Source organism: Magnolia sinica, chromosome 3 (assembly GCF_029962835.1).
Source record: "Magnolia sinica isolate HGM2019 chromosome 3, MsV1, whole genome shotgun sequence".
NCBI classification, from domain to species: domain Eukaryota; kingdom Viridiplantae; phylum Streptophyta; class Magnoliopsida; order Magnoliales; family Magnoliaceae; genus Magnolia; species Magnolia sinica.
The window spans coordinates 13488795-13560883 of record NC_080575.1 but is presented as its reverse complement, the minus strand read 5'-3'; the positions used below and the strand labels follow the sequence as shown (position 1 = coordinate 13560883).

The window sequence follows — 72089 nt, the reverse complement described above, 5'->3', positions numbered from 1 at the left end:
AGATGCCAGAGTTCGATGTTATTCTGGGAATGGATTGGTTAACTTTGTTCCATGCAAAGTTGGATTGTTTTGAGAATATAGTGACATTCTCTATTCCTGGGCGACCGAGACTCCAGTTTCTTGGAAAGCAAAAGGATGGACCATTATGCGATTTTTTAGCACTTTTGGAGGACAAACCACACAAAACGGGTATTGAACAAATTCCAGTCGTATGTGAGTTTTTCGACATATTTCAAGACATACCGAGGTTGGCTCCAAGAAGAGAGATCGATTTCGGTATAGATCTTATGCACGGGATCTCACCGATCTCCATGACACCGTACCGTATGGCACCAGTAGAGCTGAAGGAACTGAATGAGCATATTCAAAAGTTATTGGAGCAGGATTTCATTCAGTCGGGTATGTCACCATGGGGTGCGCCGGTCTTATTTGTGAAAAAGAAGGATGACTCAATGAGATTACGTATTGATTATTGTCAGCTGAACAAGGTCACCATTAAAAACAAATACCCACTGCCTAGGATAGATGACCTTTTCGACCAGTTGAAAAAAGTCAAGTTTTTCTCCAAAATAGATTTGCGGTCAGGATACCACCAGCTTAGAATTAAAGAAATGGATATACCAAAGACGACCTTTATGACTCGTTATGGCCATTACGAGTTTCTCGTGATGTCGTTTGGGCTAACAAATGCACCAGCGGTATTTATGGACCTGATGAACATGATATTTAAGCCACACCTAGATCGGTTTGTCATAGTATTCATAGATGATATTCTTATATATTCTAAGACCCAGGAAGAGCATGAATAACATCTTAGAGTTACTCTTCAAACTCTGCAGGAGCACCAATTATGCGCTAAATTTGAAATGTGTGAATTATGGAATGAGGAAGTGAAATTTTTGGGCCATATAGTTTCGAAGAAAGGCATGTCGGTAGACCCATCAAAGGTAAAAGCAGTATTAAAGTGGGAACAGCCCACGTTTCTGATCGAAATACGTAGTTTTCTTGGTTTAGCAGGGTATTATCGAAGACTTCTCTCAAATTGCAGCACCGTTAACTCGATTAACCAGGAAGGGTGTAAAGTTCATTTGGGATGATACTTGTGATCAAGCATTTTTAGAGTTAAAGATCAGGTTGACGACAATACCCGTCCTTACCATTCCTCCGAGTGGTGAAAAGTTTATAATATTCAGTGATGCTTCGTATTAAGGTTGAAAGTCAGGCAGGTTCAACCCGACTGACCCGTGAACGATCTGACATTGGGTTGGGCTCGGGCAGGATGTACCGGGTTTGGTCTCGAGCTTGGGCTATATAAACACCAACCCGATAAAGGTTAGGTCAGGCTTGGGTTGAGGTCTTGGGTTGCCTGACCCAACCCGAACCCGATCAATATGTAAGTTATAAATTGTAATTGAGTGTGGATTATCTATGTTGAAGACATAGGAAATTCTAGTGTCGTCGGGTCTCATTGGTCCACGCCATTTCCAATGACTCAAGCTAACAAGATATGCTAGATTTCTTTATCTTAAATAGATTGCGTACTATATAACATGACATTTAAAGGATTAGTCATATATTTTAGGTTGTTTATTTAGAAAAAAATAAAGTTCTTTACCATAAATAACTGCATATATAGTTAAAAAAAAATCATAGATACAAAAAATAAGAAGCATATTGAAATATAATAGACTAATGTAATAACGAAAATATTAGCATATATCCGCCCGACCAGCCCGCCCAACCTGATCGAGCCCACTTGGGTTGGGCTTGGGTTGAGAATTTCCAACCCGAGGTTGGGTCGGGCTGGGTTAGGGTTGACGTATAGGAACCTTAGGTTGGGCTAGGGTTGAGCACCAACCCGACCCAACCAGCCCGACTTTCAGCCCTACCTCGTATAGAGGTTTAGGTTGTGTCCTTATGCAGCAAGGTAAGGTTGTAGCTTACGCCTTTAGGCAGCTAAAAGTGCATGAGCATAATTATCCTACTCATGATTTGGAATTAGTAGTTATGGTTTTCGCTCTCAAAGTATGTAGGCATTATCTATATGGGGAGAAGTTTGAACTATTTTCATACCATAAGAGTTTGAAGTATCTTTTCTCGGAGAAAGAATTGAATATGAGGCAACGTCTGTGGATGGAATTCTTGAAGGACCATGACTTCACCCTCCAATATTATCCAGGTAAAGCTAATGTAGTAGCAAATGCCCAAAGTCGTAAGCCGCATGGAGTAATCGCTCACCTCATGATTCAGCGATGGAAGATGTTAGATACAGTGAAGGATTTTGATGTCCAATTGAATCTGTAAACATCTGTAGCTCATCTCTTTAACCTAAGCATTCAATCTTCCTTAATTAGTAGGGCTATAGAAGCTCAACAACAAGACGCATGACTACAAGCCAGGGTAATAGAAGCTAAAAAAGGTGTAAGTCGGAATGGAAAGTTGGCACCGATGGTGGATTAAGGTTCCAAAGAAGATTATGTATACCAAACTTGGCTGAATTAAAGAAGGAAATTATGGACAAGGCACACCGCACTAAGTCCACAATCCACCTTGGAGATACGAAGATGTATCGCTAGGGGTGCACACGTGTCGGTTTGGTTCGGTTTCTGGGGTGAAACCTGAACCGAACCGTTCCTAGCGATTCTAGGATTTTCGAAACTGGAACCGGACTGTGAAAACCGGTTCGGTTTCGAATCGGTTCCACGGTTCTGGGCTTTTTAAAAGCTAGCCCAATTGTGACCTTGCTTGATTGAATTGGTAGCATCAATATATTATACTTGTACACTTAAAGCCCATATGAGTTGACAATTGGTCATTTCAAACACTGTATCATTTGATACATGTGCTCTTAACATCTCATGTATATTAAAAGCACATTTTAAAAAAATGATTGAAATATTGACCATATCAGCTGGTACTTGGCTCATAATGATTAGTCATTTGACTGGTATAACTTGATATAACAGGAGTTGAAATCTTGATATAGATATTTCTATTCAGTGTGAGGGTCGTAACCGAAAAGAAAGGAAAACAGATGATTGATGGTCTAGATTAATGGTGAGAGCATTTTTGTAAAATGATCAATACGACCCATGATTTCGGATCCATGGTTCGGATCAATGGTTTAGTTCACGGTTTGGTTCAGTTCTACATGCCTCTAAACTAGAACCGAACTGTATCTAACGGTTTTTGGATTTTTGGAACCGGAACTAGTGTAGTCTAGAATCGGACCAAACCGGACCGTTTAATCGATTCAGGTCCGGTTCCATGGTTCTATCGGTTCAATGTGCACCCCTATGTATCGTGATATGCGTAGGCAATATTGGTGGAATAATTGAAGAGGGAGATCGCTGATTTTGTGGCCAAATGTCTTACGTGTCAATAGGTAAAAGCAGAACATCAGAAGCCGTCAAGGATGTTACAGCCGCTACCGATTGCCGAGTGGAAGTGGGAGCACATATCCATGGATTTCATTATGGGATTGCTATGGACACGTAATAATCATGATGTAGTTTGGGTCATCATCAACCGATTAACTACCTTTTCTTTCTATACGTGATACTTATCCCCTATAGGAATTATGTAAGCTCTATATTAAATAAATAATTAGACTATATAGAGTGCCTGTATCTATCGTATTTAAGTGGGATTCCAGGTTCACATCTCATTTTTGGAGAAGTTTACAAAAGGCACTGGGAACCACTCTTGATTTCAGCACCACTTTCCACCCTCAGACTGACGGACATACTAAACGAGTGAATCAATCCTTGAGGACATGCTCCAAGTTCGCGTGCTTGATTTTAAAGGGAGTTTGGATCACCATTTACCATTGATCGAGTTCGCTTGTAATAATAGCTATCAGACGAGTATCGACATGACACCATACGAGGCTTTATATGGGAGGCCTTGTAGATCTTTAAATTGTTGGGCAGAAGTTGGAGAAAGTAGTTTACTTGGACCAGAGATTGTGCAAGAGACTACATAGAAATTTTTATCGTTAGAAACCGTTTGCGCGCAACCCAAAGTCATCAGAAGAGTTATGCAGACAATCACAGAAGATATCTAGAGTTTACAGTTGGAGATCACGTCTTCTTAAAGATTTCTCTTATGAAGGGCGTCATGAGGTTCGGTAAAAAGGAAAAGTTGGCTCCAATGTATATAGGTCCATTTGAGGTTCTAGAGAGGGTTGGTGTTGTTGCATATAAGCTTGCTTTACCACCTCAATTGTCCGGTATTCATGATGTTTTACATATGTCGATGTTAAGGAAATATGAGCGGGACATTTCTCATGTTATCGACTGGCAACCATTAGAGATTCGGGAAGATGCTTCATATATCGAACAACTAGTACGTATTCTTGATCGGAAAGACCAAGTGCTTCGATCCAGAGTTATATCGTTAGTAAAGGTTCAGTGGAGTCACCATACCGAGGAAGATGCTTCTTGGGAATGAGAGGCTGAGATCAAAGAAAAATACCCTCACTTGTTAGCATTATAGGTATGTAAATTTCAAGGATGAAATTTCTTTTAAGGATGGTAGAATGTAAGAACACAAATAAATCTTGACCGTCTAATTTTAACATTTGATCGACGTACCCAATTAGTTCGATATGACCGTCGATCTACAAGATCAACTGGTTCAATCTCAGCCATTGATTTGAACATATCCGATCCAACTGTTCATTTACTAATAAATCCAACTATACATTTAATCATCCATCCAGCGATACAACCATCAAACCGTTCGTATGCTGAAATCATCAGAATACTTGTCCATCCATCTAAACTGACTGTCCATCTCACCACTAATCCACGGGTACATCACGAAGTCCTTTCATCGATCACACATGAAATCATCCAACCGTACATTTATCCATCCATCTATCCATACATCCATCCGTCTATCTATTATACATTAATCCACCCACCCATCTATATCATCCATTTATGTACCGTTGAATACATCACAAGCATAGGTTTATTCATGCATCAAATACTAGACAATGTGTAGAACCATTTCATTCATGCACACTTATCACACATACATCATGCACACATACCTTTTACACATGTGGCACGCATGCATCAAATACATCACAACCACACGTGTACCAAACACATCATGCACACATACCTTTCACACATGGCATGCATGCATCAAATACTTCACAACCACACACATGCACCAAACATATCATGCACACATACCTTTCACACGTGGCATGCATGCATCAAATTCATCACATGCATCACATGCACACATGTGGCACACATACGGCACACGTGTAGTGCATAACATGTGCATTGAATGAAAGTAATGTGGTACACGTGCTTTGAATGACAACAAAAGCAAAACTTTAAAAAAGTTAAGAGATTGATGGCTCTCTTTCACACATGCCACATGTGTGAAAGGAGCTTATAAAAAAGGAGGTATGAGAGAGATCATGCATTGTGAAATTGTGAAACGTAGTAGTGAAAAGTGTTGTGAGGTGAGGTGAGGAAAGATAGAGATGAGAGAGAGAAGAGAGAGAGAGAAATTAAAAAAAAAAACCAAAACAAAAAGGAGAGGTTGCTTGTTGGTCATTCATGTTGGATTGTGAGGAGAGAGAGAGAAGAGAGAGAAAATGAAAAAAGAAAAGGAGGAGAGAAAAAAAAAGAGGAAAGACAAAAAAAAATGAAAAAAATGGAGAGTTTTTTATTTTTTTACAAGTGAGTATCTCTCACTTGATATTAAAAAAAAATATACACACACACACACACACACATACATATATTTGTTTGTTCATTTGTGCTTATAATTAATCTTTGCCATCTTAGATTTTTTTTATCTGATGTAATTACTTATCATGCTTCCTAAAAATGTTATTTAAAATTTTTTATTACATTTGTTGTCATTATTTTAAAATGCCTTAAGTCCAGTTTTATATTGTCTTATTGTTAATCCTACATTAAAATTTTATTTTTTTGTATTTTGACTTTGATGTTAGAATTATAATCTTGAGTTTATATTTTCTTAAATGTAGTAAAGCACGTTGCATATTTATTATTATTATTATTATTATTTTCTATAGAACTTTAATCAAAATCTAATATATTACATGTTTATTTTTTCGTAGAACTTTTTTCATGTATGGATAATTTACATTAATTGAAAATTTTATTTTTAGTCGATAAATTATGTACATCAAGTATTATGGATCGATCGAAGAATAACGGTCATTGAAGATCTTTAGAAATATTTGATTAATGAAATATTAAAATCATCCATCACTCAGATAGTTATGAAACACCAGAAAATAAGTGGGGCGATCAAGTCATTTGTGTTGAAATTTCCTAAATTGTAAATAGGTGGGACGATTAAGATCCTTGGGTTGAACATCTCAGAATCCCAACTGGTGCCTCTTGGAACCTCTATCATACCCTTTGAGTGGGTGAGTATGTCAGGATTGCAAAAAGTTTTCACTGTCATGTTCGGTAGGGTAGTAGTCTGACCACCTAATGTACAAATGAGTCCCTCACCAAGTGCCCTTTGGATGGGTGTGCATATCATGTAAGAGGTTCTCATTGCCATGTTATGTGTTATATTGCCATGGGTGTTGGCCAACTGATGTAAACTGACCTTGGTGTTAAAAAAAAAAAACCGCACTTGTTATTATGGATTTTAGCATATGTTGATTTTATTCATTCATTTTTCTTTGAATTTACATTAAACAAATCTTTTTTATTAATCTCCTCATCTGTTGCTTTACCTAAATAGGTATTGTATCTTTTAGTATATTCTATTCAAATTATATGATATTATTTTTGAAATATGTGCTGAGATTTCTCACCAGGCTTCGCAGATTACCCTATTTGGATTTTAAAATTTCAGGATCAAGATCTCGTGGAAGTGCTTAAAGAGATTTTCTTTTATTTCTTTTGTTTCTTTAGCATTTTCTAAATAAGTGTAATGAACATTAAATATAGTATGATAGTATGGAGATGACATAAGTTTGGAGATAACCTTGAATAATCAGAACATGAATATTTTATTCTTTTTTAAATAAATATTTAATTATTTAAATTTTGGATTGTTATATTTTATGAATGAGATCATTTTGCCAATATACGTGTGGATTTTGAAATGTAAACATACAAAATATAAGTCATTCCTTCGAGTACGGAATCGAGGTCGGATATACCCAAGTGCCGGATTTCGAGGCGTGACAGATGACTTTTAGGATAAGACCAATGTAATAAATTAAATAGCTTATTTATGTGTTAAATCAATTATTTGGTGAGTTACAATAGTGGGCCAACTTATTCAAATTTCATTTTGGGGTGAAAACTATTAATTATTAATTTACATGTACATGTAGAAAATTGGCGACGTGTATAATATATATTAGCCCCACATATGCTGGTCTTATGTACATGGCCATACATTTACAACTGGCTATATAAGCCGTCGAGCCTCCTTAATGCCACCTTCCTCGTTGAAGCTGTCAGGTTGACCCCAAATGTTGAATTCTATGATAAAGAACGCGTTAATAATAATTGGACCATGTGTAAGCGAGTCATACATGATACAAAGAGAAGTACATAATGCAAATATATTATAAAGCGGACCATAATTACTTGCACAGTGGGACCATAGATGAATGACTTTATATGTATAGTAGGGTAGATTGTGACCATTACTTCCTTGAACATAGATGGATGATATACATAGAGAATATTGTAATAGGCCTTATGTGTACAGTCAATGCCATGTCAAATAAGTCATAAATCATAATAGTCTACATCTACCAACCACAGGCCAACCACTGGAAGAAGAAGAGAGTGAGAATGCCAAAGTCACAATCCTCCTTATATTATTATTTTTATTTTTAAATAGATTTAGTCATTATAATTTGTTCACTTATATTCTAAAACATGCCCTTTTACTATATTTCATATTATCGCAAAAAATTATAATTCAGTTACAACCTATAATATAATTACTACTTAAGCCCTTTTTGGTTTCTTGAAATACCATAGTAATGTGGAGTAAAACTCTCATCGTTACTCCTTGTAGTTGATTGGGTAAAACTAGCTGTTAAATCATAGTAATATGTCGGAATTGCCACGGGCTTAGCTGGGCATAAGTGCGTTGGGGTAGCATAGTTTTGTGGGGCCCACCATCATGTATGTGTTATATCCACACCATTCATCCATCTTACGAGATCATTTTATGGAAATAGACAAAAAATGAGAGCAGAATTTGACCACCCCAAAAAAAGTTGTGGAATTGAAAGCCTGTTATTAAAAACTTCCTGCAGCCCACATAAGTATTAGATGAAGCTGATGTTAGAGGCTATGTCTTAAAATGATATTGCAAAATGGATGGACGAAGTGGGTATAACAAATATTCAGCAAGTTATATCAACATATATCTAGTCACAATGAGTACTTTCCACGCATATCAAAAAATAAAATTGTAATAGTAGTATTGGTATTCATACTGTTTTACTTCTTACTACGGTAATGATAATCATTACATATTTGCATTACATTTAACGATATTATTGTAGTAATTGTTAAAACAGACATGGCCTTTAGGATTTTACAACCATCTAAACTATCCAACTAGGTATCAGATGTCATGTAAAGATGGGATGTGATACGATAATATCGTGGTCCAACTAGTTATATGAGAATTCCTCATTAACTAGAGTTGTTAACATGTGTTTGTGGAATACATTGGCTAAAGGTACGGGACCCACCATTTCTAACTGGAACTTAGATATGTCGCTTCTTTTGATACGAGAAAGTGGACCGTTGTTATATATGCACATTTTTTTCAATTGGATGAATATCGTTGTTGTATTTCTCTTTGTTACTGTCTAACCATAGGCCACAACTCATCGGTTGAGATTCTTCCAATCAATGATATTTTTTAGGTATAATTCACGAGAAGCGGCAAAACAAACCAAATGTCTGGATTTATTGATATAATGTGTTAGGATGTGGACCACATATCATAATAATCCCTCGTACGAAATATTCCACCAAATATATAGGTTAAGATACTCAATGGCTAGCTATATCATACTTTATCGGGGTACCCAATGGGTACTCGAGACCTGATCCAACTTAACACAATTTTTAAGGGTCTGTGTCATTGGACTCGAACCTGACTTATGTTTTAATTGAGGTTTGGGAAAATGGAATCAAACCGATTTTTCTAAGTCAGATTTGTCAGGTGCCTGTCTGTCAGGTACCCGTTGGCAACCCTACAGGCCATAATCAATTTGAAAAAATCCTAAACCTAGCCTTAATTTCAAAGGTTTAATCCCCCATTCATAATAAATTATATATACAAGTATTTTGGATTATTGAAGTTATGAATCTAACTGCTAGCATTAAATTACACATGTACGTTGAATGATGACCATTAATTGTTGTGTTTAAATTGTTACAATAGTATCCCAATTTTCAATTGGATCAGAGCAATGAACCATGTCAGGTCATTTACTTTTGGCCTGGGCTTGGGCATTGGATCTAACTTTTATGCTGGGTCCAACTCTTGTGGCAAATTTATGAGTGCAAGCCCTAACCCTACAAGGTCGAGTGACATTGTCCATTTCCATCAATAATTATGTGTTTAAGTATGTGGTCTTAGTGTTGTTGCAATGGGATGGTAAGACCTTTAAAGCTATTTTAGCAAGCCTAGGACATAGGTATATTACATTTATACTAGTTTAAGATGTCGAATTCTAGTTAATCAAGATTTCTTGATAAAATTTAAGTTCGTGTATATAAGAAAACTTTCATGTGTAAAACCACCCAATCTTTAAAATCAGATTCTATTATTTTTTAGTACGCCTCCATAGCCATATATTATGCTTCAACACTGAGGTCATGGTATCGAGTGCTGGGGTAGCGTTTCATTTTTATAACATACCCAGTCAGTCGCATTAGCCTAGTAAACCATCAATATAAGATATACACAACAAATATATGCCCCTATAATTATTTTCTATTGCTTTATATATCTTATCATTTTATATTGATTAAAAGAAATAAATTATGTTGGTGTGGGAATGTGTGCGAGAGAGAAAAAAATCTATTGAGGGTTAATATATGTGTCTTTGGAACCTATTTAGTTGATTGTAAATATATAAAAATAGTAGTAAACAAATAATGAATATTTACTACTTCGGTATTTGTTAATACTAACGGGTACCCTTTATGGAAAAATGATAAATTTAATATATAAATTCTCTAACTCCCACCATGATCTATGTATTTTATCAATATCATGCCCTAAAAATCGATACCTAAATACGGAGACTCTAATTCTAAGTTTTCGGGCGTGAACCTAGTAAAAAATGCACATTAGTAAGCTTCCACATACTCTCACAGTTCGATTAACATTTATTGTCATCAATAATCAGAGTAGCTTTAATTCAGCGGCATTAAAAATTAAACAGAGATAACTAAATTCATAAATATATAGCTAATATTCAATATGTATAATTCCAAAAGCGGTGCCCACCCAAATGGAAGCTATACAAGTTAGTAAACATTCAACAATACTTAACTATGAAATCCACTAAGTTGGGGATTCCAATATATACATGTATAAAAATGAATAAAGTTTAAAGTATTATGTTTTCACGTAACATCTAAAAAATATTGGCGATGAAGCGAGCCAATCTATGCCTGCACACTTGAAATTCCAGTGCTACCTATATCAATAAAATCATTTGATTGTTATTTTAAAATATTATCATAGGTGGAAATGAGTGATCAACTAAATGTTACTATTATCTGAAGTTTCACATCTTATCAAATGCTTTCAAGCATATGCAATGATAGCATTATAAAACAGACTCTCCTTAATAATAGTCAATTTAAATGCATGGATGACATGAAATGCTTATGCATGACTTGGGAAATAACAACGGTTGTAAACTTTCTGCATCAACACTGTTACTTGCGAAGATGTCAACATATACACGATGGTTTGGCCTGTAGGACAACCCAACAATGCAATTATATGCATAATTCGCCAAGTAGTTATTATTTATGGTTCAAACAATAGGTTCGCGAAGTTATGATACCGTCGTCGTATCGTGAGTCTCTACCTGGATCATGTGGCTTATTGCGACACTAGAAAGCTCTTCATCAGTGTCCCTTGATCCAAATTTGGGTTCATCACCCAATAATCTATGTAACTTAATCAGATTAATAATAAGGATTGTTGCCCAATGACATTCAAGGATAAATGTCGTCACCTAAGCCACAAATGTGGTGAAAGCACACCGTCAAATCTACTAACAACATGGTAGGATCATGACATTCATCGGCGTTAGATGCTCACTGTGGATAGTCTCGTCACCTAATGTTTTACCAACATGGCGGACTCATCACCTAATATTTTACCAATGTGGCAGGCATGTCACTCTTGCATAGGCTGACAGCTCGGATACAGTATTCCATACTATTATGTCCAACCCTCGATTCTTGTCGGATTGCAACGCACTAACAATTATGAGTGAACCTCATTCATTGGTGACGAGATATCCCGAATTTTTTAATATGTCATACAATCAGCAAATATAAAGGCGATCGAGTTAGGCATTAGACTGAAGTGATTGACCAAGGGGAAACCCTAGATAAACCAGCATTGGGTGTAGAGCATTCAATGTAGTTCTGATTATTGTCGATTGCCCATGTTCCACTTATGTCGACAAACATCAGTCGGAAATGACCAACTATGTCGGCCATCCCTTGTTTCAGCGGCGACAAGGCTCGATCTCATTTTAACAGAGTTTAATCTATAAAATGTACATAACAATGATATAACAATATATTAACATTAATAGGTGCATCAAGCTTAAAACAATGTGAAACGATACATTCCAAGGTACCTTAACTCGATTCCGTAAGTGACCATAGTTATGCCTAAAACAAAGTGCATGAAATATGCTAAAATAAGGTACAAACTAAACACCATTTGCCATAAACAATCATCGTCACTAACCATAATAAAACTCCGATCAGGTAAACACCATATTGAGCAAGCATTTTATCATATATGTCAACTACTAATACTACCAATATTAGGGTTATTAAAATAAAACATTAAAGACATGATTAACATATGGATTTTTACTTAATTAACGAAAACTCATGGTCTATCACCCTCAAAGGTTGATGTAATGTCCCGGATTTTTTCCAACTTGGCAATGGACGTCCTTGGACATAAAACTGCCCTAGGACCTTATTCTGTTGTAATTAGGGCGTAATTTAGTTAAGTATTAATAGCTTGGATCACTTTCTATACAAACTACAAAGGCCCAAGTACCACCTCAGGCAGAAATCAAATAGGACCAAATCTTTTAGAAACTAAACAAGCATTAATTTAGCATTAAACTAGATTCTTTGTGTAATAAGCCCTAATCACTTTAAATACAAACTGTAAGACCTAAAACGAGTAGAATCGATACTGCTACAATACCCTAAAACTTAAGACCAATCCTTAATCCCTTTTGCTCTCGGGAGCACACTGAAACTCCATATCGGACCTGGATAGCACGTCAAAAGTCTGGTTACTGCGAAACCATACGGTTAGGACCGTCTCACTGGACTTGACATTTACCTCGAAAATCAAGTCCTAATGATACCCAGAAATGCACAACTTGAGTCCGGAGCGAAGTGCGTGAGAAACGTGAATATCTTTAGAAATAAAATTCGAATTTAAGTAATCTAAGTCGTGTCGCTTACGGACCAAATATAAGGATTCAGACTGTCAGAATATGACCCAAATACACCCTCGAATCAGGAAAAATGTCCCATACATGGCAATGCACTTGTGGCCCTGATCGAGTGTCCGTGACCGTTGAACTGAAACGGGTCCGCTACGGTTGATCTGTAAACCCGATCAGAGCAAAAACTCAGCCTGAGCTAGATCCAAGGTCAGGGATTTTAAGTCCAACCGCACGCAAAAAAAGGACCTCCAGAAGTGCTCCGTTGATCGGGACGAGCACCCTTTGGCTATAACTTATGTATACCAAAGCCCTGGGGCTATTTTCGTCAGTTTTAGGCCTATATAAGGACCTTAAACCCTCTCTCATTCACTCCATACGAATTTGAGAAAAATCTTAGGAGAGAGAAGAGAGTAAAGAGAGAGAAAGTGAGAGAGAACTTGGGAAGATTCCTGGTTTCTACCCTGCCTCTTCCCGTGCTTATTCATCGCTACCGGATCGCTATTCCGACGAATTCCATTCCACTATTGGGTAAGGAATCCTAACCCTAATCCGTTCTAGGGTTTCCATTAGTTAAAGTAACGAAGTAACTAACCTATTTCATGAAATAGGTTGTCGTTGGGCCGTAGACGGAGCGTGAGTGAACAAACTGAGTTCGTTACGTGTCTACCGATGTAAGGTGCGGACTATAGACGTATAGATTATGGTTTTCAAAGCTTTCAATGTCGGTTAATGATTTATAACTGACGTGGGTGCTATTTTACATGTAAAATGCATCGTCTGTTTCGTTTTACAAGTATATATGAACTAGGTGGCATATAGTGTATTCTATGTATATGTTGTGATGTTTGAATACGTATGGAATTTGGATTTGTGCCTAAATGATTATTTGTCGTAGATATATGCTTGTTATATATGCGAGAACTCCTTAGCGAAAGGACTTGCCCTAAATCACGTCACGGCCAATATACGTTATATATGTTAAAGTGTGTAGCCTAAGTGTTTGTGGAAATGATTAAATGAATATGGAACTCGGATTCATGCATGCCATGATTATCCACTGTGGGTATATGCGTGTGGTATATGGGGCAACTCTCTAGTGAAAGGATTTGGCTTAATACATGTGTGATCAACATACCTCATGTATGAAGATGTATGTTGACTAAATGTTTGTAAAAATGTCTGAATGAGCTAATTGTTACTAAGGAGTACTTTGTATGAGGGTTGAGATATGAATCTCGGCTACCTTAATTATGTGTACGATTTCCTCCATGTATGTTACAATATGATGTTTGTTTCATTATAGAACGAATGTTTGTAAACTCATGTTTGCGTTGCTTTTCACTACATGCTCATATGATAGTAGAAATTGAATTATTGTCCGTTATTACTTTGACGGTCTCGTATGATTACTTGTGGAAACTGAATGAGGTTGGGACTATGATATAGTCCAGGCAATCGGTAATAGGCCCTGATTTGGTGGCTGAGGTTGTTTTCGCCACATTGGATGTGTTAAGTGAACTCGAGTCGTACTTGGTCGTCGGCAGTGGTTATGCCACACGAAGTGCTTACGCACTTCATGTCGATCGATTCGATATGCGCTTGTACTAGTCGAGCTCGTCAAGTAACTCGATTGGCCTTATGGTATGTTCACCATGTATGGACGCTACTGTTTGAACCTAAGGTACCAAACTTACCGGTGAAACCCCGTTAACCTTGGTACCTCGATCCGCTAAGACTCATGAGCCGGACATGGTGGTATCAGACACCGTAGTCGACAAGCCTCCCGTAGTGTCCATTGAGCAATATAGACTCGTGAGGCGAATACGGTGGTATGAGACACTGTATTCGCGCTGTCAGCCTACACTGATAGGTGACGAGCTCTTTGTAGTGACCTCGAGCATACTGAACCAGCGGTGAGGTGATGAGCCTTTCCGTAGTAATCAGAGTATAACTAGGCCTGCACTGATCTGGTGACGAGCCCTTTGCAGCGACTTGGAACCGCAACATCATATGAGATTAACTAAGACTGACGACCCTATAATGGATCCTTGTTTGGGAATGATACAAGGGAGGTACTTTAGATTCTCAATCCTGTTGTATGAAAGGGACTAATAATAACTCGGTAATCACGCTCATTACATCGCACTGCATGTGCCCCGGGTTGAAGAGCACAGAGAAAAGAAAGCATGTCGTGACGTAAGATGGTGTCGCACGAGGGAGTGTAGGTGAGGGTATGTATCATGCTTACATTTTATCCTTACATTAATAAGAGTATCTAAGAATGTCTGATATGTCTACTTTGTCATTATTGCTTGATTGAATTGATAACATATTAACCTTTGCTCTATGATCCCACTGAGTTGATCACTCACTCCCACGTTCTGGGATGGTGTTCTGAACACCCACCAGACTCTGTCTTAGTTACAGATGACGATGTGACTCAGGAGGCGGAGCCCGATTACTATGATGATCAGGATGAGTTCTCGTATATGCAATTCTCCGGTGGTTTCACTTGGGCCATCTGGACCGACGGGGTTACAAGGTTTATTAGTGTAGTTGAACTATTTTGGACATTTGACATTTTTTCTTTTTTTCTTTTTTGAATTATTACATGTATATGGTGACTCAGTGATATATTTATACTCTGGAGACCGATCGTGATCCTTTTGGCTCATACACCTTTATATACATTTTTCAGTCTTTTGCTTGCGTTATATGAATTGATTTGGAGTATGAATTACTGTTTTGGTATAATCTCACTCATGATTAATGCACTAATATAGACGACATTTAATCATCATTATCTATGTTGCATAAGTGATGCGCTGGAACTCGTGAGTTGAGTTTATGCTCGACCCCCAATTTCCAGGGTGTTACAGTTGATAAGAGGGAACATAGGAGAATTATTTACACCTTACGAGAAAATTTTCGAACTTATGACATTTATAGGGTTAGGATTTTTGACAAACCACAATCATAAGAAAAACTTGTATTTATGATATTTAATTATAAGAAGACTTGGATTATGAGGTATGTCTCAAACCCTACCTCCAATCGTCGATGAAAGAGCTACGACATAAGATACAAAAGCAGCTAGGGCTTTGATTAAAGGGGAGAATGTAATAAAGTGTATCAATCCTCTCAAACCACCCACCTTGATTCTCACCATCTCTCTTTCTCTTTCTAGTTCTCTTTCTCTTCTCTTATCTTTCTCTCCTTGTGGCAAAATTTGTATGGAGCAAAGGACCGGCCCTATTACCCTTTTTATAGTACTGAAATGGTGCAAAAAGTCCTAGTGGACACTTAACCTTATGGGTAGTTAATTTTCATTATTGGGGCCCACATGGAGGTGTATGGGGCAATCTAAACTATGGAATGGGTGACCCTAGCAAGAATCTACGTAAGGATGCGATCACTCTGACCTCCGGATGCGTTGATTAATTGATAAGGTCCTAATTCTGTTCGACGGTCATTGATGGTTGATCGGGGTCGTGACTATATGAATATGTGCAAGGTATTATCTTAAGTTGGTGTATTAAGTTTGATCACGATCTAACAGTCTGAAAGCCACAACTTTGGTAAAGACTATATATAAACAATTAACTTAAGTTCTTATTTAATTTCATAAATATTCACACATCTTATGTACCGGCCTCGCAAATTCAAGTTAAGTAATTCGAGATGCGATCTTGGCTCGATGTTCCACTATAGGCGTCAAGCCCGCTAAGACGAACATCTTTCTATAGTATCGGGTTTAGTGGCCCACTAACAAGCGGTCTAGAGCTTGTTCGCATAATCAAGGCATCTTTAAAATGAATTGGGTGGCCAGATTTCTTTTACATGATGATTAGGGTTTTGATTATTTAAGTTCTTAATGTGGCCTATTCGTAATTATATAAATGAGGATTTGATCATAATCGCCATAAATCGTTGGTTTTTAGGCTAACAAAGTAACTAGTTCAGTTTAATTTGTTAATTAGGATCCGACTTTAGTTGTCTTGGCTTTAAGTAGGTTTTTATTTAGTTACGACTGTCGTGATTAGTCGGTGAAAGGTCGATTAGATTTGGGCCCTAGATGAATAAGTCACAAGGTTAAGCCCAATATTTTGGTGATCAGGAGTACTCATTGGCTTCCAATGGTTAATTAATTAAATTTGTGCAGTTCTTTACTGATAATACTTGTATATAAGATAACATCGAGTATTAAAGGTCATTAAGTGATAAAATAAGTTACTTTTAACAATTTTTTAAAAAGAAATTATAAAATCCAAAATAGCGAAAATTTTGAGACGTTACAATTAATGTTGTCCATTCATTTTGTCATATCATTTTAGGGCATGAGCAAAAAAAAATAAAAATGAGCTAGACTAAAACTTTTGTAGCCCCTGAGAACTTTTCAATGGTAGGCATTCCATAGTCATTGTTTTATGTGGTGTTGTCCACTAGAGCTTTGGATATGTGTTGTTTTGAGCTTATGCCCCAAAATATTCTTAAAAAGTGAATGGACGACATTGACATGACATACACATTATGGTAAGGTCCACCTTGTAATTTTAAGATAAAATTTCCACGACAAATATTTGTGTTACTTATTTATTGAATTATGGGCTCTCCTTGCACAAATTGAAAAAACCCTAATCATGTAAGTATTAGACAATGACATAAGTATCCAATTCTAATGCTAATATCCCACTAAATTATCAACCAGTTACCTTTTTTTGTGACTCAAACATAAGACACGATGTTGGCTTTGATACCAATTGTTAAGAACCTAATCAATGCACCTAAAATCCCAAGACTAATGAAATGTGTAAAGGTGCACTATTAAACCCTTGGAATCATAACATTCAACCCCAACTATACCATAAACCTAAAATATATGTTCAAATTGTACCAGATTGGCCAGAAGCCCATGTGGGTTTAGCCTATTGGCAACCTTGGTTTTGTCCACTACACGTGGAGTAGTGTCTATCCACAAGAACCTGTGTCAACAAGGCACTAGGCTAGCCCAATATTGCAACGGATAAATAGATGTCTAGAAAAAAGGTGTTTTCGCTACTTAGTTTACTTTTATATCAATGTCCACCTGAGGAAAGTTAAATTTATTGTAACTGTGCGATTGTATGACGACCCTTCCACCATGAACCTTTGTGGTGACTGAAGTCTATGGAGCCTACCATGATGCATGTGTCTTATATAAGTTTTTTTTTTTAATTTTAATGTTTTGTTTTGTTTTGTTAGCTTGTTAGTACACCCTGTTGTCAGTTCACACATCACTGTTAGCCACCCCCACTAGGGATCGATACCAAGACCTCCATGTTGAAACGAGGTATCTTTCACTCAGTCCACCACTTGACCTATGGATCAGGGTGTGTGTCTTATATAAGCTGTTTATTGGCTTTTGTTGATGAAGATATCCGGTTCGTCCTCTTAGACCTTCGTATACCTGCACAGAGAGAAGACAAAGGAGACCCCGGCTTAAGCAGGGGACCCTCCGATGCCAAAGTCAGGCCTGGATTCTGGGTCTAAGTGTATTGAGGAGTTTTTAGAGAGAATTCTTTTCGTACCTCTCAAGGTGACAAGGGTCCCTCTTTTATAGCTGCTGGGGCATTTAATCGCACGAGGATTCTCTTCCTGATATTGTGCGCGGGATCTTCTCCTGGTATCACGGAGATAGGATCGTGCCCATCTCGAGCCTTCATCCGATCCCGTGAGCTTCGGGGTTGGAGATCTTATCCCAAGATATCCGGGATGAGGCTTGATCTTGCGATGGTCGATCTGGTAAGGAGGTCCGCCCGACGCATGCCCGGAATGCTGATGAGTCGTCCGAACCGACTCAACCTTTGTCTCGGTTCGACGCATGCCCGAAATGCTGATGAGTCGTCCGAACCGACTCAACCTTTGTCTCGGTTTAGCGAATCATGCCTCGGATTTGGCGCATCCTTTGGTGATCCGAGGCATTAAGTCCGAGTCTGCGGACTTGTACTTTTTGTCCCCAACAAGTAGGATTAGGATAAGGAATACATAAAATTCATTTAGAGGTGGCTCTTTATTGTACTAAGTAAAAGAGAGAAGGTAGTCATTTAATGCGTTCCGTGTCGCCTTTGACGGGAGGCGGTTCGGTTTCTGACATCGCATGCGCCGTCAGCCGTCAAATCACTCATCCCGCCAATGAGGGTTGGACACGTAGCAAGGGCATTATTGTCGTCAGTCGACGAGCGCCACGTGTCGAGCGGGGGAATCGATGCAGGCGTCGAATCATTTCCCCATTAATTACTTCCGCCGTATGGCAATCTTATAAATTGGTGGGGGTCCCGCATTTTGAACTTCTATTGCCATTCCTACTTTTCATTCCCTTTGGAGCCTTCTCAGTCTTTCATCTTCTTCCTTTCCTTTCTCTTAACCGTCAGCGCTTACTTCCGCCATTTCCGTTTTCCTTTCTCCCTCCGGTGAGTTTCTCCTTCTTCTTTATTATATAATAATGGCGGATAGGGGTTCTCGAAGTCCCCAGGGGGGAGCTTCCGGAGACGAAGGCAAAGCGCAACGTTTTTGGACTGTTGCGGAATCGCCTTCCTTACTGACGGAGATAGCAGTGGATGCCAACGCTGCTTTTCTATCTGAGAGAGTCATTGAAGCTCCGGCGGAGCGCCCTGCTTCCGTTGCTCCTTCTCGTGGTGGGTCGTCTTTATTAACCCGCCCGGGAAGGCCTAACTTTCCAAGGGGCATGGAGGAAGATGAGGAGGAAGAAGATGAAATGTTGATTGCCGAGGGAACCTCTGATCCAGTTCCTATCGATGAATCGGCACACGCCGAGTCAGAAGGAGAAGGATCGGGGGAAGATTTAAGCGGTCCGGTTCCCTCAGTTTTAACTGAGGCGGACTTAGACAGAATCCGAATCTGGTATCACATCCCCGAGTCGGTCATCACCTATCTCCCCCGTCCGAATGACTTGCCGGATCACCCTCCTGCTGGGGCGGTCGCGATTTACCAAGTGTCAATGCAATGCGGCTTGCGTCTGCCCCTTCAGGCCATCGTCCGGGGAATTTTGTCTCGCATTCAGATTGCCCCGGGGCAGATAGTCCCGAATGGGTGGAGGAACTTATTCGGGTGTGCGGTGTTGTGGTCCGAGATGGAACAGCCACCGCTTACAGTCGACGAATTTCTCCACCTGTACCAAGTGCGAGTGAATCCGAACTACCCTGGCTTCTACGTCTTTGCTGCTTGGCGAGGCGGAGGCGGTTCCCTGATAACTGACCCTCCCACTTCCAACAAACATTGGAGAGAGCGTTGGTTTTGGGCATGTGGTCGCTGGGAGACGGATGAGTCCGGGTCTTGTGAGGCTAGTGTTCCTCGGACATTTCAGAGAGCAGGTGACTTGGGTCTTCTCTCTCTCGCCCTTTTTCATTTTTTGTAATATTCTGAGTCTGACGGGCTTGTGTCTGGCAGACATTCCGAAGAAGCGGCAGAAGCTCGGCTCCAGTGCCTCGGCTCGGATCAAAGAGTTGAGGACGTTGGATCCGGCGGATAGGTCTTGGAAGGTGCTTTTACAGCCGGAACGCCTTCACCTTGCAGGTCTAGACTCGGAAGTCACAGGTAATTGAAAATGTATCTTCTGAATTTTCTGAATTTTCCCTGACTTACTTCGTTTTTTTTATAGATCTGCCCGAGGCCCGTCCCAATCTCAGGATTGTTCACGAACCGGCTCCCTCAGAAATGACTGGAGCTCGTCCTCCCCTTAGGGCAGTCACGAAGTTGAAGGCTCCGCCGCGGTCAGTTCTTCTATCGGAGCCTCGGCCGCCGAAGAGGCAAAGGGTCGTGCGGAAGGAGAAAGAGCCAGCGAGTTCTTCTGCCCTTTCCGTCGTCGTAATTCCCGACCCGGAAGAAAGGGCGGAGGAGATGGCGGTCGCTGCCTCGGAACCCCAGGCGGCACCCGACTCGGTGCACGTTGAGACGGATGTTCCGAGACAGGAGGAAGAGACCAGGGCCGCGTCTTCCAGAGGGGAAGGTGAGACGAGGACCGCATCCTCCAGATGGGAGGAGACAAACCAGGAAGGGCCGTCTGTCCTGCAGCAGGTGGTATCGGGGATGGTTCCCTGGGCCTTAGCCCACGGGGGCGAAAGAGAGTTCGTGAGGCTCTACAACGCTCCGTCATCGCAAACCGTCAGCCATGCAGTAAGGGTGCTTTTTGAACTCGCTCCCTGCTTGATTAAGGCCAGCAAGGAACTATCCTCGACTCATCGGCTCCAGACTCTTCTGTCGGAAGCCGAAGGGCGACGCGAGGAGGCCGAAATCCAGGTCGGCGTCCTGACAGGCGAGGCGTCCCTTGCCCGGAAGGCTGCCGAAGATGCGAGAGCAGAGGCGGCTTCCTCCAGAAGAGCCTTGGATGAAGCGCAAGCAGAGGTTGCTCGGGTACTGGCTCTTCTCTCCGAAGCTGAAGAAGAGAACCGGCGAGTTCTCGCAGTTCATGCTTCGTGCGCAGATGACTTAGCTCGGGCTAAGCCTGAGGCGGCGGAGCATATTCAGCAGGCCGACGAGAAGACTCGGGAGGCTGAGAAGGCCAGGGACCAAGCCGTCCAAGCTTTCCTTGAGTCGGCGGAGTTCGAGGACGAGAGGGACCGCTTGTTCCAAAGTGGATATCTGGAATGCGTCAAGGATATAAAGAAATCTTTTCCTGACCTTGACCTTTCAGAAATCGAGGGTGGAGCAGCCTCGGAATCCGAGAACCCGGACGCCGCTGCTGAAGACACTGCTGCTGGGGACGAGGCCGGTGCATGAGGACAGTTACCAGGGCCCTTCGATTTTTTTTTTGCTTTGATGTATTCACACGTTGTATTTACATGTGTTTTGATAAATGAAAGAAAAAATGCTTAGCTTTATTCATTTGACTTGACTTTAATCCTTCTTGGTTCAGAATCTTTAAACATTGAGTGCCGAGCTAAGGATAGTAGACCTTGAGGTGTTCAGCGTTCCAAGGGTGAGGCAATGGTTGTCCGTTTAGGTCTTCTAGCCGATACGTTCCTGGTCGGATGGTGCCCGAGACGATATAGGGTCCTTCCCAATTGGGTCCCAGCGTACCCGACCCAAATTCCTTGGTGTTGGAAAATACTTTCCGGAGAACCATATCTCCCATTCGAAACCTTCTAATCTTAACTCGGGTATTGTAGAACCGAGCCACTTGTCGTTGTCGCGCCTCCGTGCGCAGCCGCGCCACTTCCCTTTGTTCGTCCAGAAGGTCGAGTTCGAGTGCAAGGAGTTCTTCATTCTCTTCTGCATTGAATGAGGTGATTCGAGCCGAAGGTAATCCGATTTCAACGGGAGTGACGGCTTCCGAGCCATAAGCTAGTGAAAACGGAGTCTCTCCTGTGGCTGTTCGAGCTGTAGTTCGGTAAGCCCAAAAAATTTTCGGGAGCTCTTCGGCCCATGCTCCTTTGGCCAGGCCAAGCTTGGTCCGAAGATGTTGCTTGATAACCTTGTTAACCGCCTCAACTTGTCCGTTAGTTTGAGGATGATGAGGTGAAGAATAAACGTTTCTGATTCCGAGGTTGTCGCACATCTCGCGAAAGCTCCTATTATCAAATTACCTTCCATTGTCTGTAACAATGGTACGGGGTACTCCGAATCGGCAGATAATGTTTTTCCATACAAACTCGGTGATCTTCTGCTTGGTTATTTTAGCTAATGGTTCTGCCTAGGCCCACTTCGTGAAATAGTCCACTGCTACCACAGCAAACTTGGTCTGACCTTTTCCCATAGGGAGCGGTCATATAATGTCGACGCCCCACTGTGCGAAAGGCTAGGGACCAGTCATCGGTGTCAGTGCCTCGGGTGCTTGCCTCGGAATTGCCGCGAACCGTTGACATTTGTCGCATTTTTGAACGAGCTTGCGAGCGTCATGTTGGATAGTGGGCCAGTAGTATCCCTGTCGTAGGACCTTATGGGCGAGAGATCGCCCTTCAGAGTGGTTTCCGCAGATTCCTTCATGGATTTCCCGTAATACATAGTTTGCCTCGCTGGGTTTGAGGCACCGTAGCAACGGGGCGTAATAACCTTTCTTATAGAGGGTTCCGTTGTGTATGGTGTAACGGGAGGCTCGGATCTTAATTCGTCGAGCCTCGGTGCGATCCTCAGGCAACTTTCCTTCGTCAAGGTATTGGCGGATTGGATCGATCCAGGATGGTCCCGAGTCGATTGTGTTGACGGCCTCGCCAATTGGTTCATTTACACTCGGCTTGTCGACGTATTCGATAGGGACGGACCTGGGTATATCATCTTCATCGGCGGAGGCGAGCTTTGCTAATAAATCGGCTTTGCTGTTTTCTGTACGAGGGATCCGAGTGACACGACAGAGCTGAAATCCATTGACAAGTTCTTTCGCTTTCTCCATGTATGCTCTTAATTGGTCTTTCCGTGTTTGGTATACACCGGTAACTTGATTAACAACCAACTGAGAGTCGCTGAAAACGCTTAGGTGGGTAACTCCCATACTAGCGGCGAGTCGGAGGCCGAGTAACAATGCTTCATATTCTGCCGTATTGTTCGACGCTTGGAATCCAAGTCGTAAGGCATACTGTATATAGGTATTATCGGGAGTTTCCAGCACAACCCCAGCCCCACTGGCCTTCGAGTTGGAAGAACCGTCGACATACAGTTTCCATGGAATAGGGCAAGGGGGAGCGGTTGATGTCGGAACTGCACCGTCCTTCGGCGTATCGTCTACTGAGAGTTCGGTTGGAGGCGTCCCCTCGGCGATAAAATCAGCTACGGCTTGCCCTTTGATTGCTGCCTTTGGTCTGTATTGAATATCAAACTCACTCAGCTCGATAGCCCATTTAGTGAGTCGGCCGGAAGCCTCTGGTTTCTGCAATACCTGGCGAAGCGGAAGATCGGTCATCACGATGATGGTATGGGCATGGAAATACGGCCTGAGTCGGCGAGAGGAAGTTATTAAAGCCAAGGCGACTTTTTCCAAGTTTGGGTATCTCGTTTCTGCTGGCAGTAACGCTTTGCTGACGTAACACACCGGCAGTTGCTTTCCTCCGAATTCTCGTATCAAAGCCGAGCTGACCGCTGCCTCTGATACTGCTAGGTAAAGGAGTAGGGACTCCCCTGACTCGGGTTTTGTTAAGAGAGGTGGAGAACCGAGATATAATTTTAACTGTTGGAACGCCGCTTCACATTCTTCCGTCCAACCCATCGTTTGCCTTCCTTTCAATTGTTTGAAGAAAGGGAGACATTTATCCGTGGCTCTGGACAGGAACCGATTAAGTGCTGCGACTCTCCCGGTCAACCTTTGGATGTCCTTAATGGTTTTGGGGGATTCCATATCAATCAAAGCCTTTATCTTCTCCGGGTTTGCCTCTATTCTTCGCTGACTGACCAAGAAACCGAAGAATTTTCAGGAGCCTACTCCAAAAGCACATTTACTCGGATTTAGCTTCATCCTGAACTTCCGTAGGATTAGAAACATTTCTTCCAAATCATTCACATGATCTGCCGCGTGTATGCTTTTGACGAGCATGTCGTCGATGTATACTTCCATGGTTTGGCCTATAAGCCGAGCAAAGATTTTGTTAACTAACCTTTGATAAGTCGCACCGGCATTCTTCAAACCAAATGACATCACTCGGAAACAATAAAGGCCTTTGTCGGTGACAAAGGTAGTTTTTGATTTATCTGTTTGATGCATTACAATTTGATTATACCCTGAATATGCATCCATGAAGCTAAGAAGCTCATGTCCGGCGGTACTGTCTACTAGCTGATCTATCCTTGGAAGCGGAAAGCTATCCTTGGGGCAGGCTTTATTTAAGTCGGTATAGTCAATACAGACTCGCCACTTCCCATTGGATTTCTTTACAAGCACGACATTCGCGACCCACTCTGGATAGTGTATTTCTTCTATGAAATTAGCCTGGAGGAGTTTGTTGACTTCTTTTTCGATGATGGCGTATCGTTCAGGGCCGAGCGGTCGTCGCTTCTGTCGGATCAGTCGATACGACGGATCGACGTTGAGTCGGTGAGTTACCACAGAGGGGTCGATCCCGGGCATATCTTCATGACTCCAGGCAAATACGTCGGCGTACCTACGGAGTAGGGCTATCAGCTTTTCTTTCAAAGGTGACTGCAGAGACGAGCCAATTCACACCGTCTTGGATCCATCCGTCTCGACCAAGGGGACCGAGACAAGATCTTCGACTGGCTGTCCTCGTTCATAATTCTCGCCCCGAGGGTCCAATGATTCGATCGTTAATATGTTGGTCGGACTTTTGTCGGCGGCTCCTTTTACAGCTATCATGTAACATCGCCTCGCATCTTGCTGGTCTCCTTTGATAATTCCGACTCCCGACTCGGTCGGGAATTTCATTGAAAGATGGTATGTGGATACCACGGCCTGGAGGAGACTCAATGAAGGTCGGCCGAGTATTGCGTTGTACACTGAGGGTTGATCGACGACCAGGAAGTCAACCATCATCGTCGTCTGATGTGGGGCACTACCAGCAGTGAGTGGTAGTGAGACAGTCCCTTCGGGCAGTACTTGTCCTCCGGAAAAACCGATCAACGGGGTCCGAACTGGGCGTAACGTGGATCGTTTGATCCCCATTTTGTCGAACGCCCGAGTAAACAACACGTCTGCAGATGATCCCGTATCGACGAGTATTCGGAACACTTTTCGGTTAGCGATCGCCAGGGTGACGATCAACGCATCATCGTGGGGGTGATGGATACCTCGGGCGTCTTCCTCAGTGAACGATATCAATATCTTTCCCTTTTTTTCTCCTTTGGTGGCCGGTCTATAATCATGAGCTCGGACTGAGGCTGACTAAGTTTTCTTGCATGATTCCTTCGTGCATTGTTTGAGTCGCCCCCACCTTGTGGACCGCCGATAATCGTCCGGATTTCTTTCATAGGCTGACTCTCGGTCGGGCGTGCCTCAGCTGCCCCAGCTCTTACCATATGTTCTCTGAGTCGGCCGTCTTTTATGAGTCGTTCGATCTCTTCTTTTAGGTGACGGCAATCACTTGTGTTATGCCCGTGATCACGGTGATAATGGTAGTATTTATCCTTGTCCCGCCGATTAGGATTACTCCTGAGCTTATTGGGCCAGTTAACAAAGCCTTCGTTTTTTATTTCCATCAATACCTCTTCCTGAGTCTTGTTCAGGGGAGTATGTGGAAAATCTTCGATCCGGCCGTTTGCCTGACCTTCGCTCATCACGCGCTTGATCATCCTTGCGTTTCCTTCCTCCGGCCGAGTCGGCTTCCTTTTTGGCCGACTCTTTGGCCAAAGTTTTAGTTTCGCGCAGGATTCGTGCTTCCTCGGCGTTCGCATACTTATCCGACCGTGCCATAAATTCTGCCAGAGTATCGGGCGGAGTTTTGTCTAGAGATGCCAAGAATGGCTTATCTCTAACTCCTTGCATGAGCGCATTGAGAGCCGTTTCTTCTGAATATTTTCGAACCTGAAGGGATTCGAAATTAAAACGCTTGATATAATCTTTCAGTAGCTCTCCCTGCTTTTGAACTACGTTGTTCAGATGTGCAGGGGGCTTCAATTTCTTTTTTCCGCCGATGAAGTTTGTGAGGAAGGCGTCGCTCAGCTCAACGAATGAGCTGATGGACTTTGGTTTCAACTGTTTGAACCACAGCCGAGCTACATCGGTCAATGTAAGAGAAAAGGCCCGACACATCACTGCATCCGAGGCATCGTGGAGCTCCATATAGGTTCTGAAGCATTCGATGTGCTCCGTCGGGTCGGTCTTGCCGGTGAAAGGAGTGATTTGAGGTAATCGAAACCTCTCGGGCAACCGGGCCTTCAGTACCGAGTCCACAAAGGGGGACGCCTTCGCTTCGGACCCGGTTGAATATACATTTCGGCCGTGCTTCATGTCCGCCATCTCTTTCGCCATCTCTTCCCGCACTTCTCTTTTAAAATTTTGAATATCGGCTTTCCAAGGTTCACTGCTCTCTGCCGTGCCTTCCATGGATGGGCGATTGCGCCTTCTTCGCTCTATCTCGTGCCGAAGATCAGTTGGGGGTAGGGAAGCGTTGGCTGACTGCGCTGGAGATGGTTCTGATCCGCCTTGGGGTTGGCTCGGCCGGAAAGATTGCGGCGGGGAAGGTTGAGGATCAACCGCCGTAGTTGGTACGTGCGTTGTCTCCCCTTGAGGATGCGGGAGCGGCTGCATTTGTTGCTGATACATTCGTTCCAGCATATGCTTCATCATATTCATATCAGACCGGATTTCTTGAACCTCCTTGTCCAACCGTCCATCGTCGCGACCCCGCTGATTGTTGCTTGTCCTGGTCGCTCCTCGTTGGCGGTTGTTAGGTGGGTTCTGGGCTGCGGGGACCGCGACTGGACCCACCGGCCCTTCAATCTCATTCAAATCTTCCTATGAGACCGTCCTTCTAGTCATTACCATTGAAATCAATATAGAGATATGAGATGGCTTTTTTGTACGGTTCCCACAGACGGCGCCAAGCTGTTGATGAAGATATCCGGTTCGTCTTCTTAAACCTTCGTATACCTGCACAGAGAAAGGACAAAGGAGACCCCGGCTTAAGCAGGGGACCCTCCGATGCCAAAGTCAGGCCTGGATTTTGGGTCTAAGTGTATTGAGGAGTTTTTAGAGAGAATTCTTTTCGTACCTCTCAAGGTGACAGGGGTCCCTCTTTTATAGCTGCTGGGGCATTTAATCGCACGAGGATTCTCTTCCTGATATTGTGCGCGGGATCTTCTCCTGGTATCACGGAGATAGGATCGTGCCCATCTCGAGCCTTCATCCGATCCCGTGAGCTTCGGGGTCGGAGATCTTATCCCAAGATATCCGGGATGAGGCTTGATCTTGCGATGGTCGATCTGGTAAGGAGGTCCGCCCGACGCATGCCCGGAATGCTGATGAGTCGTTCGAACCGACTCAACCTTTGTCTCGGTTCGACGCATGCCCGAAATGCTGATGAGTCGTCCGAACCGACTCAACGTTTGTCTCGGTTTAGCGAATCATGCCTCGGATTTGGCGCATCCTTTGGTGATCCGAGGCATTAGGTCCGAGTCTGCGGACTTGTACTTTTTGTCCCCAACAGCTTTGTTAGCTCATTTTAAGACAAGAGCTCCGAAGCGTAGCATATCCAAAACTCAAGTTGACCACACCGCATAAATAATTGGCCACAATGTCTACTATTAAAACCTTTATAGGGCCACCGATATGTTTATTTGCCATCCAACCAATTCATAAGGCCATGTGATTATTATTATTATTATTATTATTATTTTATTTTATTTTATTTTATTTTATTTTTTAAAATTTAACACCCACCCCACATGAAATTGGAAGAATGAAAAACACAAATATCAGCTTGATAAAAAACTTTCTGTCAACCTTATTAAATTTTTAGTAGTCCGCTTTTAATCCACAACGATTCCTATGGTGTAATCCGCTCGAGCTTTGAATATGTTTCAATTTTGACCTCATGTCTAAAAATTTGCTAATGGATGGAAGGCAATAAAACACATACATCATGTGGGACTAAAAACACGTGCATCAATGTTGGGTCCTATAGAGTACCGTGGCCATGGAGCTGAGCTACTCCAAGATAAAGCATTTCACTCTTAAGTGGGCCAGCCGGATATTATAAAGAATGCTTTGGATGGCTGGAATATTTTTTTGGCTGTTGGTATTTGTTTTCTTAGGTCACATTACTGAAACATTTTTTTTTTTTACACTGTGGTCCCCACGAGGAAAGAAACTGTTGTTCGTAGGCCAAATGTCTACAGGAAATTTTGGTTACACACGTGTCTGATGCTGGCTCTTGTGCGTGGATGGGCATATGCACACGTGCCAATATAGCACAAGCATGAGAAATCCAAACCTTTTCATCTGGTGGGACACAATGGTTGGATCCTAGTTCTAAAATATGAGCCTGTTTGGCTCGTCGATGGCTGAAAGCTTGACAAAATAAAATGCCCCTTAAAACGAGTGAAACAATCAGAGCTATAGGGTAGAAATCTAAAAGTGTACCCCACTTCGTGGAAAGATCTAATCACGTACACGCGTGCCATATAAATGATATAATTGGCACGTTTGGTTAGGCAGGTCTGGGCTACGGCACGCTATCTAGAAAATCTTCTCTACCAAGGTGTGTGCAGGTTAAGCCTCCCGCCCCAAGGTGCAGGTGAGAAAATATCTCCTCTCTCCCTCCATCTACTTCTACTCGGGGAAGCGTACTAACTAGACTATTGTTAGCTGGGTACAAGTAGGGCTCCGAGGGGCCACCGTGACATATATGGGTTTTACCTACAAAGTTCATTTATTTTTTCATATTATTTTAAGGTATAAGGATTTCATATTATTTTAGGGTATAAGGAAAAAAATAGACTATGATTCAAATCTTTTTAAAGCCCACTGGATGTTTATTTGTCATCCCTCTTGTTTATAAGGTCAGATGAACTTAATTGAAAGGAAAAAACAAGTTTAAGCTCGAGTCAATACTTGTGTGGAGCTTAATCGTGAGTGGTTCACTTGAACTTTGGACCTACCTCATTCTTGCGCTTACATCTTAAAATAATACAAATAAATAAATAAATAAATGGCTTAGATAACACCCAATAGATCATGGTGGCCCTTCAAAGTCTCCACCTATGCCTTGACAGGCCGGGCATTACCCAATCCATGTCCCCTCTCCCAAGTGGGAGTGAATTAGGCATGGCCCAACTTGATCATCTTAAGGCATGAAGAAAAAACTAAATTTAAATCTAAAGTGGACCACACCGTAGGATATGATTATGATTGACCATTAGAAATTTCTTGTTGGCCAAGGAAGTTGTCGATCAAGCTATTATTTATTTATTTTTTCCTTCATCGAGGTCTGCATGGCCTCATCAAGTTGAATAGCAAGTTGAATAGCAAGTAGATGTTAAGGTGTGGCACAGGAATTTTTTAACGGCGGGCATCCAATCACTGCAATGTGGTTCACCTGATATTCGTATTTGCTTCATATTTGGATCCATGCTCTAAAATGAGCTTAAAGAATGAATAGACAACATACATATATTACATATACACCGGGTGGCCTCAGTTAGGGTTGCATTGTGCCCGAGAAAGCCCGAGCACACCCACTTTGCTCCCCTTTCATGTTGTGAAGCTTCATACAATCCATGCCGTCCATTAGTTACACCGCCTCATGTTATCCATTTAAGCCAAAAGTCACGATAATCCAAATCTTAGATAGTCCACACAAACAACTGGGATGAAACACCCACTACTAAGTTTTTTACGTCAACTACAGTGTTAATATGCCATCTAGTCCTTTCATTTGATTCCATCATCAGCATGGGAGAATCACTTAAAAAACATTACATTATTCCAAAATAAGAGTAGGCCATATCATGTGAATTTAGAGATTATTTTATATGTTCTTTTAACAGGTAGATTGAGTACTGCCCCACTTGTAGAAGGGTCTTGAAGGGCCACCTTGATGTATGGGTTTTATTCCCACTCTATATTAGCTAAAAAAGCGGCAGTTGCAAAGCTCAGGTGAATCAAATGGTGGGGATTAAGAATGGGTGACAAAAGTTTTGTAGCAAACTAACATTTGTATTTTTTATTCATCCATGTCTATGTGGCCTCATGAACCCCTTGGGAACTTTTCAACTGTGGGTGTCATTCTCACCGCTGCTTCCTGTGATGTGGTCTACTTGAGCTTTGTATCTGCTTGATTTTTAGGTTGTTACCCTAAAATGATATGGGAAAATGGATGGACGGTGTGGATATAACCCATGCATTACAGTGGCGCCTTGGAGCCCCTATTTTGGACGGGGAGGTACATAGGCATTGTCGTTTTATAAAGGTGTGCGTAGGTTAAGCTCGTGGCACCCCAAGCGCAAGCCCAAACAAATCCCTTCATTTAGGTTACCCTCTCTCTCCCACCAGCGGCACTAAGAGAGAACAGCTAAAGCTGCGTCGACAGGTCTCAGCATCAGCAGATGGAGGGATCAGATCTAACCCCAGAAGAAGAACGGCTTGTCATCAGAGACATCACGATCGCTGCTCAAGCTCAATCCAAAGAAGGAGATCTCTTCTATCTCATCAGTCTCAGGCAATAGAATCGCTCTCTCTTCATCTTATGATCTCTCTCATTTCATTCAAAATCTTACAAAATCCGTTCAGACATTTCTAGGGTTTTCGTCTTGCTTTTGCTCCATCATTTCTAGAAAAATGGCGAGAATAATCCTAGATGCAGCTGCATTTCATCATTCATCGGACGGTTCGGACTCTCGAGAAATCTAGGGTTCTAAAAATGTGATATTTTCCCGTTTCGTTCGAAGTTTTAAAGCGTAGATTGTAGAAAATAGAGATTTACTGTCGCCGAATAGGAGAGATTCGGTACCGGTTTGGTAATCGCCAAGAGGCTTGCCGCATTTCCCCCATAAGCATGCGGGGCTGGATGGGCCACACAGTTGCAAACAAAGCCGATATTGTCATCAGGTGGGCCACACAGACTGCCTAATGAACGGACTGCACTCACATGCGACCTGTAGATATGAGCCTCTTGGCAGATGTAGCTGCACATATTGCATTTGCATTTCGTTAGCAGAAAATAGAACATCTTACGGGAGGATGTTTTGCTTCAACACTAGTTGCCAGAGCGAGAAACAAAATTAGAAACTGTTCTGAGAAATACCTTAAGTCGTTTGTTATGGTGGATATGCAAATGTGTGAATTGACGTGGAAATGAGAAGCGAGAGACATGCTTCTGCTAGGAACCTGGTTTCCTAGTGACTATGGCTTCAACAGTGCTTGAGGTCCAGCATCAGGCCCATTAATGATGAGGTCCACTTGGCTGCATAGCTGGATGATGCCAACTATCCACGGTCTGTCCGCCACGAAATCGGCGGTTGGGATCTCCAACTTCCCGTGCACCGATCCCAGGTTGCTCCAGCTACCTTGCCACGCACCAGACCTGGCGAACAAGCTCACCAAATTTCTGACAATTGTGGATGGAACAGATGCATCATTAATTACATTGGCTTGGTAATCTTAGCTGCTCCATTTCCAGTCTTCATGGACAGCTAAGAAAATGGTCATTGGTCCATGAACAATGGGGGAAATCTATGGTCACGGGTCATGACTGTCTCATCATGTCTTTTTGTACAATCATTCATCCACTAATGTTAACCAGATTCATGGTTCAGACAACCCAACCATTCAACTGAAGAACTGCATCTCTACTCTACTTCATGTTTGCCATCTGCATCCCCCTTGTGCAATGGTCCTACAACTGATTCATCATCAACCATCTGAGCCCATCATGGATGTACCAGCTGCCAAGGGAGAACCCCCCTGTGGGCCACTGACTGTCCTTTAGTTTGGTAAAAGCTAATTTTGTAGTTTGATCCGCTTTAATGGTCTCATCCTCTTTTGCTTCTTCTTCTTCTTCTTTCTTTTTCGTAATAAAATCTCAATTCACAAAAAAGGAGTCCCACTTGTGTAGGCCTTCAAGTTCTGTAGAAGCAGTTGTTTTCACTAATGTCTTGGTGAAATTGTTTGTAATAAGACATTTGAATGTGAGGAATGCACTTTCATTTGAGCCAACTCCAAATAGCTGGGGCAAGGCTATGATGATGATGATATTTCACGAACTTCAAAAGCATTTCATGGATATATTGGCATTTTTGAATCTTTCTCTGATTTTATTTTATTTTATTTTTTTTAAATTTATAATTTTTTGTTATACCCCTGGGAATGATCTTTGTGCCAGTGGAGTTGATTCCTTGATTCAACAAATCATCCAGAGCATCATTTTTTTTTCCTGGATTTGTTTGAACTACATTTCAAATTTTTTTTTTTGTTTCAACTTGACTTGCTTGATCATCATAGACGACTTCTCATTGATTTCTTTTCCGACAATGGCAAGTAGATCTCTTATATTTCGTCTTTCAACTGGTTGTGTACAGATGGTGGCAACATTGGGTTGAATATGTGAACCAAGACATGTCAACTACCACAAATGGTGGACCATTTTATGGCTCCGATTATCACGAATCAGTTGGTTCGAGTCCTCCTAAGAGGCCTTCTGCTATTGATAATTCTGATTTAATTTATGATGCGGCATCTGAGGATTCCAATGCTGTGATAGAGCTTCACGATGCTCTAACAGAAGGGCGTGACTATATATTGCTACCTCAAGAAGTTTGGAAGCAACTTTATGCTTGGTGAGTTCAAATGGAGAAATGCAAATCAGATGGCTTACAGCTGTTCTTACCATTGTTTAATAGAGTGGTATTTTTTTTTTTTTTCCAATGAATTTGTTGTCTGCTTGGCAAATTTATAAGTTTTCTCATGATATGTGAACTTGCTGCCTTTGATGCCATCTGGATGCTTATTATGTTCTGGCTCTGATTGATTCCAGTCAGGTTTCGGATAGTTATCAATATGCATAATGAAGTGCATATATGATTTCTTCCCTGAATTTGGTAAAGATTCTACTTGTTCTTTTCCCTTACATATTATATATTTTTATTGTACAACGAGAAATTTCAAATTTGAATCTTATCACAACAAGATTACTTGATACATGCTATATCTCCTGTTCATGCACTCGATCTCTTCTCAACAGTGGACAAATTACCCATCCAGGAACCCTACTACTGAATCAGTTACAGGTTTTCTTGCTTTCGTGGTCTAGGAATGCCGATTATAGCATTTTATTCTCCATTAGTCAGTGGGCATATTTTCTGCTAGGTGGGGGCAACATGGGATGAAAACAAAAATGAAGTGTTGTCAAACTGTTAGAGGAGAAATTCGAGATGAGTTATGGGGGAATTGATCCTTCTATCTGTTATAAGCAATTCATTGAAGTAGTAATTTGGTATCCTACTATATATCAATGGCGTTTTCTTTAAAGCCATGTTATATGTTCCTTCCTGATTATCTATACTCCACAGTAGCAAATGATTTCAGATAATCTTTATGTTAATCGTGCATTCTGATGCAATAATATGCATAAGGATTCTGTACTGAATGATGCAATGTATAATAGAGAGATGCTATTATGTTGTGCTTCATGAAGTTCTATTAGGTGTTGTTCCACCACCACACCCATCGCAAACGTGTATGCTGATTGGGACCGTTGATCTGGTCGGATGCCTTGCTGATGGGGCACTCGTGAGCTAATCTGAATCTCTCTGTCTTTAGGTATGGAGGAGGTCCAACAGTGACTAGGAAAACGATCAGTTCGGGTTTGTCACAGGCGGAGTTGTCTGTAGAGGTCTACCCTCTACGCCTTCAGCTACTTGTGATGCCCAAAGGAGACCGGGAGGTTGTCAGAATAAGCAAAAAGGTGTGGTTTCACAGTTGATTCTGACCTTGTTTTATTCCTTGACAATCAACTTTTTTGAACTGTTTTTATCCTGTTGGTTCTTCTCCTCACGGCGGCTTAAAATCTTGAACACCTGAATTTTGGTTTTTCAATCTTTCTCAAGTCTCTCATTGCAAGATTGTATTGTTTATGTTATAAATGCAATTGTTATAATTTGACAAGTAGATGATTTCTATCTTTGAAAAGCTGTTGTGCCTTTTTGTTGTCATCTAACAAAAGCTTTTTAGATTTGGACTATCTTACGTTAGGCTGTTCTTGACTCAAATAGATATTTTCATTGTACATAAAAATAGTTCTTTCTCTGAAGCCTTCAAACTGTTTTTTGCAGGAAACAGTTGGAGAGCTTCATAGGAAGGCTTGCGAGGTTTTCGATCTCATCTTGGAGCAAGTATGATCTCATTTTCCTAGCGGTCTTTCATTACTAAATGTTTTATATCGAACTTTTAATGTGTAAGCTTTTTTACTGTTTTTCCTTTTCCAGGTTTGCATTTGGGACTACTATGGTCATCAAAAATATGCTTTGATGAACAACATGGCTAAAACACTTGAGGATGCAAATATACAAATGGACCAGGATGTGAGTCTTTAACTTCATTTTCTATCTACGTTAGTCATATTTGGATATTTATTCTACCAGTGCAAATAATTGATGCTAATTAAAAATCAGGCCCTCATATGATATGATATTTTGATATTAATTAGTTTTTGGTGTAGAGAAAGGTGTGCATTTAATCCACTCATCATCATCTTATATTTTTTTTCCAGCAATTTGGGTTCTGCCTTTAAATGATCGATTGGCAACCCACAGGATGTCAGCCTTCCTCTTTTACGTGGGCTCTTGGAACTGGCCATGTTGGAGACTCACATTAATCTTTTTTTCGTTCTCTTTTGAATTATAAAAGTATGGATACTTCATATCAAATTTTAGTCAAAGAAGTATGAAGTTCTCTTTTGAAATTTAGAAGTATGGATACTTCATAACAATTTTTTTCTATATTATTTATCATATTTTTCCAATTTTAAAATTAAAAAATAGAAGTATCATGTAGCTTATGCGACATGTTAGCTACTTATGCTACATGCTATAGAAGGTTGAACGCTATGCAACATGCTGCAGCTATTTAAAACGCCGATGTCAAGAAGCAATTGTGAGAAGACTATCTCATTGAGTTCCACTTGAGTTGAAGATCCACCCTATCTTAAATGTGGATGATTTAACCACACATTTCATACACCTTGAAGACAAGAATGCGGAAGAACAAGTGATTTGGATATCTGAAGTGCCACGACAACGTGATGAAGTGATTGATGATGTGCTTGGCGATTAGATCATTATATACACGCTAAGGCGAGTATAAGAAGTTTTTGGTAAATTGAAAGGGTTGTCGAAAGTTTGATTATATGTGGATTTCTAATGAAGAATTTTAGTGCACCAACCCGGAACAAAGGTATTAGGTAATGATAACAGTGGCTGTAACAGCTGTTACAACCATTTCTTTTTTTCTTTTTCCCTGAAAAAAGGTATTGGCCTCATAACGGCCATTACGACTCAAATTTTCTGCAACGGCTGTCATGACCCCATAATGCATACCGGACATTGTTATCAAATTTGTATGATTCACGATATGAATTGTACGGTTCATATCGTGTTGTATGGGTGTATGATTTGAATTGTACACCCCAAATCGCAAATCCCAAATAATCGTACGATAATCGCATTGAATCGTACGATAATTGTAGATTACTTAAATGGGCCCAAAAATTACTTAAAAATTATTCTAAATTTTTTTTTTATTCAATTATTCTTTCTTTGTATCCTTTTGCTCATAAAATATGAAAAAAGCCTCCCCTACTAAATATATCTTCATTTTTTTCTTTAGAGAGAGAGAGAGAGAGAGAGAGAGAGAGAGAGAGAGAGAGAGAGGAGATTTGTGGATTTTGATATTCAAAAACCCAAATAAAAATAAATCAAGATACTATTCACAATGGAATCGAATGCCATTTTTTCTAACATGATTCTACACTTGAGGAAGGTACAAAAGAACAAAATTATTGGACTCTTGTATGTTTTTTAAGGTAATTTTTTTCTTCGAAAGACGACAAAAGAAAACAAAGGAAAAATACAAGAATCCTTGATATGTATACTATATACATTTTCTCAAATTATAATATCATGATATGTATTAATTTTTTGGTTTGATGGGAAATGAATGATTAATGAGTTTTTAATCTTTTCTGATTTACTTATATTATTTCATTTGTTTTTTATATGTATATTTTTGAAAGCAGAAAAAATCTTACAATTTACGATTTGATTTGATACGATTCAACCCCTTTTACGATTTGCGATATGATAACGATTTTGACAACATTGGTACCGGATGCCACCAATACTGTTACAATAGGGCCATTACGGCACACCATGCCTGGAACTCTTAAAGCTGTACATGAAAATCAACTTGACAGAGCTGAGTTTGTTGATGCCAGTGGAGTTAGTATAATCAAGCCCTTCTCATGTGTTGAATTGAAGAGGTCAAGAGTAGTAAACCCCACCTAATTACATGTGCCCACATTATAACATGCATGATAAGATGGGTTGCTTTCATTACAGTTTTGCTTTCTGTTTTTTTAGTCTCTTTATGTATTGAAATGACTGAAATACCCCTTAAAAACTAGCGAAATAACTAAAATAGGGTTTGTCTTTGTCCTTCATTTAGTATTAGGTTACTTGTTCTTCTAAGGCCTACATTAGGCTTCACATTGGACATGCGAATTCCCTTTTGCTAGAATAAAAAGAATCAATTTTAATGTTTGTGTTAGTGCTTGGAAGAAGAGTAGAGTGTGTTTCGAAGTGATCTCTAGTAATCAAGTAGAGGCCTAGAGGGGTGGTAGGTTCATTCGATACCCACTGGAGCAATCTGATCCATTCATTACTTACTGCATAATCATTACTTACTGCATAACTGAATGATGCTGGGGGTTGTTGTTAGATGTATTTTTAGAAGTTGATATATGGGCTGTTGCCATTTGTGCTGTTGTATCTTTTTTTTTTTTTACATTAATAAATGATAATTAACCATAAAACATTTTGAGAAAGCACCTGATTCATGAACTTGGCAATTGCTTGATTCTGATGACATTACTGAACCTGCCAAAATAGATATGCTTATTTTTGCAGATCCTCACCTGATTATTGCAACGACAATATTCGCCAGTTGGTTATCCTTTTTTTTAAAAGTACATGATGAATGATGTTCCAGGAAGTTTTACGCATACACCTTTTATAGTTGAATATGGGAATATTTGTGTGGTGTCTTGTACTCAATTGATTATGTGTGTGTGTGTGTGTGTGTGTGTGTGTGTGTGAGAGAGAGAGAGAGAGAGAGAGAGAGAGAGAGAGAGAGAGATGCTCACACACAACTAGTTGTATGTCCAACTAGTTGGTGTGTGGGGGCCACTATGATGTTTGTATGACATCTTGTCTGTCCAAGAAGGTTGTCTCGCGATAAAAAAAGGATGCGCCAAAAATCAGGACAATCCAACCATGAAAATGTGATTCTCCATGTGAATGTGGAGTTTTTAGATGTTGTTTCATGGTTTTCTATGGTGTATCTCACCTAATAGTTGGATCAACCTGATCTTTGGGGCATCTCATTTTCATGATGGGATAATCTTAATGGATGGGCAAGATGTTGTACAAACACCATGGTCGGCCCCACACGCCAATTAGTTGAATGTACAACTAGTTGCGTGTGAGCATTACTCTCTCTCTCTACACACACACACACACACTTTGGGGACATTTAAGGGGTGGACTGGTGGTCCATTTCCTAGGAGAGGAATCATTATGTGTGAAGATGATCTCGTTTGCCTTTTTTGTGGACAATTTGGAAAGAGAGGAAGGGAAGGGGCATTGGCGGGGGCCAAGTTTAAGATGCCTTGTAGGGGGATTTTTTCAGGCATTGTTGAGGTGTAATGGAGGATGATAGAGAGATTCTTGATCCTTGAAGAGGTCCCATTCCTTGTAGCCTTAGTGGTGCACGGTTCCAAGGATATTTTTCTGTTTTCATCCTCTTTTTTCTTGATCTCTTCAAGTCCTTATTTCTTTTTAAAAAATTGTTTCTTGTTGTTCTTATGGGGTGACAAAAGGGTCTTTTGGTTTTGGCTATACTAAATGTACATTTTACATTCTTTTAATGAAATTCTGTTTTGCCATTTTAAAAAGGCAAAAAGAAAGAAAAGAAATTAAAAAAGAGAAAAAGAGTCTATGGGTATCCTTAAAGAGAAAGTCCTTGGCTGCTATGATTCTTAGTAGCGGTTATTCTAAATGCCATTCAGAGGCCTGAAGGTAACGGTGAAACTCAGCCATGTTGTGGAACAACAAAGTGGTGCTGAAATAAAAGTACAGTGACGTGGGGCAACTAACCACTTGCTTTAAAGCTCAAACTTATAGAGCATGGCGAATCAATACCTTTATCTCATAGCCCAGGTCAGGCTCTTGGCGAAAACCCCCCTCATGGGCCCCACTTCACATGGGTCTCGCCTCACATGAGCCGCCCACTTCACACGAGCCGCCCACCCCGAGTGTGCCCCCGCTTCACACAGGCCACCCCATTCGAGCCTGGTGTGAAAATGGGCCTGCATTATACAGGGGCCTTGTAACAGGCTTTGGGACCTTCCGAATGAAATAATACAGGCCGAGAAGCTAGATTTTTTTAAAAATAATTCATGTCCTTCCGAATGAAATAATACAGGCTGAGAAGCTAGATTTTTTAAAAAATAATTCATGTCATATTTTTCTGCTTTGCTATTTGTCATCCATTTTTGCTAGCCAGGGATGTAGCTTAGTTCCTGATATGTCACATTATTTTGTGACCTCAAATAGGTAGTCAGGGCTCTACTGTTGCTGTTGACGATGATGGTAGCTGCTACATATTAAATGGCACGTAGTTATTCTTTTTAATTACTTCTCTTAGCATGCGAGTCAATTCTCTGGAAAGAAAAGGGAAATCATAATGGGCCTGGTACTGTTTAAGCTATTGATAGAAGGGCTAAATTTAATATATGTCCTTTTTCTATACTTATCATTTTGAGCCACATGGACACTATCGTTTGACCTTCTACTTCATCAAATAAATCCTGACATTGAATTGATTACTAGCTTTTTTCTTTTTATGCTTTCACCCTATTTAATGATGGTAAAGTTGATGCTTGTTTATGCTTAGTTATTCCTAATCGCTACTAACCACACTTGAATATTAGAAAATTTAGTCATTTAGCCAGTTTGCTTAGGAAAATCCCACAAAGTATTTGCATTATTTATGAATCATGCACATTGATGCCGATTATCCTTATAATCTCCTTCTGAAACAGATTCTGGTGGAGGTGATCAGTGATAGTAACGGTACTGCATTTGGCGGTTGCGTGAGCTCTGTTCAAGACAATGGATCTACAGAGAAGGATTCAACTTCTGTTGTTGTAGAACCTTGTAGGTCAAGTATATCTACTGCAGGGGGGTTGTCCACCACCAAAGGTGTTACTCGGAGCTGCAGTTCGGAGTTATCACAGAGCCAGATCCTGACTTCCCCAATTAGAGATGTGGATACATCATATGGAACCAGTACAATGGGTATGAGGGGGGCTTCTGGAGGTCTAACTGGGTTGCTGAACCTCGGAAACACTTGTTTTATGAATAGTGCAATTCAATGCCTTGTACATACACCAGAGTTTGCTAGATACTTTCGGGAGGATTACCATCAAGAGATAAACTGGCAGAATCCCTTGGGAATGGTTGTAAGTTACTAACTCGGACAATTTACTCGAACTTGATCTTGTTTTTCTCCTTATTCTGATGTTATCATTGGATCAGGAAAACCAACATTGAAGATACAACTGATTACTTATAGATCCATCTTGATGCATATACTTGACCATGAAGAAGATGATTTATTTAGCATGCATATACCATCTTTTATGCAGTTAAAGTTGTAGATTTTCCATCCTGACTTGAGAAGATGCAGAACCATAAACAAGATGGGCCGTCGTACTCCTGATCATGCCATTATTGCGGTCATCATCATATAACATAAACATAAACAAAATGGGCTGTTCTGACTCATGGCAGGGTTATATTGATCCTTTGCAGGTTCATGTAGAATCAGATATGTCATATACATCGCTCCTGACTTTCTACTATCATTTCCTGTATACAGTTATCAAAATTTGAAGGATAACCCAAACACCCAAAGTCATAAACATTCATGCACAAACATGTTCTCTCTCTCTCTCTCTCTCTCTCTCTCTCTCTCTGGTCTTTTCTTTCTTTCTTTCTTTCTTTTTCTTTTTTGAACGGTATGCAAAAAATTCCATCAAACTATTCAAACAAAAGAATATTGGTGGCTAAACGTGAATAGAACATGTACCGTAACAAAGTGTTTGGTTTTTCAGTGCATGTGTAAATATCTCATATTTAATTCATTCAACTTCAGAATTATATCATAGCAACTAGCTGTACCTCATAGAGGTAATTCAGTCTTTTCAGCATTATACTATTTTAGGTGTAGTTTGTCATATTCTTGTTGGCAATTTTGTATATATTTCTTCCATATCAAATGGAACTTTACCCTCAATGGATTTTTAATGTGGTACCTGTACAGGTTCTGATCCACATTTCTTCTTCTTGATATGGAAGAAGAATCAAGCACAATATGCTATGTAATTTCAATAGTGGACCTTTTAGTTTTTTTCCTTTATAGTCCCATACATGAATCCATATACAGTGCAGGGACTAGGTGCTAGTTCAAAACAGTAAATCTCCTATTCTTCTTGATGGACCATACATTGAGGGCATTATGTGTTACCATCCTATTCTCCTTTTTGCGGGTCTTCTTAGTCGCATCTCCAACTTCATCCCTGCTTCAGCTCAGAAGGACACCCTCACGTGGAGATATGACAAGTCCAAGCAGTTCTCGGTTAAATCTCTCTACCTCTCCATAGCAGCAAACCCCTCTGGATTAGAGTCGCATATGTTGGGTAAAATATGGAAGCTCAAAGTGCCCCCAAAGATCTCAGTTTTCGGTTGGTTAGTTGGGAAAAAGAAAGTTCTAACTGTCGACAATCTGAGAAAGAGGGGTATGTACATCGCTAATATCTGCCTATGCTGCATGGCGAATGAGGAATCGGCAGATCACCTTTTTATTCATTGCCCATACACAGTCAAAATCTGGTCGGACCTCCTCAGTTCTTTCAATATGGCGTGGTGCTTCCCATCCACAACTGAAGATCTAATCAAGGCTTGGCTTGGCCCTCATTTCGGAAAACAGAAAACTATGGCCTGGAGAATGGGTTCGCTGGCAGTTTGGTGGTCAGTATGGGAAGAAAGAAATGGGAGATGCTTCCGTGGCACTTCAAAACCTCCGGATCTTGGCTTCCAAAGAGTGCAGCTCCTCCTAGCAGATTGGGGAATAGTCCATCCCAGCTCTTAACCAGCCTCAGGAGCTGTTTGCAGTCCTGTTTTTCTTCTCTGTTTTTTTAGTTTCTCTTCTTGTTTTTTTCGCTTTTTTCAGTTTTTCTGTCAGGCTGCTCTCTTCCTGCTATCTCAGCGGGAGAGAGCTTCCTTGCTTTTGTACATTCTTCCGGTTTCTAATACATCTTCGTAACGTTTTAAAAAAAACCTTTAGACTTAATACATTCTTGTGGTTGTTTTCTTCCTCAAATTTCTGGTTTGAGTTTTTGAGATGTTGTTTTTCCATTTGTGTATGATTGCACTGGATTTTGTTGGATTTTTGTTTTGAAACGAAAATCTGAACTACTGGAAGTGTTTAGGAAATTCAATTTTTTTTTTCTTTTTGGGGAAAAGTTCTTAAGAATAAAAACTAATCATTTTAGGAGTAATAGAGAGGTTGTTGAGAATACGATGATGGCAAATCAACCCTGAGGCCATTAAAAGTCGCCCTGAAGTTTACACAGCTGAAATTGTTGACCCCACAGCTAAGATCTGCAATCAAAGACCCACAACAGCTCCTGGATGTCCCAGAAATCCCAAGGCGCTTCCACACCTTAAAAAGTAGCCCAAAAACCTAAAATTGGCATTTGTCGTGCGACCCCTGAATCGGGCAACCAAGCCCAGTTCATGTGACCTAGCAAGGTTGTGTGATCCACGCTAGTCACATGAGCTGCCTTAGTTGCGTGACTGGGAAGTTATGGTGGTTTCCCCCCACATCCTCTGACCATTGTAACTGCTCCAGATTATGGCCCAGGCTTTTTGCATGACTTGTTTGATGTTTTCCTATAAATACTCTCAAATTTCTAGTGTAAAATCCATCGAAAAATCGTTAAGGGCCTGTTTGCATTCATGGAAAGGAAAGGAAAAGGAAATATTGTTTCCCATGGAACTCACTTTCCATTGTTTGTCAAGCCTTTCTTTGTGGGAAACACCATTTCCCACATTTTATCTTTGTTGGAAACTAAACAACTTTATTTTCTCACCTCCGCCCCTAAGAAAAGGCATTTCCCACAATGGAAGGAAAATGGATTTCTTAAGGGCGAAGCCCAAATGCGCCACCTTCCATCATCAATCACCTCACATGTGCCAAATGAGCCATTGTCCATTTTCGGTTATGCCCTACATGTGCCACATCTGCCGATGCGTCATTTGTCACCATCCATCTTATCTTGCACCCCACGTGTAAAGCGTCCTACATGTGGTAATGTGCTATATGTGACACCAACCATCTTCTCTTACGCCCCATGTGTTAATGTGCCACATGTACCACCATTCATCTTCACTTGTGCCCTGCACATGCAAGGCACTCCACATGCTCCAATGTCCCACATGTGCCATTGTCCATCTTTAACCGCTCTAAATATGCCACTTGTGGGTCTTTACTCATGGCTCAGTGGTAGACACTTTGTGTTTCCACTCTGAGGTCATGGGTTCGAGATTCCATGTGGTGTAAGAGTATGGGTGTAAGAGTGTGTGTGTGTGTGTGTGTGTGTGTGTGTGTGTGTGTGTATTCACCTTTTTTAAAAAAATGCCACTTGTGCCAATGTGCATAAGTGCTGCTGCCATTTAGCTTCAAGCACCCATGTGTCAATGTGTCTTGTGCCACATGCGCTACCGGTTAACTTCAAGCACCTCACATGTATCACGTGTGCTACAATTCAGCTTCGAGCATCCATATATGCTGCATATGCCACATGCCACTATCCATTTTCAAGCATCTAACATGTTCCACATGCTAGTGACAACCTAGAGTTTTTTTTTTTCTCTCAAGAAAATTAATTGTTTTTCCAAACAACAAATAGATTCTAAATTTCTAGGAAAATCTTGTTGAAAAACAAACAAGGAAAACAAAGTTTCCTTTCCGTCAGTTTCTTGGAAATAAGAAACACTATTTCCTTTCCTGTGCTCTCCATGAATCCAAACAGGCGTTAAAGAATCAACGCTGCCAGATTGGGGATTCAAGACACTCAAACATTTTGCTACAACTCGAGTTTATAAAATTCACACGACCGGTTCTCTGTCCATTTGAATCTTTGTAGTAGATTTGTGTGAGGAGCTTATGAAGGAGAAATTGAATCTAGAGACTCAGCATTAGTGGAAGGCGGTTTTGTTTCTTTCTTTGCTACAATTTCCGTGAACATAGGAAAGTAGGAAACAACAGATTTCCCACATAAACAAGGTGAATCCAACTCACAGGAATTTTGTAAATATCTTAAATGAATGCGGAGCATCAATATGCCCTAAAATCTTGTGTCTCTGCTCTGGGCTCAAAATAAAGTTGTGGAAAGGAAGCACAAACATAGAGCTGGAATAACACTTTTATTGATGTTTACTGTTCATGTTCTTCAAATGCTTCCAGACTTAACTGTTAAAAAAAAATCTAAGCATCCAATCTGCATTGTGTAACAGAATACCACTGTGCTACTTCAGGATATGTTTCTACCATAAAAACGTGACGTTACAATTTTATCCCTGTATTTGCCAAACCTTTAAGTTATTAGTATTATATTTTTTGAACGGTGTACCATACCTTGAGTTACAAATGCATTTTTATGAAAACTAGACGTACATGCACATAAGCAAACTAAACAGCATACCCCCCACAAATGTCATTTGAGCTTGTTTTGAGGTCCTGGAAATATCTTTGAGATTGCTTTGGTTTGCTGTTGTCTGATATTTTTGGCTCACATACCATCATTATTCTTGAGAGGCCCCACAATCTTCTTCTGTAGGCAAATGGCATGCCAAGTATATTACCTGTGCATTGCCATTCTATTGAATCAATTGGTAATTGTGCAGGGAGAGCTTGCTTTAGCTTTTGGGGAGCTGCTCAGAAAATTATGGGCTCCTGGACGAACACCCGTTGCTCCTCGACCCTTTAAAGCAAAACTTGCTCGTTTTGCACCCCAATTTAGTGGGTACAATCAACATGACTCGCAGGTTTGCAAATACTTCATAACATACTTTCTTGAACCAATTCAGCTTTTAAATTGAAGTTGTATAGTTCCTTTACTCATTGATATAATATATGAACTCCTCTACTTTAGGAACTTTTGGCATTTCTGTTAGATGGACTTCATGAAGACCTGAACCGTGTAAAAGATAAACCTTACATCAAGTCTAGAGATGCAGATGGTCGATCTGATGAAGAAGTTGCAGATGAATACTGGGCGAATCACATTGCTCGAAATGATTCAATAATTGTTGATGTGTGCCAAGTGAGTATGCAGTACATCAATGATCAAGAGAACTTTACTGATTTGCAGTCATCTGGAAATAAAGTTACCATTTGGTTATATGCTCTGTTCTCATTGCTAGTAGAAAATCTGCAATTATGTTTTGATATTACAACCTGCTATCTGTTTGTTTTCCATTCATTGGTATGAGTGATGGGGACATCACGCGCACATGTGCACGCATGCCGCCCCCTATCCACATATGCCAGAAGGAGGACTCCACCGTCGATCTGGATCGATGACGACGTCCAGGGATGACCTCCTAGTTAGGAGATGAAGTTTTGATTGAAAAGAGTGGGCCCGACAATCAAGAAAAGCTCACCATGAGATCTCATGATGGTAGCCCACTAGTCGGATTGATTTCATATTTTAGGTTTTGCTTATTATTATTATTTAGAACATCATGAACGCTTTAGATTTCTTTGTTTGATTTTTATTTTAGTTTAGGTTGCGCACATGGCGCGAGTTTTGGGGTATATGATTTTCCTATAAATAGGCACCCCTTGTAGTTCTTTTGATTCATTAAAGATTAATAAAAATTCTACGTTTTCCTACTCTCTGAGTTGTGAAGCCTAATTGGGTGCGAAGCCCTTTCTTCATCGAAGGGTTAACTACCGTGGTGCGAAGCTACATCTATCCCGATTCGCCCCCATTCATCGCTATCTTTACTATCCATCTTCTACCATCCCTTCTTCTCATCTCATCCCATCATTTATACTTCGAATCAATCATCTATTGCAGCAATTTTCCTCCCCACAGCAGAATTTCAGAATCTGGCCCTACAGGAGGGCTGAAACTTCGGCGGAGCACCACGCAAAAACTGTACATCGGATCGAGAAGAGATTTGGGGGTTCTGGAGTCCATCCCTGGCCGACCAGGGCTAAGGTGGCCTTTTTTTAATAGTGGGTCTCATATACGTGTGGTCGGTATCACACACACGTGCGTCTGGGCCATTGTTGTTGTCCACGCGTGCGGTACTTCTCTGGTTTGTCTCTTTCCTTTCTTTCACTCCGCTTTCACCTAAAATCCCTAAACCTAACCCTAAATTACTCAAATCTCCAATTTTATGCCCATTTTCTTACCCTAGGGTTCCCTGAATTGGAATTTTTGAATCCCTTGGATTAGGGACTAATTACTATGCATGTGTGGATGATTATTTCTTATCTTTGAGTATCGTTTGGTTCATAATTTTTATTGATTTAGCCCTATCATGTGTAAGCCTGGACCCGCATAGATTCCCCTTAATTGAATGTTTGGACTTTCATGTGGGATATGGAATTTGTGTAATTGTTTCTGAACTAACGTGATCTTAAGCCTGAAATCTCGCATATCATATTTAATTTTCATGTCCTGCGTCAATGAGTCCTTAAAAGTTCATGCATATGGTTCCAAACTCCATCTAAATAGTTTAAGACACTCATTAATAGATCATTCGTGACCTCTAACTATATTTCTTGGATGTGTTTTTCTCTGGGACTAATAATCATCATCTAAGCCTTATCCTAATTCCCAACTAATTGGAGTCACCTATATTACAGGTGGTGTACAGATACTGGTATCCTCTTAATAAAGAACTGCCACAGACATAATAAACAAATCCTAAAAAGTCAAAAATACTACTTAAAGGTTAAAACTTCAAAGTGAAGTGAAGGCCGTATGCACGATAAAATAGCTTCTTGATTCATTAGCCAAGGAATGCATAATATCAGCCACCTTCCATTGGATGTACTGGAAAGAAGTCCATTGGAGTTGGCAGATGTCAGTAGGCTCATCCTACTCAAAGTGACGGCTTTTCGTTCTTGCTTGAATGAGTCATCTGTCTAGTACCATGAAACCCTGCCCAAAGGAGAGCCTAAGATATCATATATCTTTTATTTCTCTCTTCGACTTCAGACCATTCTCTCCTTTCCCTCTAAATTGGAAGATTCATAATCATGTTCTACAAATCCCAAAAAATGGTCAAGGTGTTTCTGAAAAAAAAAATGACTCTCCCAATTTAGAGGGAAAAGAACCAAACCTCTCCATGAAATCAACAGTCAAGTCCAATTATACATGCCAAATACATGGGAAGCATATACCCATCAAAAGGAGTTGCAAGATGAAGTGCCCTTTAGGTTTCATTTTGTTTAATGCACATGAGACATTGTAATTCAATGTTCGTTCAAGTGTCTATTGGTTTTCAGGATAAGCTGTGTAATCAAAGTTTGCTATATTCAAATTGATTGATGATTAATCGAACCTTGGGAATGCGATCAAGCTCTGCAACATTGACAAAATGTGTCATGCGTGACTATAGAAATAGCGGCACAGGTATGAATATGGTAAACCTATGCGGATCAATACAAATCCACTAAATGGCAGAAAAATTAATGGAAATGTTAACAAAGTTTTGATTTTGATAAGGCCTTCTACATATATATTCCACACTTTTTCAACACAGATCTTGTTTTGAGGGTCCATGTCCATGTTTCATGGCTTTTGTTCTGGTCTGTAACACAAGTGTTTAAAAGTTCCATTCGTCAGGTAGCTATGGTGTCGGGTGCTTGTAGAAGTTCCATAATGTCATATATGATGGCTATAAAAATTGAAGGACACAAGCTTTGGCTTGTTCTATTTCCAGGTTTGAACCTCAAAACTGAGTTTTGATTTGTGGAGTGATAGGCCTGTCAACACTGTGGACCCAGATGAAGAAAATCAAAAATTTGAGTAGGGCGGGCCCGACAAGCCTCACCTGACGTGTGATCCCAGACCAATTCAGGCTGGCCTGTTGACCTGTTGACAGCCTAAGGTCAGTGGGTGATTCTTTTGAAAGAAACACACTTGTTTCCTCCTGTGTTAAGGCTCTTGCACTCTAATTATATGGGAAATTTTGTTACTATTCACTTTAGGCTCTTGCACGGTCTCTTTTGTCTTTGTAGAAATGCTTCTTTTTTCTTTTTCTTTTTTAAAGATGTATTGCTTTTTCAGTTTGCTGACAGCTGCTAGAGAGGGGAACTTGAGCTTTTCTTTGTGCATCATGATGTGAATCATAAGTTTGCCATTGATGTTCTTCTATTCTCTCTTTTGCTGCCTACTAGATATTGGATGACCACTCCTGATGACACAACCGCTCGTCCGTGATTTATGTATCTGAGTGATGCAAATTTGACAGGGTCAATACAAGTCGACTCTGGTTTGTCCTGTGTGCGGGAAAGTCTCCGTGACTTTTGATCCATTCATGTACCTCTCATTGCCACTACAACCAGCCACTACTCGTGCAATGACTGTTATGGTCTTCAGTAGCGACGGGAGTGCATTGCCAACGCCATGCACTGTATCGGTACCCAAAAATGGTCGGTGCAAGGACTTGATTCAAGCACTGAGCACTGCGTGCTCCTTGAAACACGGGGAGAAGCTCTCACTTGCAGAGGTTTGTCGTAATGAAGTAATTGATAATGATCTGGTGGATGAGATCAAACAATTGAAGATACTCAATTGATCATGAGTTAACTTTTCTTGTGCAGATACGCAACCACTTGATTCATCGGTTCTTGGAGGACCCATTAATCTCGTTATCCACGATAAAGGACGACGATCACCTTGCTGCATATAGGCTTCCAAAGTTTGTGAAGAATACAATATTCCTTCAGTTGATACATCGCCGAGAAGAATTGTACGTTCTGTGTAAAGCTACTCAATTGCATCCAATTTGTTGTCTTCACATTTAGGGAGTTGATTTTGGCATACTTTTGTTGATTATATCTGAAGAAAAGAAAACAGCTGGATTTTTCTGGATTCCATATACCCAAGTAGCAGCTGAGGCATCATGGAATATGTGGCCCCAAGAATATGTACAACATTCTGCGGTTTTCAGCTTTACAATTTCAGCCCATGGTTCAGTTGTCCAAATAGTTGATATAATTGGCTCCACTGTCGATGAAAATCCCACAGAGGAAAACCCTTCATTCAGTGCCATTAAACAGATGGTTAAAAAAGAAATACAGAAAAGCTCCACATTCAGTGAAAGAAGGGGACGGAAGATTTGGAGGCTTGGGATCTTCTGATTTGGGAACATATTAGTGCATGGGCACCCATGGTGTTGCCATGATATTGACGTTTTGGATCCCCGAGCCATGGCCCCCCTCGTACCAAGTAAAATCACAAGTTAACTGTCCAAATATAATTGGGTTGAGCATTTTAGTGTACCTCATGACAGAAATCCTCTGTGAATGTGTATGTATCCACTTATCCAGAACTGCTGATTTGTACCCAGACATCCCCTTACTATTTGCTGCTAATCAGACTTAGTGCAAGGGGGATGAAGGGAAAATACTCCACAAGAACACACTGATGAAATGAAGGGCTGCTCTACGTGCCCTGTTAAACATAATAATGGGTCTTCTTTAGATCAGAAGAGGTTGATCATATCATTCTCCAAGAATGCTTGGGCCGCATGGTGGTTTTTTTCCCCACTACCATTATTTGTTTCTTGCTAGTTTCCCTAAGGGCCTGCTTGGATTTGTGGAATCCAGAAAGCAGATTTGGAAAGGAAAAAAACTCATACCTGAGAAAAACCATGGATAATGAAATTCGTGGAAGCAAATGCTAAAAAAGTTGTTTTTCTGTGATTTCCATGGATTTGTGGAATGGCTGACGCTCAAAAAAGGAAATCTGTCTTGCAAAGTGTGGAAATGAGGATTATCAAGTTTTTATTTATTTATTTATAATTTTTTCCAAAGAAAAGGAAAACACACATTTTTGAGGAAAACAAGTTTCTACAAGTTACTTTATTGTTACAATTGGCACAGAATGTCACATCGGCGGAGAATGTTTTTCTTTTCCATGGTTAACTTTTGGATTCCACCAATCGAAACAGACCATGACAGAAAAGCAAAAAACATTTGCACCTGTTGGTGAGCATACATTTATATGCAAACACATTTGGAGGTGTGAACATATGCGCGTGGACATATCTTTGTATGCATCGGTTTATATGTATGCTTCATGTGTTTGTGTTAAATCTTTTTCCAGCAATCATGCGTTCCTGTCGCTCTAACACATTGTACAAGTTTATTGCAGGGAATCTAGTAATGCCCACAGCGCAATGATCTGGAAACCGTATGGGACGCCCCTTGTTGCTTCAATCTCACGTGATGAAGTTGTCACAAGAGGTGATATACATTCAATAGTTCGCACGATGCTCTCCCCCATGCTACAAGGTGAAACACTCCGGCCTTCTCATCTCCCTGAAACTAGCATGACAGCTGCACAAACCTCTCGAACAATCAATTCCAGTGAAGCACACGAAGGCAGTTCTAAAGTAGCAGTGGCTTCCAAACTGCCTCTACAGTTGGTTGATGAAAACAATGCCTGCATTGATCTGTTGACCGGAGAAGAGAAGATAGTTAGACTACCAACATCGTCAGCTGCATCAATTCTCGTGTTTATTGACTGGTCAAAGAAGGTATTGGAGAAGTATGATACCCATTATCTTGAGAATCTGCCTGAGGTGTTCAAGTATGGGCCTGCAACCAAAAAAGCACGAACGGAGCCTCTCTCATTGTACACATGCTTGGAAGCTTTCTTACGGGAGGAGCCACTGGTGCCAGAAGATATGTGGTTAGTTTCTTTCAGTTTCACCTTCTCTATATGCTATTAACATCTGGGAAATATGTAGGGGGTCGTTTGGCAGCATGGATTTTGGGCAGTCAGGAATTGGAATCCAGGATTTCAATCCAAATCATGTTTGGTACCACCCCAAAATCCTGGACTTACAAATCCAAATGGGATTGAAAATCCTTAGAAGTGCCTCTTTTAAATCCAAGAGAAAAGGTTGGGCACAAAGTCCTGGATTTTTAATCCTCTCCAACTGTTATAACTGCTTTCCTCTCTTTTATCGCCCCCTTGAGTCCAAATCCAGGATGCCAAACATAATTTCTGGAATCCACAAGATTGAAAATCCAGGCTTCGAAACACAACTGAAACTTGCAAAATCCAGTTTTTACCATCCTGGATTTGGATTCTTTATTCAGAACTCAGAATCTTAATCCATGCTGCCCAGTGACCCCTAACCTCGACACAGATATGTGTTGGATGTCCTTACGGGTGTTGAACAGTGTCTTTTAAAGGTCATATTCCAATTGATCAAGAAAAAAGAAAAAGAATAAAGAAAATGCCAGACTTGCAGTGTTGATGTGAAGAGGAGTCAGAGTTACTTGTGGAAGCATGATTATGGTTGTGCCCTTGTGAATATTAAGAAACAAAAATCTAAGATGTATTTATTTTGAAGGTACTGCCCAAAATGCAAAGAGCGACGGCAAGCGAGCAAGAAGCTGGATCTATGGAGGCTTCCTGAAGTGCTGGTCATTCACCTAAAGAGGTTCTCGTACAGCAGGTCAATGAAGCATAAACTGGAAACCTTTGTCAACTTCCCCATTCATGACTTTGACTTAACGAACTACGTGGCCCACAAGAATGGATCGCGACGGCAGCTTTATGAACTCTATGCCTTGAGCAACCACTATGGCGGCATGGGAAGTGGGCACTACACTGCACATATCAAGGTGAATGGGCATCATTCCATAAACATATCTTGGCATTTGATTTTCCGTTCCTTTTTCTTTCTTGCTGGGTCTAGGTAGTTGTCTTGTACTGCATGCTTTCTGAGTGAGAAGATCGCACTGAATCCTTGATTTTCTTTTAGTTAGTGCGTCAGACTGAAATAGTGATCTACCAATGGGGTCTATACTCCATGGTTTTGTGATCCCAACCATGATCTGATTTGTTGCCCCAAAAACCTCCCATATTGCAAGATCCTAATTGTTGGATGGCTGGGATAACCTTATCTAGAAGATATTTGGGACATCCCCCATCCAATGGGGTCCACGGTTTTTTATCATGAGAATCACAACCATTGATCTGATGGGTTGCCCCAAAAAAAAGACTGCCTAGATTGCAAGAACCTAACCGTTGGATGGCTTAGATTTCCTCATCTGGAAGATATTTGGGGCATGCCCCATGCACTGTGGGGCCAATCCAATAATGGTTTGGTTTGGATCAAGAAAGCAAGGGCCCCACTTGCATGGGCATTTTGAATGCAATGCATCGAATGTCCATAAGAGGCTGGTATCTCACAGTTTCTCTCAATGTGCAGCTTCTGGATGAAAACAGATGGTATAATTTCGACGACAGTCATATCTCCCCCATAAACGAGGAAGACGTGAAGTCGTCTGCTGCTTATGTGCTCTTCTACAGGAGAGTTAAGGGTGCTGATGTGTCCGTGAGTAACGGAGTTCAGTCACGTGCGGATCATGGCAACATCCTGGGCCGAAAGTAGAAAGATTTTTTCTCTGGCATGCGTGCCTTCTAGAAAGAGAAGGGCAGGTGAGGAGTGCAGTAGTTTTTATGTAAAATGTATGGGCTATTGAATGGTTTAAGGGTTATTTTTAGATGTTATCTCCCAAAAAATATAAAAAGAAAAAAGAAAAGAAAAGAAAAGAAAAAAATCCCTTTGAGATCCCAGATGTCCCCATGTTTTAGAACATTTGAAAGTCCTACATTGGATATGAGAGAGAGAGAGAGAGAAAGAGAGCCCTCCAATCCAATCTATGTAGCTTTTATTATGTCTAGATGTATAATGTTAGCTACACAATGCAAGATTAGAGTCCTTGATTACGATGAAAATTCACCTTGATTGCGTGTTAATCGATCAGAAGCAACCGCATCATCATGTGTCATGTTAACCTTTCAGAATGATAATTGAACTGTTTTTGTAAAGGGCCTGTTTGGATTGGTGGAAAACAAGATTAACCCTGGAAAATGAAACTGATTTCGTGTGATGTGAATCAGTTTTTGCGGTTTTCCTCAGCCATTTCCTTTTACTCTCTAAAACCTGAAAAAAAAAAAAAAAGAAGGGATTTTTAAAGATGTGATTCCCATCCTTTTTGTGAGAGAGCTCTCACATTTGAGACCATCCGTTTTTGGGCTCATGACCTAAAATGAGCTGGCAAAACAGATGGACAGCTTGGATCTACAATACATTCATGAAGGTAGGCCCATCCGTGTTGGGTGAAGCTGGGGTGCACCTAATCCTAAGGTGAGCTCCCATCTAAACCGCTAGAGTGCCACTTGTGTAGGACATCAGTGCCATGAAAAAGGTCACCTATCTTGAGAAGTAGGCTGATACAGTTGTTAGATGGTGGACCACATCCTCTTGGATGGTCTTGGCGGGTTCGAGTCTCGTTTTTGCAGATTGGACTTGGATCCAATCAAGTCCTAGTTAAATAAGGGCATTTACATTGGTGGTCCTAAAGCAACACATGTCACTTTTGACACATGCGTAGAAATAAATGTCATCTATCTCCTGCATATGGCTTATGAAACCTTATTGGATCACCAAAATGTATAATATGCATTTGTTATATATAACAATGCTTGTAAAATTAATTCAATGTCACTTGGCCTGATTTTAAGTATCTCGAAGATGGTGTACCAGACCCGATCATTTAACTGGAACCAAATAGTAGAACGGAACACAACCCGATCTCTAAATGTGTTTAAAACAGTACCTGTCCATGTTAAAATTGGGTTGGGTTCATCAGCCTGACAGTCTTATTCTTGGAGCTCATTTGATTTAAATGCAAACATTAACATATTAATGTTATTATTTCTGAAAAACCATTAAACTTTGTATGCCTGACCTGCGCCCTACCTGGACCCGAGTCAGCTCAAGCCCGGGTTGAAGCAGGCTATTCATGAAAGCCCATCGGGCCGGGCTAGCCCATTGACAGCCCTGTTTAAATGTCAGATGGAACCCAATTATTATAGGAATTTTTACAACAATATTCTTCAGGAATTTGGATTTTATTGAATAATGCCTTTAAGAACCGGAATGCAACTAAAGTACTTTTTAAGCAATGAAACTACAACTAAAGTACTTTTTAAGCAATGAAACTACCATAAAACTCATTGCATGTTTTTTTTTTTCCTTTAAAAAGTGGTAAAATGGAGAATTGTGGGCTTATGATATTTGTATGATACCTATACTATTCAATAAATATATTCTGCCGTGATAGCTTGAAGAATAAAAGATTTGGTCAATCGAAAATTGATATGAGCTACATTGTAAAAAATAACATGCACCAGTTAGGGGGCATTTGGATAATAAGTTACGTAACATAAGCTACTTATGCCTTAAGTAGCTTATCTTGATTTTTACTTATTAAACTAAAGTGATTAAGTAACTTTAAATAAAAAGAGCTACTTATTATTGATCATAAATCAAACTTACTTATTTCAAGTTACTTATCTACTACCGTAAGTAGAAAAAGTAATTTATTTGGTGGCATCCAAATGGACCCTTAGAAACATGAAAATGGACATGCAACATCATTTGGTGATGTAATTGGAAAGATTTTCTGTCATGTGATTATCATGGTTAGGTGCACATTTTTGACAAGTTGGATGTCATACATGTCATGTGGAATTTTTTTTACTTGTTTCTTTTAAAGAAAAACAATATATAACAGTACATTTTTAACTTCGGTTCTCAAAAAGCATTACTCAAATATTTGATTTGTTGGAGATTTTTTGGTAACTTCGAAATTTGTGAGGATTTTTTCATTAAAAAAATCCATTATTATATTGGTTGGCCTAAGAAGATTTCATTTTAACTAGATTGGAAATGAGCCTTGAATTTGACATATTTACTCATATGGCTGCAGCCTCGTTGCGACTAAGATGGCCGTTTTACCGGCCTTCGAAACTTAAATACTTTGTTATAAAATTGGCTTCAATGACTTGTAAAATGACTCAAGCACTATTTGTCCACAATATTGAAGAAAATGCAAAAAACAATAACACAAACCCCAACACAAGATATTTACATAGTTCACTACGTCGGCTACTCCACGGGCAATCTGGCAAGGAAATAATTCACTATAGCAAAGAGAGATTATAAAGAATAAGGAATAGAGTACCTTCCTTATTATTTCTACAGAACCCTTTGAACCCAATCTGAAATAAAGAGAAATACCTTCACCATTGCAATCATAGCAATGACCCTTCTTATTGAGAATAACTTGAGAGGAAGAAAAAGGAGTACCTTTTGAGAGACCTTGGGAAATCTTGAATCATTCATTGTAGAAAAAATCCCTCTTGGACCCTTTCATTCTTGTGAGAGAAAACTCTTGCTCAACCCCAAATTCGGAATTCTAACTCAACTCCAACATAAATCACTTTGTAAGTTATCTTTTTAGGAGTGGAATACCAAAATTACCGCTGCAAGTGTCTACAATCAATTTGGGTTTTGTTTGCTCAAGTCCAATATGAGTTATGTGGGTTGAGATGGAGAAAAGCCCAAGTGATTTTGATATTACTAATTCAACAATCTTCACATTGAAAATAAAATCACTTGCTTGCCTTGCCAATCCACCATCATTACATTGCTTTGAAGCCTAAAGAAGTCAAGCTCCAATTCAACTTCTCCACTTGAATTGGATTTATGAACATGTCCGTTATATTCTCCTTCATTCCAATTTTCAGCAAACGAACTTTGCATTCTTCAATGACTTGCTGAATGAAGTGATAACGGACTGCAGTATACTTGGTCCTCTTGTGAGTGATGGTATTTTTGGACAAGTGAGTTGCACTCATGTTGTCACAATATAAATCCATAGGCTTGGAATCACCCATCTCGCCCATTAGACCTTAAAGCCAAACCACTTTTTTGCACGCTTCCGTAGCCACCATGTACTCGGCATCTGTAGTAGACAACGTCACTATCCCTTGAAGCTTTAATATCCAACATATTGGCCTATTTGCAAAATGAAAAATATATCCCATTGTTGATCTTTTTCTATCAAGATTGCTGGCAAAATTTGCATCGACGAAACCTTGCATCTTCTTGGAGTCTTTACTAAATGTAATCTTGTGATTACTTGTGCCTCTCAAGTACCAAAGCACCCATATAGTGGCTTCCCAATTTGCTTTACCTGAATTTCCCATGAACTTAGTACGGCAACTCCATGAGTTATGTTTGGTCTAGTTCAAACCATAGCAAACGTCAAGCTTCCAACCACGATAGCATAAGGCACACGTGCCATGTAGCACCTTTTCTCATCCAAAATCATACTCTGCTTGAAAGATAACATGGAATGTGGAGCAAAATGTGTCTTTATCAGTTTTTCATTACTCATGCCAAATTCGTGGAACATCTTTTGAATGGACTCCTTTTGAGAAATTGATAAAATTTCACCTTTTTTGGGTCTCGATGAATCTCAATTCCACGGATTTGACATGCCAGTCTAAGATCCTTCAGCTTAAATGATTTACTCAATTGTCCCTTGAATTCATCTATCTTAACATTGTCCTTGCTCGCCAAGAGCATGTCATCAACATATAAGACTATGATTAGAAAAGATCCATCACAAAAAAAAAATCATATATACACAATTATCATACTCACTTCTCCAGTATCCAATACGTATCATGAAGGAGTCAAACTTTTTATGCTGTTGTTTTTATGCATGTTTCAATCTATACAAGGATTTATTCAACTTGTACACATGATTTTCATTTTCTTTTTTGATGAAATTTTCTGTTTGTTGCATGTATACTTCTTCTTCAAGTTCCACATGCAAGAACGTCGTCCTCACATCCATTTTCTCAAGCTCGAAGTCAAGCATAACAACGAGCTCATGTACAAAACAAATGGATACCAATTTGACAACTGGGGTAAAAAAGTCAACAATATCCATTCCTTCCCTTTGCACAAAACCTTTGGCAACTAGCCTTGTTTTATACCTTTCTAGTTTTCCATCCACATCTTTCTTAATTTTGTATACTCATTTGCAACCAACTGCTTTTTTACCTTTTAACAAATCTACCAAATCCCATGTCTTCTTTCTTTTAAGTGTAGGCATCTCCTCTTCCATAACCATCATCCAATTATTGGAGTCATTGCCTTCAATTGCTTCATAGAAAGAGATCGGTTCTTCATTTATAGTTGTCAATGCATAAAAAGTTTTCGAATTAACAGTCTTTCTACCTTTCTGGTGGACAACTCGTTCTCATAGAATGCCTGGGCAAGTTTGACACCCTTCCTTCTTAAAAGTCTTCTAATCCTTCATTTGGATATTCCAATTCGACCATTTCCTCATCAAAATCCATACCCCAATTCTCATTAGGAATAAACTCACTTGATGAAGGAACCGTATGTTCTACTTCAAATTCTTGGGTATCATCATGTACCCCTTCTTCATCCTTCTTTTCAAGTCCTTGGCTAACACGGCCGATTCATTAAAATGAACATCACGGCTAGTGATAATTTTGGGGGCACTTGGGTGTTGCAAATGGTATCCCTTCACACATTTTCTTTAGCCAACAAATATGTATTTCTTTGATTTTGGTTCTAACTTATTTCTTTGACAACTTCATATTAGTGCATAAGTATCACAACTAAATATCTTTAAGTTCGAATAGTCACAAGGAGTTCCGGACCATACCTCTTGAGGAGTCTTTTCCCCTAATGCGAATGAGGAATGCAAGATAACAAGCCGTGTTGATGGCTTCCGCCCAAAGCTCTTTACCAACACCTGCATTGCTCAACATACTTTGTGTTAGAAAAATAAGTGTTTCTTGTACACAACGGAGGATAGAAGAAAATGATAACGAAATGATCAGATCTATCAGGTTCAAGGCTTGACTTGAATAGTCAATTTCTCAAGATAGATTTGCTGTCCTTTTTCTGGAATTTCCAGCAAGTGTAAACGAAGGAAATCTGCAAATTGTCTTCAGGATACAATGAACTCTCAATCCGATTTTCAACATGAAAATTTGCATATTTAAGTGTTGAACAGATATCTAGTTTTGACACCGATATGCCTTAAGACGTTCAGAAAAAATTCAGCAAGAGATCAGATCGAGAGTAATTGTATAGAAGATGATATAATCTTAAGGATAAGAGTATCTGCTTCTGGATTATAGTATCCGGGATTTATATTAATTGAAAGGTTATGGATTTCTTCCTGAAAAGGTGCTAAAGAGCCTCTTCAAGAAATCCATACCTATTCATAGCAAATAATTATCTTTCCATGAAAGGATATGACTCTTTGTCCTATGACAGTTATTTCTGTACCCATTCAGACAGAAGCAGTTATCCAACAGGAAAAACTGTATCCACATAAGCGACACGTGGCATAGGTGCCACATGTACAATCGTGTCATAATTACTCTCAATCATAAAAAAGGTAATAAAACATCAGGGTAGACCCTGGTTCACTACCAGTTGAACCATAACCCAAAAAAGTTTGAACCGTATGCCAAAAAGACTAAGGCTTTTATTGCTCCTTACGACGATGCGCACGTGTGAAGTGCTAAGTGCACCTAATAAAGCGTCAAAAAGTGCCCAAGCAGCCTACGAGCACGCGCGCAGACGGTGCGAAACTCATTCTCTTACCGACTGGCTATACACATTATTTATGGAAAGTTTAAATAATTAATATATTTATTTACTTTCTAAAAATAACTTTTATTTTTGAAATTTATTTTTATTCTAAAAAACACAACAATCCCCCACAATTTCAAAAATAAAATCAGATTCTGGAACGAATGGCATATCAGTATAAATAGGTGCATAAGTAAAGGTATCTTTTGGATTTCAATCTTTACTTTAGTGTATACGTATCAAAGTTATGCCAGGTACATAGTGACCTATTAGTCCTGAACTAAGGACCTTATATCACTCACCGGACACATAACAAGCATCTATTCATATATAACTGGAGATCTAAAAGTTCGCATATTTCTGACCTCGTGCGTACCCTTATTTCATGAGTATTCTAGAGACGATCCTCTTCAAAAGCGGTCTCACTTCTCTACTCATATAGGTATATCTATCAAAGATGATTCTGCTTCATCTCAGCAAAGTCTGCTTATAGATCTATTAAGAGTTAGTACTCAGCCTCTTATGAAATGCAGAAACCAAACACTAGACTTTTAGGAATGAGACTCAAATTTTCTTTTTCTAGTGTATGTTTCAGTCACATACTTGACTTGTTTGTCCCTTTGAACCTAACCTATATTTCAAAACATAGGTAGGGTTTTCATCAAGAGTGAAAGTTACATCGTTATGGATCTTAGTCTCATTCCTTTAGTAGTTCTTTTTATCTGATCTCTTGATAAACCTTTTGTCAAGGAATCTGCTAAGTTTAGGATAGATTTAACATATTCCACTGTGATTACTTCATCTCTGAGCAATCCTTTAACAAAGTTATGCTTTAGACCTACATTTCTAGACTTACTATTATAAGTCTTACTCATAGAATAACAAAGAGTAGCCTGACTATTACAAAATATAGATATGACATGAGTAGGTTTTTGGCCAATATGGAATTTCCAATAGTAGGTATCTTAGCCATTCACCTTCTTTTCAAGCAGCACCAAGTGCAATAAACTCACTTTCCATTATACAGTGAGATATGCACGTTTGTTTCTTAGATGCTCATGCTATTGCTCCTCCTCCAAGAGTGAATATCCGCCACTTGTAGATTTAGATTCTATGTTATCTACATTTCAGCTTGCATCACTGTACCCTTCAAGTACAGCAGGATATGATTTATAATGCAGACCATAGTTTATCGTTCCTCTTAGATACTTTAAAATTCTCGAAATCGCATTTCAGTGTACTTGTCCTGGATTACTGGTATACCTGCTTAGCATTTCTACTGTAAATGTTATATTAGGTCTAGTGCAATTTATTGTATACATTAAACTCCCAATAACACTTGCATATTCTTATTGTGCTTTACATCTACCAGTATTTTTAACCAATTTAATACTTGGATCAAATGGGGTTGAAACCGGTTTATTATCATAATGATTAAACTTCTTTTACACTTTCTTTAGGTAATGAGATTATGTTAAGGCTATTCCATCATTAAGATTATAAATCTTAATACCTAATATTACATCGGCTTTACCCATATCCTTCATGTCGAAGTTGGTACTTAGAAACTTTTTAGTTTCTTTCACACAGTCCTCATTTGGTGCAAATATTAACATATCATCTATGTATAGGCAGATAATGATTTGATCTTTAATATATATGCACTTATCTGCTTGGTTTACTCTAAAACCATTAGATTGTACTACTTGATCAAACTTCTCATGCCATTGCTTAGGAGTATGCTTGAGCCCATAGAGAGATTTGATCAGTTTACACACTTTTTTTTCCTGCCCAGGTTAAACAAACCCTTGAGGTTGTTCCATATAGACTTCCTCATCTAGATCACCATTTAAGAATGCCGTTTTGACATCTATTTGATAGATTACTAGGTGGTGAATTGCTGCAAGAGCAATTAAAGTCCTAATGGTAGATATTCGAACAACAGGAGCATATGTATCAAAAAAATCAATACCTTCCTTTTGTCTAAATCCTTTGGCTACCAATTGAGCTTTAAACTTATTTATGGTTTCATCAGGATTGAACTTTCTTTTAAAAATCCACTTACATCATATAGGCTTTGAACCTGGTGGAAGATCGGCCAAACACCAAGTGTTATTTGAGACTATGAAATCCATTTCATTGTCTATGGCTTCCCTCCAAAATTGTGCATCAGGAGATGAGAGAGCTTTATTAAGTGTTGATGAATTACTTTCAATACTTAGTAGTAGAGTAATCTCCTTTTGTATTTCATTTCTATCCCCTTTTACAAGGAACATATAGAAATCTGGGCCAAAAGATGTTTCTTTTCTTACCCTTTTCGATTTCCTTGGTTCATTTCCTTTTGGATGAGTTTTAGATTTATCATGAAGGTTGTTAGACTCTTCGTTCATTGGTTCTATTATATTTTCATCAATCTGTCTTTTTATATTATTATTCATATAATCTTTGTATACTATATTTTCAAAAAATATAGCATCCCTAGACTTTATAATTATGTTTTTATCAACAAAAGAAGTTTGTTCTAGAATCAGGAATCTATATACGGGACTATGAATGCCATAAGCCACAAAAGTACACCTGATTCCTCTAGGACCTAACTTTACTCTCTTAGAATCAATAATCCTGACTTCTGTTATATTTCCCCACACTTTGAAGTAATGAAGATATGGTTTCTTCTTTTTCCATAATTCATATGGGGAGATATCCATTTTTTTTTTAATGTGGGATATCATTTAGAATACGGTTTGCTGTTAACAATGCTTTCCCCCTCAAATTTAGTGGTAATCCAGAATTTAATATCATACAGTTGATCATCTCAATTAATGTCCTATTTTTGCGTTCCGCTAGGCTATTTTGCTGAGGTGTGTAAGGTGATGTAAATTCATGGATCCTTTTTCTGAAAATTTCAGAAAAAGGGCAGCAAATCTGTCTTGAGAAATTGACTATTCAAGTCAAGCCTTGAACCCGATAGATCTGATCGTTTCATTATCATTTTCTTCTATCCTCCGTTGTGTACAAGAAACACTTATTTTTCTAACACTTTGAGCACACTCCATTAATGTTCGATTCATGTGTTTGGCAGTACCATTTTGTTGAGGAGTATATGTGGTAGTGAAATGTCACATGATCCCTTCACCCTTATAAAATCATGCAAACTCATTGGAGGTGAATTCTTTTTTAATATCAGTTCGAAGAGCTTTGACATGTCGCCCAATACTCTTTTAAACTTCCACCTTTAAATACTTGAAATAGGTGAAAGCATCACTCTTTGATTTAAGAGTATAGACCCACACCTTTCTTGAGAAATAATCGATGAATGGAATAAAATATGATGCCTCTCCATATGATGTTTTCAGTGCTGGTCCCTATACATCCGAGTGTATGTAATCGAGAATGCCCTTACTTGCATAACTTTCAGCCTTGAATGTCCGCCTATGTTGCTTCCTAATCATGCAATGCTCGTAAAATTTTGATTCCCCAAATTTTATGATGGGAATAGGATTTCTCTTTATTAAAATCTCCATGCCCTTCTCACTCATATGCCTCAATCTCTGGTGCCATAAGTGAAGAGGAATGACATTCTTTTCATGTACTACATTTGCATCATTTTCAACCACAGCTTTCCAACAATTTGTACAAGTTTCCAACTCAAACCTTTTTCATAACAACTAGAGCTCCCTTAGAAACTTTGAGAACCCCATCTTATACGGTGAACTTGTAGCCATCCATTTCCAACAAAGATAGTAAAATCAAGCTTTTCTTCAAATCTAATACATACTGTACTTTCTTAAGTGACCGTATCATTCTAGTAAAAATCCTTGGATGCACCGATTCAACCCCAACTATTTTACTAGTTGAATTGTTTCCCATTAGCACTGACCCACCCTCACAAGGCTCATATGAATTAAATGAAGACTTGTGAGGGCATATATGATGTGTGGCGCCAGTGTCCATAATCCAATTTTAGTTGAGTTTCAAATTACATCCAACTATGAACACTTCTTCCTCAACCACGCCCAATATTGTTTCCTCCACTTGATTGGTTTCTTTCATTGATTCAGTATGTTATTTTTCTCTCATCGATTTATCACTTGAATTATCATTGTTGGCTGAATTTGATCATTTTCTCTTCCAATAATTATTGTTGATGTGACTTGTTTTTCTACATCCCCAACATATGCATTTTTCTTTGTAACCTTTCGACTTGGACCTTGATTTGCTTATTGAAGAAGAACCATATCTTCCTCTATTCAACAATGCTTCCTTATCATCCGAGCTTCTTGACGATGTTGTCCTTCTTAGCACTTCCGCAAGCAAAACACTTACAACCGTCTCCATATCAATGTTTTTTTTTTTTGCAACTCAAAGCCGTGACTAAGCTATCGAAAGATTCCAACAATGAACAAAAGTAGTAAGGATTGAATGTCAACCATTTAAATTTTTTTATTGGGGGCTATTGAAGTTTTCAATCAAGCTAATATTTGTTCCTTCCCTTCATACATGTCTGTGTTAACTTATGAACAAGTTAAATCTCAAATAAACATCATGGTGGGCCCTAGGAAGGTTTCAATGGTGGGTGTCACAGGTCTTAATTGTTTTTTGTAGTGAGATCACTTGAGCTTTGGATTTTCCTCATTTTTTATATCACGCCCTCAAATGATCTCTCTAGATAGATGGACTATGTGGATACAACGCATACATAATGGTGGTGCCCACAGAACTTAGTGACATCACTTTAGTAGTGAGTTCGCTACTGAACCTGTCAGTAGTTAATTCACGTCTGTAAACAGACCAAGCTTAGGGTTGGCTTCAGCTTGAACTTTAAATTGTTGGTGTAGGCCTGAACGATCCAGCCCACTCAAAATATTAAATTTTCTTGACTTGAGTCCTATGTTAAAATAAAATGTTGTTTTGTTTTGGTTTGGGAATTGGAAATTTTGTGTTCTGAACATATCAAAGAAAGCTCAAATGAAAAATTGTTCATCATCAAAGATTTCATTAATTTGAATTCCTATTACATTCCTTACACTACCATTGAATCTAAAACAAGATACAATTAATTGTACAATGTTAGAGATCAATTGAAAGAATGATTTTGACATCATTTCGACCCCTGCTGAATAACCGTTGAAGTGACTAAAGAGTTGGGGTTTGAAACCCTCTTTTACGCCGATATGCGAGTTAAGGAGACTTGAACTGGGGACTTAAATCCCTGGTTGCGTGGCCATATGATAGCTTCCCATGCAAGTTGCGTGGGATTTCTATTGCGCGGTCGCGCAACGGGCTTAGCTCTGGCATCTTATCTTTCATTTTCTTTCTCAACTTCAAGAACTCTCTCGACCTAGGATGTGACTAACTAAGGTATGTTTTGTTTGGTTCTCACATGATGTTGCTCTTGCCTCTCACATGATTTGCTACAATGGTTGATTATATGTTCATGTCTTGTTTGATTTTCTCATAAGGTATTGCTTTATAACATGTATAGTTCCTTAATTCTTGTGCTATTGGTTCTATGAAGTGTAGGAAGTGCTTAGCTTCCTCACTAACCCACACAACACACTTGCACCCTTAGTTCACATCATGATTAGCTTTACTTGGTAGAGAAATTTAAGATTCCATGTTGGAAGATATGAACGTATACTTCTACTTGTATTCGACGATAACCCTGATTGTGGCATGTTATGAAATTACCCTCAACCCTTGGGTTGGTCAGGAAAATGAGGAGAGTGAAGATGGTCCTGTTGGTAGGGCTATCCTGAGGCTAAACTCATGGATTGAGCAGGAGCGTGTGGGCGACAGTAGTTAGACTACATGGGTCGCTCGTACCCGATGTCGTCTGTCACGTGCTTGCCTGAACTCGTGCGGTCTAGCCTATTTACTGACCAACCTTATTTGTTAACCCTGTTTGCTCACTTATGTATGAAACCTGGAACACCCTACAACCGTTGTAGCCCATCGATAACCAAATTGAAGCTGATCTACTGACTCGTGAGCCGGGCATGGTGGAATGGGACACTGTGTTCGAGCTGTCAGCCTACGCTGGGGTGACGAACCTCCCCGTAGTGACCACGAGGGATCCCAGTTCTCAGCACTCCCCATGTGCTTGAAGTCGGGGATGGGGAACCCGACGGGATCAAGGATCGCGGTGCCCTGGCCTCGGGCGTTGAGGGGCCTTGGCATCGCAACTAGTTGAGGGCATTGATACGTGGGGTGTATCAGTTTTCCTAACCTGCTGGATGAATGAAATTAACTAAGAACTTGGCTAACATTATCATTGCATCGCACTAGTTAGGTTGGCAACTCGGCAGTCGAGGTCGCTCTGAGGGAGTGTTGGTTATACGCGATCGTTAGATGGAGTCGCTCGAAGGAGTGTTGTGGCGAGGGCATGCATCATATCATCTATCGTGCATATGTATTAATAAGATTAGTTAGGTATTTATGAATGATTGCTTTTCACTAAGTTCATAATATAATTGATGCCTGATACAACTTAAGATTAATAACACCTACTGAGTTGATCACTCACTCCCACTCTGGGATAGTGTTTTAAAACACCAACCAGACTCGCCCATAGATGCGGGTGATATAGAGTATGAGGAGCCCGGCGACGCGAGCCTCAAGGAGAAGGACGAGTTCTCCTACTTCCAGTTGATGAGCGGGTCTTCATCGGCTCAGTAGATGAGACGTTGGATCCCTGAGTAGTAAACTCAGCTTTATTCTTTTGGATATACTATTCTTTTGTGATTTTGTTGGGCAACGCCTAGTGCGACCCATGTATATTTTTGGACTTGTATATATATACTTGATCTCTTTCATTTCAGTAGACATGTGTGGTTGTGCTTCATGTTCCAGGAAATTCCAGGCTGCGTATTTAAACCTGATTAATCGCACTTTAATAAGAAAATCGGTTATAAGTGATACCCGGGAACTCGGGAGTCGAGTGTATGCACAACCCCCGATTTCCAGGGCGTTACAAAGAGAGTGTTGGAAATGGGATGTTACAAGAGGGTTTTTATATTTATGGACTTAAAAATGGTTTTAAATTAACTTTTGTCTAAAAAGGAGGGTTATGGGATGTTTTCTGATGATTTTGAAAAGTTTAAGCTTATGGTAGTAATAAAAAAATTGTTATTTAAGTGATTTGAAAGAAAATGTTTCAAGGGTTTTAAAAAAATCGAGGTCATTTGAGTTATTTTATCAAAATATACAAGTATATATCTATTCATAACTTACAATCCGAGTGTCCTATTGACATGTCGTTTTCTTCAATAATTCTGTAACTCAACTACGGTCACAACAGTTAGTCTCTCGGACTTAGTGGATTTTGAAAACTCGATGGTGGGGCTCCGCTAGATAAAATAAGGACATAGTTGCCATTTCTCAGATTGTTAAATTTTAAGGTTGTATATTAAAATTCGAATATCGGGTTGAAATACGGCCTGCGGCTTGATAACAGAACAACATTATGATCAAGTCAAAACATTCTTGAGGCCAATGGACCTACAGTCAACGACCATCCAGTGTACAAACAAGATTTTGGGGCCTCAGGTCTTACAACTCTTCCCTCCTTAAAAAAATTCATCCTCGAAATTTCAAAACATATCCGGTTATAACAGTACAATACAACAACAACCATATCATATGTATACGACTGCATATCTCTGCTCCCCATTCCCAGCTTGCTTCTTCTACAGAATGATAACCCCATTGGACTTTAACTAAGGGGATGACTTTAGTACGAAGAACTTGTTCTTTTCTATCCACGATACAGATTGGTTGCTCGATATAGGATGCATCTTCCCAAACTGTTAAGGAATGCCAGTCAATAACATGTGCTATTATCTTCAGATCACATTTACGGAGCATCGAGACGTGAAAAACATTATGAACTCCAGATAATTGGGGTGGCAAAGTGAGACGATAACCTATGGTGCCAACTCGTTTAACAATATTAAAGGGCCCAATAAACCTCAAGGCTAACTTTCCCTTAACACCAAATTGTACTCCACCTTTCACTGGTGAAACTCGGAGATATACATGGTCTCCCTCGACAAATTCTAAGGGTCTATGCTGACGATCTGTAAAACTCTTCTGCCGACTTTAAGCTGTAAGCATACGTTGTCGAATAAGATCAATATTTTCAGACGTTTTTCGGACAACATCAGGACCTAAAAGACATCGCTCACCAATCTTAGTCCAACAACTTGGGGACCTACAAGGTCTACCATATAACGCCTCATAGGGTGTCATGCCAATAGTAGCCTGAAAATTATTATTATACGCAAATTCTACTAACGGCAAGTGGTCATCCCAACTATCAGAGAAATCTAAGACACATGATCTGAGCATGTCCTCGAGAATCTGGTTAACTCTTTCGGACTGCCCATCTGTTTGTGGATGATATGCTGTGCTTACTCTTAAAGTCGTCCCCATTGCTTTTTGAAAACTCTTCCAAAACTTTGATGTAAACCTGGGATCTCGGTCAAATACAATCGAAATAGGTACACCATGTAATCTAACAATTTTGTTTATAAACAAAGTTGCGAGCCGATCTTTAGACCAAGAAATACAAATAGGAAGAAAGTGGGATGTTTTTGTCAAACAGTTTACAATAACCCATATAGCATCATGTCGACATAAGGTTCTTGGTAAACCCATAATAAAATCCATAGTTACATGTTCCCACTTCCATACTGGTATCTCCAAAGGTGGCAATTCTCCTACAGGCTTTTGGTGCTCTACCTTTACTCGTTTGCAAACGACACACTTTGACACATGCCTAGCAACTTCACGTTTCATTCCAGTTCACTAAAATTGTCTTTTCATGTCCTTATACATCTTCGTAGATCCTGGGTGGATAGTAAACTGAGTGCGATGTGCCTAATCCATAAGGGCCTTCTTCAATTCTGAGATATCTAGAACATATAATCTGTCCTGAAACCGAAGTTCACCATCCAAACCTATCTGCCACTCCGGTTGACTTTTCTCTATTATCACATCTTTATAAAACAATGCCTATTGATCAAACTGTTGTGTAAGTGTTATGGTTTCTAGCTCCTATAATTGTCAAATTTTGTAGTGCCAAAACCTCTCTTAGAATCTGTGTCTTGTGTAGCTCATATACATAATGAAGACTGTGCATCTCTCAGGGACAAGGGTCTGTAGTTCAAAATCTTCAAAGGCAAGATTACTTGTTCATGTTCATGTACATCATCAATTGTGAATTCAAGCTTTCAAGCTTCAAGAGTTCAAGATTTTCAAAACTTCGTACAAGTCAAGACAACGTTCCTAGATTTTGATACTCAAGTTCAAACTTCTACATTAGTCAATTTCAAGCTTCATTCTTTGACAAGATCTCAAGCTTTGCGAACTTCAAAGAACGACTATCAACTGAAGAAAAATAAGTTTCAATGTTCATACATCATGTATAAGGTATGAATGACCCTAGATTGACTATAGGGTAGGTCATTTTGAATACATAATTCAATTAGATCATTTTATAAGTGAATAGACTATTTCTCGACTAGTCTTAAACTCTGTTCGACTAGTCCTAGCATTGGCTCGACCAGTCCAAGAAATTCTTCGACCAGTCCTAAGTTTGTTGCAAAATTTCAGAATTTTTTGTTAAGCCTCGACCAGTCCTAGAGACTGCTTGACCGGTCATGTGAACAGTGCTCGACTCGTTCTCGGCTAGTCCTGCAACCTTGACTCAAATCCAACAACTAAATTCGGTTCCACACAACCAGTCGTGAACAGGTCACGACCAGTCGTGGAGGTCCCTTGACCAGTCGTGCAGGGCCTACAACCAGTCGTGGAACGACTTTCTCTTATCGCACTCAATATTTCAAAAATCTGTGGTCTTACGACCAGTCGTGGTGTCCTCAGAACCAGTCGTGAACGTGATTTCTTCACCTATAAATAGAGCATGAATTTCAGAGTTTGGTAATTCAATTCAAGCTAAATCAATATGCCACTCTGAGAGATAAGTTAATAATCTTTTTAAGTTATATTGTACTCATTTAAAATTCTCTTAATTTAGCTTTATTATATTTGATTTTGTATTCTTTATTTCAATCATATTTGAAGAAGGTATTGAGACTTGCCCTTTTCTTGGAATCAAAATCAAATAGAGTTAGCCCAATTTGATTTAATTTAAAATCAATTTAGAACTTAGAACCATTTCATAAGTGAGTTTGGACATTGAACTTCTACGTTGAACTTTTATTCTGATTTGATTCTTTCGGGCTAAAAAATCGCTCTGTTTTGGTTTGTCTGAGGTGATTCAGAAAACTTAGAGTGTGGGGTTTTTGAATTGTGTAAGCCCAGTTAAAAGACACAATTGTGAGGGTTTTAGGTGAACCTGAAAAAACCCATTTTCATAGTGAATGCTAATATCCACTGTGTGAGGATATTAGGAGTGGAGTAGTTGTGTGGCTGTTTTTCTAAACAGTTGGTGTACACACAAGTGAACCACTATAATTTCTGGTCTTGTGGGTTGAATGTTTATTTCTTTTTGTGGATGATTGTAATTTTCCTTTTTGCATTGTGGAGAATGTTGTAATTTCTTTTACGCAAGTGTGGGAATATTGTAATAGCGTAGATTTCATTCCTTGCTATTTATTTCTTTATTCCTCTGTATCAATTTGAGTTTTTGATACACAAACCGTTCTAGTAAGGTTGTCCTGCCATAAACCCTTGTTTTTTATGGTGTAAGGTTGTCCTTAGAACAACATCTGTATCAACCTCTCAATACTTATAGATTTGAGGTTGTCTTTAAATTCAGCATTGTGGGATTGTCTATTGCTATTTGTATTTAATTTATTTAAATTTCGATATTATTATTTTAATTTGGCATAGTCCTATTCACCCCCCTCCCTTCTAGGACATATAGCTCGGCCTTTTCATGATGGGCTTCTATTACTTGGGATATCAAAGAGGACTGAATAGTCAAGTTTGCTAATTATATAACTGAGGACTGTAAAGTCATCTTAAAATCAAATTCAGCTATATCTTCTATCATTTTCCACTCTCGCATCATCAATTGTGCCACTTGGGCATGTGGCTGATAACTTAAAGCATCCGTCACTACATCAACTTTTCCTAAATGGTACTGAAGATCAAAATCATAGTCTTTCATCAATTCCATCCAACGTCTCTACCTCATATTCAATTCGACTTCGGAAAAGAGGTATTTCAGGCTCTTATGATCCGAAAAGAGTTCGAATCTAACCCCATACAAGTAATGTCTCCATACTTTTAGGGCAAAAACTACCACTGCTAACTCTAGGTTGTGTGCGCGATAATTCTGCTCATGAGGCTTAAGTTGACGAGATGCATATGCTACTACCTTGCCCTGTTGCATTAGGACACACCCCAAACCTATAAGCGAGGCATTTGTATAAACAACGAATCCCTCACTCCCATATGGAAGAATGAGAATCGGTGCCGTCGTAAGACGAGTTTTTAGTTCCGCGAATGCCTGCTCATAGGCTCCACTCCAAACAAACATTACATCGTTTTGAGTCAATCGAATCAGTGGGGCAGCTATACGAGAAAATCCTTTAACAAAACGTTTGTAATACCCTGCTAGACATAAGAAACTCCGAATCTCAGATGCATTCTTCGGCTGTTTTCGTTGCAAAACTGCTTCAACCTTAGCTGGATCAACTGAAACTATCTGCCCTAAAAATTTCACTTCTTGCTGCCAAAACTCACATTTTTTCAATTTAGCATATAACTGGTGGGCACGAAGGGTTTGCAACGTCATCTCTAAGTGACACTCATGATCTTTCTTTGTCTTTGAATATATTAAAATATCATCAATAAAAACAACAATAAACTGGTCCAAATAAGGACGGAATACTTGTTCATCAACTGCATAAATACTGAAGGTGCATTAGTCAGACGAAATGACATAACCTGAAATTCAAATTGTCCATAACGAGTCACAAAAGCTATCTTCGGGATATCCTCCTCCCGAACCCGAATCTGATGATACCCAAACCGTAAATCTATCTTTGAGAAATATTACGTACCACTCAACTAATCGAATAAATCATCTATTCTTGGGAGTGGATACTTGTTTCTAATCGTAACCTTATTAAGTCTTCTATAATTGACACACAACCGTAAAGAACCATCATTCTTCTTTACAAAAAGCACAGGCGCTTCCCAAGGTGAAGTACTCGGGAAAATAAACTCCAAACGACGTAATTTATCTATCTGTCTTTGCAACTCAGGCAACTCTAACAGTGTCATACGATAAGGGGCTCTGGATATAGGGGCAGTGCCAAGGATAAGATTTATTCAAAATTTTGTACGTCTAACGGATGGCAAACCTGGAATTTCCTGAAAAACATTTGGAAAATCACGTATTACCAGTAACTGTTCAATACATACACCTTTGGACTCGTCATGAATACAGGACATCAAAGTCTCTATAAACTTATCTTTAGAATTAGCAACAAACTGAAATTGAGGCTGGTCAAGTATAGAAAAGGTGACTGTCTTAGCTGTACAGTCCAACACTGCATGGTACTTGGATAACCAGTCCATTCCCAAAATCACATCATACTCTAACAACACCAAAACATAACAATCAATTAGAAGGGCATACTCTGCTATGTAAACAGGACAATCCTGACATATAGAACTCAACACCATTCTTTTCCCTAAAGGAGTCAAGAGTTCTAATCCCTTGGTCATCAATGTTCTCGGCAATTCCAACGACTGACAAAAACTATCTGCTATAAATGAATGTGATGCGCTAGAATAAAATAGGACACGTGCAAAAAGGGATCATTCTACAAGTATACCTTCTATGACTCTTCCCTTAGTCTAAGAATCTCTCTTCTTGATTGCATAAACACGAGGTTGCATCTGAAGGGGTAAGGGTTGTCTACCTTGCTGCCATTGTGACTGCTATTGAGACTGTTGTTGTTGGGGGCTATACTGTGTACTATATGGTAGCCTTTGCTACTGGGGCTGCAGATGTCTAGGTGATTGATATGGCTGCTGTTTTTGCGGATTGGGACAATCCCTTTTACGGTGCCCTACACCACCACAATTATAACAGGCTCCAAAAAACTGTTGCTGAGGAGCAGACGGTGATACTGGGGATTTGACATCAAGTCTAGCTAAAAACTGTCGTTGAGGAACAAATGGTGATACTGGAGGACTTACAACAGGTCTGACTGCATTATCATATCTAACTGTAGGCCTCTTTGGGGATGAAAAGGGCTGAAAACTACTACCACTCTCTGAAATAAATCTCCTCTTCCGTTGCTTATTAGAAGTAGATGGATGCATACTTTGTTGTTGGTTCCAATTAGACTAAAAAATTTGTGCCTTCGCTACTACTCCCTCAAGAGTCGATAACTCAAACCCTCTAACTCGAGATCGCAAACTAGGACGCAAACCATCCTCAAATTTCCTCGCCTTCAAATCATCATTGGCTACTAAATGTGGAGCAAAACGAGATAATTCTATAAAACGAGCCTCATAGTCAGCAACAGACATCTCACCCTGAACTAAAAAATTAAATTCATGTGCTTTCTGACGACGAACAGCTATGGGGAAAAACTTACGATCGAACTGGTCTTTAAATGCTTCCCATGTCCACACAAATTTTGGATCTACTGAACGAACAACTGACTTCCACCATTGTTCTGCCTCTCCTTGCAATTGATAAGTCGCTAAGGTAACACATTGCTTGGAAGTACAACCCATAACTTGAAAAAGTTTCTCTATTTCTGACTTCCATAACTTGGCTGCCATAGGATCTGGCTTGCCAGAAAAACAAGGTGGATCTAGA

The 72089-nt window shown here is 39.8% G+C and overlaps 1 protein-coding gene across 2 annotated transcripts; it reads left to right on the top strand.

Annotated features, from left to right (window-relative positions):
- The first annotated feature begins 30604 nt into the window (after nt 1-30604).
- LOC131239560 (ubiquitin carboxyl-terminal hydrolase 5) lies at nt 30605-52558 on the top strand. 2 transcript variants are annotated; one of them, XM_058237325.1, is made up of 13 exons: nt 30605-30831; nt 32690-32947; nt 33930-34074; nt 34442-34501; nt 34595-34690; nt 39487-39906; nt 44417-44557; nt 44665-44835; nt 48005-48262; nt 48357-48505; nt 49912-50451; nt 51122-51395; nt 51986-52558. In XM_058237325.1, exons 1-13 carry the CDS (start codon nt 30719-30721, stop codon nt 52166-52168), a joined length of 2808 nt encoding a protein of 935 aa, XP_058093308.1. In that variant the 5' UTR covers nt 30605-30718; the 3' UTR covers nt 52169-52558. The 2 variants fall into 2 exon arrangements, with proteins under 2 accessions (XP_058093308.1, XP_058093309.1); XM_058237326.1 differs by lacking the exon at nt 39487-39906.
- Nucleotides 52559-72089: the final 19531 nt, after the last annotated feature.

Excerpts from the sequence above, each read along its gene's own strand:
- LOC131239560 (XM_058237325.1), top strand. The coding sequence starts at position 30,719 with ATGGAGGGATCAGATCTAACCCCAGAAGAAGAACGGCTTGTCATCAGA. Across the intron at positions 34,691-39,486 it reads ATATACAAATGGACCAGGAT|ATTCTGGTGGAGGTGATCAG; the intron begins GTGAGTCTTTAA and ends CTTCTGAAACAG. Across the intron at positions 50,452-51,121 it reads CTGGTGCCAGAAGATATGTG|GTACTGCCCAAAATGCAAAG; the intron begins GTTAGTTTCTTT and ends TTTATTTTGAAG.